Source organism: Seriola dumerili, unplaced genomic scaffold, assembly GCF_002260705.1.
Source record: "Seriola dumerili isolate Sdu_G_001 unplaced genomic scaffold, Sdu_1.0 BDQW01000105.1, whole genome shotgun sequence".
Classification (NCBI taxonomy): Eukaryota; Metazoa; Chordata; class Actinopteri; order Carangiformes; family Carangidae; genus Seriola; species Seriola dumerili.
Genome location: NW_019174360.1, coordinates 3,090,759 through 3,162,847, shown reverse-complemented (window position 1 = coordinate 3,162,847; position 72,089 = coordinate 3,090,759). Strand labels below are relative to the sequence as shown.

Genomic DNA, 72,089 nt, shown 5'->3' with positions numbered 1-72,089 from the left:
TGACATGACTGGATGACAAAGCCATGAAGAGAGAAGAGCTAATGACCATTACTGTTCAAATGGTGCGTGCCTCTTGGGTCAGTGGCCTCAGTGTACACAGAACGCTAAAACAGGCAATTATCTGTTTCCAAGGACAAACTGCACTGGAATCAATCAAGAGTTTTCTGAAAGTTGGCGTGCTGAGGTTGGTAGCTCAAACTAGTTGGATCTGATTAGCTCAGATCTCAGGTGACTTATTACACAGTCTGTACTTGGAAGTGAGAACTTCATAGCCGCAGCAACTGATGTTTCATGAACTTTAACTGACTCCTCCAGCTCTGCCGCAGTCGGGCAGGTTTTAAATAGTGTTGGGTAATTGCTTCTATAACACTCCTCTTTCATGGCGCTTATTGATTCTATATTAGCACTGCAGACATTTCTTTTATTTGTTTGAATGTTGCACAATATGTCTAGCAGTCCAATTTTCTTCCTTAACAAATGGACTTGATACAACTTAAAGGTGAGACACCTCACACACCACGACTCATTTCCACCAACAGAGGCCATAGGGTGGCATCAAGGACATATCAGCAATATATATATATATATATATACAGTATATATATTTTTATTCTAACTGTCTACATGTTCATGTTGCGTTCATTTAAGCTGCAAAGCATATCACAGGTTATCTTAACTAATCTTAATGCAAATGCTGAAGGTGTTACTGAGTCCAGAGCTGATCAACAGTCCATCTGATCCCTCACTTTCCAATATCCAGACAAGGCAGAAGCACCACAAGCAGGGACTTAACTCCACTCTCTGGGTGCTGGCAAAACATGATCTTTCCTGCTGACTGTTTTCACACTGGTCCATGCTGCTTCCAGGAAATAGCCTCAGCCTAGCTCTCTGAGAATTCACCAACCTCCTCTTTTATTTATCATTACCAAACAAGCTGCCAGCAACTGAAATGGAAGCAGCAACTTTAAAGAGTGTATAACAAACTTGTGTGACAAAGTTTAGTTCGCTTTTAGTGATTAGTGTTGTCCCCTCAGGGCTTACCATTGCATTTCAGTACTGCAAACTTGTGGACTCTGCTCAACTTAACCACAACTGAAGAGACTGCTTGTGGATACTATTCCTGGCTGCCTGCAGACTTTGGCAAGACGTTTGTCAGAGCACTTACAGTGTGTGTGAGTTTGGTTTTGCATATTGATCTTAAGACTTCAATCCTCTCCTATTCATTAGTTATTTCTGCTACTGATACATTTAGAGATCCAGAACTATGACCTCTATACCACGCCAACATCACACTCAAACTTCCTAGTACTACTGATGGGTCGCTGCTACTTCCCCTGCATTGCTGGGCACCCATCATTTTAATGCTTTTTGAAAGCAAACATAATAACAGAGAGTTCAATTTCCAATCCCATTAAAGTACTTAATGGTACTTCACAGGCTGTGGAGGATCAGTTGCATCAGGTTGGTGAGTCTGGAATAAAAACAAATAAAAAAGGCAGGTTACTCAGAGGTTCCAGGTTACTTAGAATGATGACCAACAAGCAGGAGTATCATTTCATATTAGTAGTCTCTTCAGACACTTTTCCCTCTCAAATGCCCCAGAATCTACCGAGAAATAACGAGAACCTGACCTCCGTGTCCTCAATGGAAGCTACAGCCCTGTGGCAGGCAAATTGTAATTTGTAGGCTGTCTTGAGATAACAAGTGTCTCCAGCATATGGGTAATGTAAACTCAAAAACCTAAAGACCCAAATGAAAAGTTGTTCATCAAAGGTCTGAGTACAAAAAGCCCCGAGCAGTGGGAACAGTATCTCCAGTAAATGAGTTTCTTGAATCAGCGCTAACTGGCTGTGTTTTGAGCTTGAGAATAAGTTTGTAAAAATATATATATATATAAATATATATATGGTTCTGCTTTCTTGTTCAGTTAAGTTTTTTTATGGAGGAATTAGACTGTGACATTAACTTCAAGTGCTTGGGAAGACAGAACAACTGGACCTTAAGTGGTGTTACAACTAGCATTTGACTGGGGAGAATAATGACTGACTTTCCTTTTTATAGAGGTGAACCAAGATAAATGCTTAGATCTGGGAGCCTTGTAATTAATTTAAACCCTAATACCACTGTTAACAGTGTTGTTCAGTGTTTCAGTGAATCCAAAAACATATTTACTGTGTGTGTCCATTTAGCCAGATCGACGCCGTAGTTACAAAACATCAAGTGGTCTCCAGGAGCATCCAATCTGGGCTTCAACTAATATTACACATCAGTGCCACAAGCTGCTACTTACCAAACATTTTAATTAGATCTTTCAAGGAAAATCTTCATCTGCCGCACATGTGGTCATCATTGAGGATAAGGACCATTTATTACATTTCATGAAGACATGTTAATCTACTGGAGAATCATTTTCACCTTTCCTGTAATGACTCATGAGATAGTCAAGATGGCTTGACTAATTTGCGCCGGATAATAGATTTTATCCATTTTATCCTCTCATTTTGGTCGTGTTCTCTGACAGAAAGAAGAAGGAAGGGAAGGTTACAGGAAACACTTAATTAAATAAATCATTTTGTGATTTGGTGAAATTCTTTTACACAAAGAAATCCTAGATTTTAGCTACAAGCCATTTGAAATTCAGCTCTGTAAATCTGTCTGTGGGAAAAGAAATGGTTTAGTTGCTCAAAGGAGGTACAATAAACGACAGTGCATGACAACTACTCATATGAGAAATATCAATTTTTTGTCACAATTTGCATATTTGATTTTAACATCCAGTAGAACAAACAGGACGCAACAAACATTAGCGCTAATGAAGGAAGGACAGATGACATCCATGATGGTTATCACGGTGTCTACCTGTCTCTGCCAACCTTTCCCCGTCTCTTATCATTCAGCCTGCATCTGCTTACCCTTTTTTCCCCCTCCAATCCCTTTTATCACTCAGTCTTTCAAATGTCCACATGATAAATAGCTACATTATATCCATTAACCAGTTGCGAGCACCAGTACCAACATAATCCATGAAGAGTGATTCCGGCCTCAAAAAATAAAAAGAAACTCCCCCTTTTCAGCAATCCCTTTTCTTGCTCGCTATGTTCTCATTAATTTTCCCAAAGAGACCTGTCAGCTGGGATAGTACATTATCCATTCATCAACGCGTCATACTCAGGCAGCGCCACATATTGGCTAAAAGAAAAGGTCAAACAACAAAATTTTGTGTTTGCAACCTAAAGTGTGCCATTCAGCATTTTAATTAACAAGTCCGGGCCAATGAAAAATGAATGAGCTGGGAGTAGTAAAATAGGCTTTGTACAGCCTTGAGGAGAACAGGGTAGAGACATAATGATAATGTACCAAGTCCCTGAGTACAATGAAGTCGCCAGCTAGGGATACCAAGCCAGGGTGGATGAATGGCATAGCAAACATACAGTGAATGTTATACCTTATTACTGCCTGTCACATGAGATGAATGATTTTCTGTTCTTTCATTCAACATTGTGACTTTTTTTTCCCCCTACAAACATTTAAAAACTCAATTAGGACTATAGTTTATTTCAGTGACACAGGGGTTCAGAAGCAAATAACACTGATGAGAATGTTAAACGCAGACACAAAGCAATGCATAGTGGTGCCGCATGACGTGATGAAACAGACTGAACAGTTTCAGCACCTTGGACAGCGCCACAGGATGCAATACAAACTGCATATAATGAAAAAAGAGACCAGTTTTTTTCTCTTCACATTCACCTTGTGAAATGAAATCTACCTTAAAATGAGTTCATTTCACTGTCACAATGCCTCCGACTGCAGGAAAATGTTTTTTAGTTTCCAACGTTTTCCGTGTCCACAATATACAATAAGTAGTTAGTCATGCACATTGCTGAAAACTGGTAAGTCACGAAAAATCGGTTTGCAGCGGTGTAACCTCGTTGGAAACTTCAACATTACAAACAAACAAGTTCCCTCCCTGAAACAGTTTTTTTCATACATATATGTAGTTATCCCATCAAGTGTGGCCATAATAGCTAAGGAATAAGCCATCCTATATAGAGGCATTGCACTGCTCCTTTTCATCTTCACTCCTCACTGAGGACAGCTCATTGTGGAGTGGGTTTGAAGTGTTGTTGACCATGGTGTATAGCATGAACTGCCTCTAGTGTCACATCACTCTAGTGACTCTTTGCACAGGTCAGACTCTGCTGTAGAATAACACAATGCACAGGTGTTATTGCCATGCAAGCTCTTATGGAGATGATGAATTTATCCCCCGCCCTCTTATTTGTTTTTGGGTCAGGCCTGGAGCCTATCCCAGCATGCATTTTTTGCTCCTGGCAGACAGTAGGGAAACACCATGAAGAGATGAGCAGTCCATCATAGGGTTTACACAGATAAACAGACAGTTATTCCCACATCTCCAACACACCTGACACCTTCACAATGTCAGAGGAAGCCTCACACCCACAGGGGGAAGCAGCAAACCCCATGAACTAGACCGGGAAATTGAACTCTAGCCATTTTTACTGTGAGGTTGCGGTGCAATACTGTATACAGGCTACATTCACCACCTCACCAAACCAGGTTTAACCATGTATTTAGAATAATGAAATCGCAAGGAATGAGGGAGATGCCTGCCAAAATACTGAACTGGAAACAATGAAGTGAGAAAGTCAGATAGCAGAATATTCTAAAATAAAAATTTGAAGCCTGGAATAAAGAAAATTCAACATCAAAAGGTCATAAATAAGTCACATAGCCATACAATAGATCAGAAGTCAGAGGATTTTGCTTCTGTTTAGAAAGAGGTTCAAACAAGTTAAAGGTCAATGTCCTTTACTCTTCTGACACTGTATCAGGGCACTTTATGGCACAGTTCCCAACAAAAACATCCCTAGGATGTGTGAGTAGGAGGGACAGTTTGCTGAAATATCCTTGAACAAAGTTTGGAAGACCTACTTCCTCCTGTGAATGAGACATTTATATGCTCAAGATATCTTTGTTCACAATCAGAGTCCAGAGAGAAATGTAAGTAATGGAGAAACAGGTTGGTGACTGATTACGATACCATATGCTGTCACAGCAGTGACACCCAGACAGAAGGGCACTCACGGTTGACAAATGATCTGATGAGTGTCTCACTTCAAATAAGAAGTGACAAGAATCAAGATCAGACAGGAGTTGAAACAACAGCTTTAGATTTACTGTCCGCTCAGGGGCAGTAAATCTGAAGAAACGCTACAGTATGTGATGGAAAGTAAAGCCCCACTGTTATAGACCTTCACAATGAGTGAGGCATGAGTGGCCAGCATGTATGAAATGATCAGTATATCGTGCATTTCCATGGAAAGTGCTTTATTAATTTAATTCACTCTATCATTCATTCAGAGTTCAACCTATCTGCACCTTCATGGCTGTTACACAATGCTGGAAAAAAACATTCATATCCAGTCAAATGACCTCATACAAGTCATGCATTCAAAAACGCACAAAAAGAGTCAAAGTACTTCTCCTGCAGGAACATGGCCACTGTGATTGATCAGTTACATTATTAGTGTTAATACTAATCCATTGCTTAATGGCGGTCAGGCTCCACGCAAAGCGTCACAAGATGAATCTGGGGGGTCATTCGATGACTCATGTCTCACAAAGGAAGAGAAAACAAAGTTATGCAATACTTTTCTTTATTCAAATTATGGACTCAGTATTTTATGTTCATATTTTTCACTAAGAATCAATATTGGGGTTAATCTGGGTATATTTTAATGGATCGCTATGATTAACCTGATAGATACCGTTCCATCCATTACTGCACTCGATCGTGTTTTGTCCACTGCAACCTGCTAGTGTTGCGAAGCCGCTCTCTTTTATGACAGCCAGGCTCTAGATTGCATGTATTCCACTGCATATATGAGTGACAATTAGTGTTACAGTGTACTCGAGTCTGAGGTTGGCAGAATAAACCCATTCACTAAACTCTGACACTAATGAACTTGTTATTGTATATTTTATCGTATCTCTCCTCTCTCTTTCTTACTAGCAAAGAGCAGTGTACAAAACATTCAGGTAGCGCCTCTCATTTTTGCCTGTTGCCGACTGTCACTTTGACTGGTTAAAATAACAAGCGGCGCCACTGACAGGTCGTATCAGCTGTCCTTAATTAAAGTTAATTCTGTCAGGAACTTGATAACAGGCCAAAATTAAATTTGTCTGTTTTCAGGCTGTCAGCCAAATCATTTTCTTCCACTGTGTGACACCGCTGTGACCCATGCAATCTTGTTTCAGTAGTAGTAGTAGTAGTCATAAAATTAATAGTTTTGAGGTTGAAAAATAGGGTGAAAAATGGGGTATGAAAAGTTTTGTAGTAAAAAAAATTTAGTATTTTAGTGAACAGAGAAGTTTACAGTAAAAATGTAAGTATTTTATAAGCCTGTAGTATATTTTTGTTAAATAAATGGAGTAAAAAGTACAATATTTCAGCAATGTAATGGAGTAGAAGTAGAAAGATGTAGAAAACTACTTTAAAACTGTACTAAAGTACAATAGTTGAGTAAATGTATTCAGCTACTTTACACCATTTTCTCCAGACCTCACACTAAGCCCGCACAATTAATTTGTGACCTCTCTGCAATCCAGCTGCTTCACCTCTATGACAGTGTGTGGCCTTATTTCCCCAGAAGAACACCTGCAGACAAATCCCAGGAACAAAAGCTAACAGTAGTGTGGGTAAGAGGTTGAAGGCAGCAGTTTATTCCCTTTGATCAATAAAAGGCCAAAAAATAAATAAAAAAAGAGCATTACCAAGGATTGGAAGGAATATAAATAAAATCTTACATTTTTCAGTTTTAGGCATCACCCACACACACAAATATGCCTAAAGTAGGGCATTATGAAGACCACATTCTTTACTTTCATTTAACAAGTGTTTATGCTAATCGAGGTGAGGAGCCTCCGCTTGATATAGATCACTGCTTGCGGGATCAGTGCAATAAAAACTGAGTCGAGGGTTAACTGGATACACTGTGGCCTTATCATGTAAGACAAGTGCCGTGGGATTGCATCAAAAAAAAATGATGGAGCCTATAGAGTTCTGCTTTTCTGTGAACTATATTTGACTGCGCTTGCTGTTAACCTTTAGTCAATGATATCATTTGGATAAGTGGTGTGTCTTTTAATTGCTAGCCTTAATTTTAGAATAGCACTCAGTAATTGAAGCCATAAAAATGTCCTCAGGTGTATCTGGCCAGCCATAAAGGCACAGCATGCATACAGTAACTGGAGGGCACCGGTTTTAGGATTAGAGCCAGTTAGCAGCCAGTTTAGTGAATTTCATCCAGAGCTACAAATGTTTAATGTGTAGAACTCAGTCACCAAGGAGGAAATATGTGACTATTGGGAATTGATGGTCCCATTTTGATCAATAATTTCTGAGCCAAAGACAAAACCCGACCTTCACTTGGCAACAGAGCATTTTTCTGTCTTCCCAGTCGATACTGAGTCAACAAACAAATGAAAAGATCACACTCAAAAAAGGGAAAATAAAAAATAACGACTCATATCCCCTCAAGGCAGAGCTACCAGCACAACAAGTGACACTTATTGACACTTATGGTAAACACGTAAACATACAGCAGAATAATGATGCATGTTATTTTTCATATTATTATGTTGTGTTCACATTTGACAGAGACATTTTTAATGGATTTTGAGTGTGCAAACATAACCCCAACTGCAGGTAAATATGACCCAGAGAGCCACAATTTTCTGTTCTCCAGGAACATTACAACATATACTAATAATTCATGTGTAAAAGTGATGTATGCATTATAATTCAATGTTTGTAAATGTAAATCATAGATTTCTGTTTCTATTTTCAAAGAGCTTGGCTTTACAATTTCATATACAACAGGTTTTGACCATCGTATCAGTTACTGATACATGCTGCAATGATAAACCTGCTGGATTTCCAAAATAAAAAGACAAACCATACACTACCTCTAGTGAAAGGGTAATTTTTGTTGTTATTTCTAACTAACACACTTGAAAGGACAATTAATCTTATTCAGGCTATTACTTCAAGCCGTGGGAATAGAAGCTTAAGAGGGGCACTTCTGGTCAGCATCACACTATCTCTGTTTTACTCCAGGCTCTCTAAGATGATGAGATGCCGCATAATTCATCTTAACTGTTGAATATTTAATCAAAAAAATTCTCACCCAATATGTTGCTTGCTAATAAGCTAAATGCACTTGAAGCATTTAGCATATTAGCAGTCTGTCTGTAAATGCTAAGGTCTTTCAAACTCCATACAGTAAGGCTTCCTGTTTAAATGCCCAGACTTAGATAACCCTCTTGAACTCATCAGGGTTCATTTTAGCCCTGTTAATTGGCAAATGTTAGCATGCTAACACACTAAACTAAGATGGTTAACATGGTAAACAAAATACCTGCTTCACATCAGCATGTTAGCACTGTCATTGCAAACATGTTAGCATGCTAATGCTAGTTCAAAGCACCACTGTGCCCAGGTACAGCCGCAGGTGAAGCTGCAGGCATGGCTTGAGTCTTGTTTCAGGCTTTAGAAAACTCCTTCAGAGCCACAGAAGACATTAGATAACTGCTTTCACAGCCTCAGTGGTACTCGTTATGACAGATGAACTAAGCTCACTGAGCAAAATCCACCCAGTGCCCATTTAGAGCTGAAATGAGCACACTAATGTTGATACCTACAGCTAATAAAGAGCCTGCCTTAGATTTTTAACCAGCAGAATGTGATTTTAACACACAATTTAATCAATCCCTTGCGCACAAATATTGTAATACAGTCTGTAAATAAGGTAAGTAAGCAAATTGTACAGCACATGTCGACAGATCACACACACTAAATTAATAACTGTCTGGTGAGAGGTTTAGTATGTTGTAATATATTTGGCAGGACCAGTAATTATAAAACTAGGCCATATTGCAATGGGAGATAATTAACGGTAGCCCGTCCCTGGGAGGGTTTTGTGGAGTGGGGGAGGCTTTGACACAGCCTATTCAATTATGTCCTTCCCTGTGGGTCCGGAAACCCAGAATATAGAATATCTAAATTAGGCACATGACAAATCTCTCATTGAGTCTGATGGAGCAGGTCACGGATGGCAAGGTGGCCAGTAAGTTTCGGGAGCAAAATCGTGCTTGCAGTTAGATGTAGGTACATGGCGAGTTGTTAACTTTTTGTAGAATTATACAATGATTAATACATCCACCCAGGTGCACATTAATAAGAGGCCTTTGTGCTCAAATAGAAAAGTGAAATCTCTTCTGTTTACAGTTAATAAACCCGTATTATCATTCAGACATCCCTGAAGAGTCACTAGGCTGGAAAGCATTTACATTATGTCCCTCATATTAACAGGTTTGTAATATTTAGGACAAAGAAATATATGAACATAGGAAGAAAAGGGCACTAACATAAACCAGATCAATTAATGAGATGCTGGAAACCCCTCAAAAATTGCCTATTGATTATTGAGCTGCATGCGTGGAGCTAATTGCATCGGAAATTCCTACAATGTCAAGATTATAAGTTTCCTTGATGTCATTTGGAATGGCCTCCCCAATGATGCTCACGATGCTGATGAGATTTAATAAGGCTGCAATTATAGACAAGATGCTAGCTGTGGCACTTCCACCTGAGATCTGGTGCTATAAAAATTATGGCTGAAATTGGTTTCTACACAGATGGAGCACAAGGCGTAGTCAAGTGCTGAGGGGAGAAAAAAAAAGGCTTACATAAAAAGTTTTTCAGGGCAGCGGGGGCATGGAAGGGAGCATATTGAAAACCGATTACATCCAGTAGCCATTATCCATTTATTAAAGTGAGTAAAAATGCATCATTGACATTAAGATTCTTGATGAAAACATCAATTTTCCCATATTTTACCCTTGATAGCACGTTTGTATTAAACAAAAAACCTGATTATTACAGTTGTTAATAGTCAGTTAAATAGTCTTTTTTTGTCTAACAAGCTGCAGGGAATCAGTGGTAAAATATATCCTCTGTACAGTATCTAGCACATCATAGACAACGAAATGGGTCACTTATATCAACATGGGAATTCAAGACAACACATTTGACCCTATATGTATAGCCTTTTCAACACCTGCACATTGGATATCTCGCTAAAAATAATATCCATGCCACGAGAGGACGAGCTGAGTGGGAGAGAGTATGTAAATTTGATGTTTACAGGAAGATACACTGACATTAAAAGCTAAATAGGTCATTGTATATGGGTTTGAAAAGACATTATATTTAGTTAACAGCAAAACTGATAAAGAATGGTAAATGTTAGCTCTGTATCTGCCATTAAAACTCTCCCTGTCACAGTCACGTTCACCAGTCATACTTGAAGGTTAATACGACAAAAATCATTGATTTGTTGGTGCTTTTCACACATCCATGATTGGTCTACTGAGGGCTGCTGTCAGTGCCAACTCCAATACCAAAACCAGATGGTCAAGAACAATTAAGGACACAAAGCAACAGCAAGGCAAAACTTGTTCAGGGTAAAAGAATGAAATAACCACTAACTGACGCACGTCTTTACAATGAGGATGCCGCTCAGAGATTGTCTTAAGGATCAACAGAGACGCATGTTACCATCATGCTAGTTTGGATATCAAAGCACACTATGTTAACAAAATAACTTTTTGGTGAAAACTCAAAATCGAAAATGCAGGTGAACAGGATACAACAAGGGAACACAACGGACCCAAAGCACTAAGTGACACAGGGGACTTCAACTAGAACCTGAAGCCCGAGGTAACAAGGAACATGAACAGGAACCATAAGCACAAGGAAACACAAGGAACTTCAACAGGTACAGAAGCAGGGGAAACGCAAACTGGTAACACAGGGGACATGAACAGACGAGCTGAAACAGACAAAGGGAAGCGCAGAGACTAAATAGACACAAGGGAGGCAAGGGTGATTGAACACAGGTGAAACACATTAGGGCGGGGCAGACAATCACCAAGGAGGGAAACAGGACAAAGACAGGAAGTCAAAACATCAAGAGACACACAAGGAAACTACAAAATAAAACAGGAAATGACTCAAACATAAATTGTCCGACATGGCAACCCATGACACACTACATAAAAGAGAATGATTTTCTTGAGAATGTAACTACAAGTGTTTCATATTTGACACAGGGAGTCTTGAGGAAGAGTTGGGGTAAAACAATGGAGATCAGTGACTGCTTCTTGATCCCACTGGGTTTCTAATTCACAGATGTACCAGACACACTGCTGCTTGGTTGAACCTTGTTTGCTCAACCAGTTTCATCACCACTAGGTCTGTCACTGGAATCCTTTTGGGGGTAAAAGATACTTATAGCTGTTTTTCACTGCAGGAAGTAAATGACCTGTAACATGGCTTCCCATAACCTGCACTTCAGAAGCTTGTCAAGCTTTGGCACTAGTTATAGTATCTTCCCTCCCCCTCTTTTTTTGTTGGTTTCCCACTAAACTAATTCTTTTGGGTTGGTGGGAAATAAAGACGTCTCTGCTTACCACAAGTCAATCAATCAAAGGATTCATTGGCTGAACTTAACAAATTTTGGTATTTTACCAGAATTAAAAAATGAATTGATCCAAGCTTCTGATTTTGTTCCAAAGCACTGTAATCTTAGCCTCCAGGGGCACTTAACTGATTTTTAAGCTTGGTGATTGGATATTTCATGCCAAAATGGACCTCGGAAGTTTTTTATTAGACTTTTCCATCAACTAACAAGATGTAAGATGTTTATCTTTTGGTTTCATCCAAAATACTCCCCAAATACTGATGAGAGCTTTGATATCATTGCTGTCTTGTCCCACAAGTATTATCTTTTTTTTCAAGTCATGGTTGTTGCTGGGTTATACAGAGACTAATAAATTGGTCATCGCTGTTGTTGTCATTGATTTGACCAATCACAATTCGCCTGAAAGTACCTGGAACTATTTCCAAAACATAGAGGAAATTTTCTCCAAAACAAAAGAAGAACAGGGATACACAGAACCCGTGTTATTGGCTGCATGTTAAATTCCTGCAGTGGAAAAGGGCTAAAAGGTCCTAAAAGTAACCAAATTCAAAAGACAATGTTACTAAGCTTGCAGCTATGCATCAAGGGCTTTTCACTTCATCCTTGAACAAACAACTAAATAAATAAAAGATTGGGTTTGGACTAATTAGGAAAAAGTCAGTTAGTATTGGCTGAGATTAAATAATTATGCATTCCAGAAAAATCCAAGATGTCACAGAGGGCCTTTACTTTGTGCCAGTTTGTCATTATGCTAGAAATAAAATGTTGCAATGTCTGCAAATGAATGCAGTTTTCTGGGCTTACAATATCTGTTTGTCACAATTTTATCCAACTAGTAGAAGTGTCAGTTCCAAACGAGGAATAATGTACCCTGCTCCCCAGAAATACCGCAGTGTCCTGGCTGATGTCGCAGCCACCTCTTCTATTGTTTCTGAATAATTTGGAGCACTTCTCTGATCTGACCATGCAAATGATGAGTTTGACTCTTGTCTCCATTGGCTAATGATGTGACAGTGGATGGGTGGATGTTCATTTTACAGCGAGCTGTTCAAAGACGCAGAAAACGGCACATCTCAAGAGATAAAGCTGAACGATATTCTCTATAATCTCATCTTGCTGCACTAAAATTGAACTCTTTCAAACAAGCATACAGTCTTAAAAGGTATGGTGAAGCCTGACCATTAAACATATGGCTGCATATCTTTGCTTTGTATTCAGAGGAAGCAAAGCGGGCCAGAAGTGCTACATGGGCACTGAAGTTACTGCTACTGCATATTTTTGTGGAGCATGACTGTTTTATTTAGGCTATTCATCTTGGTACTTAAAAACCTTTATTTATTCCATTCCCTTTTTTAAGTTAATCTCCTAAAGGGAGAGATTTATATCTATAGAAGGCAACCATTAAACATGTGAATTTAGCACAATGGCAAATGGTGTACTTCATGTGCTTGACATTAAGCGCTTAGTACATTTCTCAGGCCTCTAGCATGTAAAGCAGCTATGTGATGAGGAAATAGCAAATGTATTCTGTTTGGGTTTGTAAGCCTTATTCTTAACCTCCTCTCAACCCAGACAGTTGAGTGTCTATATGTCTATTCTTAAAGTGATGATCAAAACCTATTATACATGCCTAAAGTGCAAGGCCACCTCTAGATATAGCAATTTTATCCTCCACTGACAATAAAGGGAAGATGAACTGTGTCGACACCGTGGCAGCACCCAAGGTGATTTTCCACAGATAAAGGCACATTTTCTGGTTCAGATCTGGTTCAGAACGTGATGATATGAGACTTATTTCAGTGCAAAGCTCAGAGCAGCATTGTGTGACTCCACAGATCTGGTCGTCTATTCATCAGCAACAGGGCAGCTTGCAGTTTTTATCTCTTGACATCACCCAGATGGAGTGTCAGTCGTCTGCTGAGGACCTGGCTGAACTCCCCTATAATATTTCACTTCTTTATTTAGGGATAATTTACCGGGGTCAGAGGAACACTGGGGGGAAAAATGCCACTCATGCAATCAAGAAGTTACCCTCCTTCTTATGTCTGGTCTTCTTTGGATCACAACTCACAAATCCTTTGCTTGTCAGTGCTAGCAACAGCTTACCAACCCTTCATGCCACTTCAAAAGCCGCTATCTTTTGAAGTTGGCGTTCAGTGGCATTTCGTCGCTGAGGAGTTGGTTTATCCGGCAGTCGTACATCTACAGCACAAGGCTGTTTCATTAAGCTAATGCCATTGATTTTGACAACGGGCAGAGTGATTCAGAGGGGAAAAAGGGAAAAATATAGCGAGTGCTGCACATGCTGAATGTTTAAAAATCTCTGTCAGGGCATTGCTTTTGATTCCTGCTGCGCCCGGGCCTCGTGTGGCCCTTTTTTTTTTTTGTAGCCCCAATCATAACATCGGAAAAGAAATGATAGGAATTCGTGAGCTAATCAATAAATGAGGAAGCGCTAACTGACTAAAGATGACGGAAGAGAAATAGGACGAGAATAAGCTGCATTGTAAACATCAAGAATTGTCAAATTTTCGATCAAATTTGGCGACAGGCAGGTGGTGGGTGGTTAGACAACAGAGGGTGGGGGGGGGGCTGAAAAGTCTGTCAGAATATTAGAATGCTACCGTTTGAATCCTGTTGTGCCCTGGTCTTCTAAACCCCATGTGGTATAGATCAGACGGATGGAAAATGAACGAATGAGGTGAGAGAAAAAACGTGGGCAGGCCTGCAAGCACCGCCATCTCTGAGTTTGTGTGTGTGTGTGTGTTTTCTTTTTTCTTTTTTTTTGTAAGAGAAAGGAGGGTGAGCAGCCGTGGCTGCCTCCCCTCCTGTGACAGCTCTCTGCTCATTCTCCTGTGAGCCACATTGCGCTCTGCTTCCAGCACGGTGACACGCGCGCGTGCAGGCTCCACGCGCACGCATCTACTGGATCTCTTTTTTCGGTTGTAGAATCACACGGATACGCACACATGCTGCGGAGTGACGGGCGACTGACACAGCTCAGGGCCTCAGCAGGAGTCACAGGGCGATGTGCCAAGTCATAGCCTCTACTCCTTTTCCACCCCAGCAGTGTGCCTTGAGAGGGCCTCTGTGACACACTGCTCACTGTGGATAATATACGACTAGCTATGTGATACTAGCAAATGAGTATGTTATGTTTCTGTCAGCACCTCACAGCTGAGGATCACAGTAATACCTTCAATCAACATATGATTAAAATTTAGTACCTCTATATATGCACATCATACCGACATGAATTCGAGATTCACACAAATATATGCATGCATGCACAAACAAACCACCACCATGCATGCAAAAATGCATTTGCATATGTAGACTCCTTTAATGCATTCATGCATATTACATGTGTAATTTTTTTTTTCTTTTTTGGCAGTGTGTATAATGCTGAAACAAACACCTGCATGTTTAAAGAAACAGTCGGACATCTTGAGTAATAGGCTTCTCATTGCCATTAAACACACAGCCAGAAGAGAAGTTCAAGATCGATTTCATCTCTTTGTATCCTGGATGTGTTTATCCAAGCTTAGCTGTTAATGTGTGTTTCTACAAGAAGCTATAGGAGTTGCTGCTCAAAGAAAAACAAAGGAAAACGAAAAGAAGCTTGAAGATGAAAAGCAGAGGCAAACACAGAGCTCAACCCTGTTCTGCCAACTCCAAAACTGGCTTATTTATTGTTTAGCATGTATTAAAAGTAGAAATATGAAAATATGATTGATTTAGGAACAGTTTGAAGCTATTTTCTGTGATTATAGCATCTTTAAAATTATTCTGATGGCCTACATTTTTATATGTAGAAAATTTAGACAATCCTGGTCTGCCAGAGTGTCTTTTTTGATTTGACCGCTGGGCTGCCAGAGCCTTTTTACCAACAGCTAACAGCTGATGTTTCATCATTGCAGTATCACTCCAGCATCTCTATCCTATCATCTTAATGAGGTCGCCAACTTCAGACCAAACTTTCAGGTTAAATAAAAATGTGGTGCCAGACATCACAGAGAAACCTTGAAATGCTGTTTTTTTTGGTTGTTATTGTGCAGACTGAGAACGATTTGTATCTGTCCAGCTCACTCTGTACTTACCTGAGCAGATGGTTGGTTCAAGTCCAGTGAGGCTGAGGAGGTAAAATGCCAGTCATTGATCAGTAGTGAGGAGGAGAGTTGACGGCTGCTTGTTGTGAGGCTGCGGCTTTTATAAAGTTTCTAACCCAAGTTCAAGCAGGAAGAGACATATCATGATATTCTGTCATCACTCTGGGGCCTTGGTTTTCAGAGAGTATTATTCTTAAGAGCTCTGCATTGAACTGCTTTTCACCACTGATTTAAATGGTTAAATCCAGTCCACAAAATCACAACAAAACTCAACATCAAGTCAACAATAGGGTAATAGGAAGGCTGACCCTGCTGGATTGAAATGACCCGCGCACCAAATGCATCAGAGCAATCTCTAATACTCTATTTTCACCGTTAATGTTGTTCTGGTGCAAGAGCTCGCCCCCATTGTTGAAGCCAGGGGAGGCTTAAGGGAGGAGGCGATGCTGGACTTCTCCTGTGCTTTGTGGCCATCACAGTCATCTGAAAAACAGCAGCTCTGTCACAGAACCTGGATTGAAATGTTTCAAACCATTTAAAAAAAAAAAGCGTAATGAGAAAGTGTAGTCAATATATTTCTAAGGCCTTTAGGATATATGCAGCTTTTTTACTGATAAATGTTGAATGTAAATAAAACAATGTTTGCTCACAGAGAAACCTCCACAGGGTATCTTTAACTGTTCTATCTCACGTTGCCGATTCATTTTAATGTTTTAATCCTTCAGATGTTTTAATCAGACATAATTAATCTGTTAATGTGTTTACAAGCTTTACATCTACCGTCAGCCTTTAGACGCAGGCTGACGGTGCAATTCGTCAGGATTTCATTTTGATAAGCTTTCCATCACCAAAGGTTGGAGTTTGATTAAGCTCGTTTCCGTTTCCATCTCTTTTGTACACACACTGAAAACAAATAGATGGATGAGATAATAAAAGCTTTTTTTTATCTGTAACAGTAGTTCCACTTAAACAGCTACTGAGCATTCTTTTAATACAAACAAAATTTTATACAAAATAGAAAAATTTAAAGGTCCCATATTGAATAAAGTGAGATTTCTGTGTCTTCTTTTTAATATAAAGCAGGTCTAGTGTTCTACATTAATACTGTGAAAGTATCAAAATGCTCAGAAAATGTCCCTTAAAATGAGTTATCAGGACTGCATTTACTGGTGAGTATTAACAAGCTACAATAAAGCTAGGCTACAATCCGTTACCTACGATTGGCCTGCATGGTCGTTCGTTGAAAATTATTGTCAAATTAGTTAATTGAGTATTTGCTCCAGCTCTAAAATAAACTACTATAATTTACCTACTTCCTGTTGGAGGAAGTCTCACGGATTACAGAAGAGTGACTGCTGATTTTTTTTTTTTTTTTTTTTTTTTTTTTTTTTTCTGCCGCTTTGTGAGCAAAGTTTTCCATCATATAAACTTCTGCTCCGTTGGAAGCAGCAAGCTAAGTTGGGCTTCCATTTCCCAATGCACTGCTGCACACTGAGTGGTAGGGGAGGATAATGGGCAGGTGAACTGCTGGAAATGTAACTAAATGTAGCTAAACATAGAGACTCTGAATTGGAGTTACCATCAAGCAGTAAACAAGAACCAAACTCAAGACAACCCAGCTTCATTTAGTGCACAGCAACCACAGTACAGTACATTTACTCTGGCTGGCGTTTAATGTGGTCTCGAGTTGTTCTCTAGCAAAGGCTTCAAATCAAATACATGGCATATTAGATGAAGAAGGAAATAGTTCTGCTTATTATCACTATTTTAGCAGTTATTGAGTAGATATAACTGGTGCACTTAAAACAAAAATAGCAATGTGCACTGCAGTCATATTGATAGCTGCCTGGAGGAGGTTTTTCAAATAATGGATTGGCTTTTAAAGGATGCCTCAGATTAGGAGGACATTTGTACACCTCCTGAGGGATGCCCTCATTCATCAGCAAAGGATCTAAAGTTAAAATGTGCCAGTGTTTTATGTTTTGTTGCTTCATCCTTTCCTAACACTGCTGCCAGCATCTGGGACGATTGACAGGGGGACGTTTTGCCCTTTTAAAAACGCTCATCAGGGTCATTTGTGAGAATCCAGCTGTTCACTTCCATTCATCAGGGTAGTCCCTTTGTCAGAATTTATATTCCATCTCATCAGCTTGTCTTTCAAAGTCTAACTCTTTTGTGTATATTCATCTAATGTGACTAAACTAACTGATATAGCACGGCTCTTGTTCAAGGGTATTGGGTATAAAGACTGAGTTCATCAGTTACCATCCTCACGAGGCGGTCACTTGGGTATCGCCTAGCTAAACTGTAATAGCCCATCATAGAGGCCTACTTGAAACATAAGCGTGTCTATAATGTAATGTAATGTGAAAAACATGAAATCCATGTTGGTATGATTACACACAGTGTGATATTAGGCTAACAAAATTTTGGCGAAAAACAAGCAGTGGCACTACATATAGCAATGACCAAGTACTTCATGCGTAAGGTCTGAACCTCATCTAGTCGCTACATTGATGAGAAGATGAGATGCGTCAGGATCCGTCTGATTAAAATCAGCAGGCGATCAGTCGATCACATTGAATGTCAGCTACACAATCACTAATCAGAGCAGCATGATGCAACGACAGGGAACAAAGAAAACCTTTCTACCAGTTGTAAAAGTAGACACAAACAGCCCTGTGCTAACCAGTTTCCAAGGAGAAACCTTGAAATGTATTTGTAAGAACAATTTCAAGTGTAATGCCCGATCCAAACAGCCAGACTTTTAGCCGGAGTGAAAAGCCAGCCCTCACAGAGAGGAAAGATCTGCGATATTGTTGAAATAAGGGGATAATGGCACACATTTTCCGACAGGCTCTCCTGGAAGGCATTCATGGTGTAATGCTGCTTGTTAACATGAAAAGTGACGGAAACTCTCGTGCGAAGAATGAAAGAAAAGAACTCCAGAAAGAAGATCAAACCCTGCTTACTTTCTCACCTCCACACAGATGGACGATCACGGCTTTATTTTATAACACAGCAGGGACGGCATCTTCTATCTCAGTGAATGTACTGTATACATTATTCTATGTGATATAACCATAACCCTAGCCCTAAAGATTTGTTGATTTAATAACCAGACACTGTTCCACACATTGCATTGTCATTATCTGACAGATGAAGGTACTAAGACAGCACAGTCGAAACACATGGGATAAAAATAATGGTTAATTTATCTGTATTGCCTGTATATTGTCAACTTAATTATCATGTCCATGGTGCAAAAAAAAAAAAAAAGGAAAATTATCAGGAGCATTATGATCATAAAACAACAACAGTGATGTTGTATTTGTGATAAAGTCCATTGCACTGGCTGAACAAACATTGAGAAACAAAGGCATGGAGAAAGTTCAAACCCCAAGAAGTGAAGGCGTTATAAATAACCTTCTTCTTCAAAGGGAGAGTGATTACAATTTCACTCCTTAAACCCTCACCCCTAGGGGTCTTAATCAAGAGGATGAAATAGCCTTGCACCTATAGTGATTTATCGTTACACTCCTCCTTGCAATCAATAGAATGAGATTCTGCAGTTTTGTACTTCTGATTGTGAACAACAACAACAAAATGCCTTCCTTGACTCTACCCACCACAATATATAGGCAGACTGATTCTTTTTCTCCATTGTGATTGTGTTCCTTTTTTTTTTTTCAAGAACCAAAATCAAACATTCCCACAAGCTTTTAGTTTTACTCTCCAAACAAATACTATTATATTCTAATCTTTTTTGCTCTTTTTCATAGTGTCCTGCAAGTGCCATTAGAGTTAAGCTATGTTATTCTTCTCCATCATGTTGCATCAAAATCGCTAATTTTCTAAAATAAGATCCACTGTTTGAATCGACTGACATCCGCTCAGAGTTTCAGGTCCTCAACAGCCAATAGTTTTAACAAATAATCCGGTGCCTAAAATAATTCTACCATTTGAAAATTATTCATGAACACTAAATAAAGAAATGAGAACAAGGGAGAAAGTATGAAAGTATAATTTTTTAATATATATTTAGAGCAAGACAGGAGCACAGGGCAGACAGTGATTTTGTCTCATTAAAAACGAACACCCACCCTCAGTGATCAACTTGAAGAGCAGGGATTTTGACGGCTGTGTCGTCACGAGCGCCAACCAGAGCATCACTTTCGACACATTCAGTGACATGCAGAGAGTTCCTACAGTGTATCTGAGCGTGTTTTTCAGCATCAACCAGCCAGCGATTCCCAGCATCAGCACTTCTCACGCACGTTCGCCAGGTGGAGGTTGCCGAGTTAATTCTAAACCTGGTGTTTACAGTAGGATGGGCTTTTACAGGCTGATTTCAATGACAATGGTGTAAGTGTCGTAGTGCTGTGTGTAGGAGGACTGCAAGAGTGGTTAGGCAGAAAATGGGACACCAGCATAAACACCAGAGAGATCAGGCTATTGTTTCTCCCTCTAAATATACAGAATTCAGCTTCCTGTGGCTGAGCACAGACAGAGAGAGAGAGAGAGAGAGAGAGAGAGAGAGAGGGAGGGAGAATGACATTAACCAGCCCTCAGAGAGCCGTATCTCCTCCTGCTTGTCTCACAAGCTTTTAATGCCCTCTTGCTGTCAGTCAGTGAACTGCATTTTTAGATGGTAGGTTCCTCATAGACACCCACCCCTGACTGTACACGTGATCATAAGGCATTTTCAATATGTTAATATTTCAAGGCATGAATTTAGTGTTTATACTGTCACCTTAAGATGTCGTGTGTGTGGCCAAACACACACAGGTGATATATGTACCACACTTCTTAGAGAAGTGAGGATCTATTTTTATATTTTATTTAGTTTTATTTCATCCTTTTTTTAGTCTCTTGAGTTGTATTATGTCTTTCACAATCGACTATTTAACACATAGTCACATTTTCGAACGGCTGGTATAAAGGCGGCGTTTCCGAATGAAACTTGTCTTGCATATTAAAGAAAAGAAAAGAAAAGAAACACAATACAGTTCCTAACTACAGCTCTGTAGAGATGTGTGCTAATCTAATGAAGAATTATAAATCATTGGGATGTTCTTCAGTGATGTTGTAGCAAGGCTTAGCCTAGCCTCGCTTGGCTTAGACTGAACTCAAATAAAAATGCCACACACTACTTTTAAAGTAAAACACATCACTTCAGCGTTTTAAACATGCTAGCAGTTTTCCCAGGCTCCAGCAAAAGTCAGGAAACTCCCATCAGCATCTGTTGTACTTATTGTTTATTGCTAATAAGCAAAACACCCTCAACTAAGATGTTGAACATAGTATCTGCTAGGTGACATCAACAGGCTAGCATTGTCACTGTTAGCGTGCTATCATGCTGTCATTAAAGCAGCGCTTTGAGCTAAATGCGTTCATTCTAACTGAAGATTTCATGTTTCCATGGGATGTTATTTAATATGGTCTGGTGTTTACATGCGTTGACACATTTAATTTGAAACAGCCACATGGAGAAAAGCACATGCCAACGTATTTATGTCAAAACTGAAGACATGCACAGAAAGAATATGGAGCATTTGTATTCTGTTTATGCTTTTAAACCAATTAGAATCAGAATATTAGACTCCATGTACTCATATTCAGAAATGTATAACAGGATCAAAAGGATGAGTCAATGTCTAAGCACTAACCACATACATGACTCTTCTTCAGATCACATATAAAGTCCTTTAGACATTTTTTTATCTGGGAAAAAATTTAGTTAATAAAACAGGCTTTTTTGTCTCCTTAAGGCCCCACAATAACAAGTGACTCATAATGTCACATGGTCTGTTCTGTGATCTCACAGGAACTGAGAGATTGAGTCACATGTTCTCCCTGCTGACCATGTATTAAGACTGTGAGATGTCATTTGTAGCCTCTCCAGCATCTGTCACTACGGGGTTGTGTTCACCCTGTGATAAATTTCCACTTGGATCGCAGATTTAATTGTAGCCGGTTTGCTTTATGTAGTGGCGAGCTAACAGTACGCTTGATAATTACTGTGACCTAGATTATGTTCTTTTCAAAAACGTCAAAGATTTTTCCAAGAAACTAGCACTCTGACAGGCAAATTCTGTGTTAAACAAACCTTCAAATGGAGGGATAATGAGCTATAGAGGCTACTGCAGTAGTTATAGGAATATACGTGACATAAAAGGAAGGATTCAGTGATGGATGCTACTGTACTGTATGTGACCAAAGATTTAAAAATAACTTCTGCTGCCTAAACATATGTTCCTTCAGGCCGAGGGATGTAATGACTCACACAAGACGAGGAGCAACAGATAAGGGTTTTTTTTTTTTTCCTTTCACCAAAGCATAGGATCATTTACTCCATATTGCAGCGCAGTGCAGATGATTTTTCAATTTTCATGTTCCTCCTGGGTTTCCTGAAACATATTGAGACTTCTGCCCTGAGTAATGGCTTTTTCTGACTGTCGAGGTAGCTCCTAGATACAATTTACAACCTCTGCTATCTTCAGAAAGCACTACGGAATACACTAGTGTCAATAGCTGTATCAAAATGGCCACGGGGATGGCTACAACAAAAATGGCAGCCACATGTGTTACACAGTGGGGGTTTGATTCTGTTTTGTAAAAGCTGAGAAATTCTGCTTATACTTGGCATCAAAGGAAAAATGTTTTAGACTCTTATTTTAGAAAAAACAGGAAGTAATAGGCTACAATAGGCAGCTGTTGTGTTATAAACTATGCCCCCCTCCCAAAATGCTACACTCTGATCTTGTCCAGCTGTTGGCTTCAATAATATTTTACTATATAATTTCCTACATAAATGACCTGCGGGGCTCCAGGTGTCATTAGAAACATACTTTCGCAGTATGTGTTTTATTGCTAGTGTTAATTTTATGAGGGCCGTTAAGTGGAGGTGTATGCTGCCAGCTATCACGCTGCTTGAATCAGCAGTTTATTAACACCCCCCCACACACACACACACACACACACACACCCCCCTCCAAAAATTGAAGACAAAGTAGATGAAGTTCGGTTTGCTGCACACCCTGAGGCCTGAGGATGCCACTTCATGCCATGTGAGTCTTTGGAATGGAGTGGGATTGACATGCAGCGATCGTAGCGTGTATCGATGTTTCACACTAAACTTCCTTCACTGACTCCATTTAAAGGGGCAATGAGTGAGATTTATACTGCCCCATAAAACAAAATGGCCATAACATATCATCTGTGAAGTTATTGATCAATGCCACTGACCCAAAAAATACTTGAGCAGGTGTTTGGGATTTCTGGCTTTTCAAAACTCACTGTCCAGCACGCAACTGGCAATTTGAACCCGAGGACATTGACAGGAAAATGGTTAATCTGATCATTTGTCAAGCAAAAAAAAGAAAAGTTGTATTGATATAAAGAATTAGCTAGATCTGTCAGCTATTTATCATCACATCTGTTCAAAATTAGACTTTTTCAGTGGAGCGAGAGGGAAGGGGAAAACTGTGCCAGAGATCTGTGTAAAGGGACACAAGTTCTAACAGTGCTGCCTGTCGGTCACCTAGAGAGGATGATGAAGTTACAAAATACCTTTTATCCTTTGACTTTTTTGTGCAACGCCAGGAAAACAACAAATACGGAATTTTGTTATGACCAAGGACATGCAAAAACACTGTGTTCTGCCCCTGATGCAGGGTCAACATGCAGTCAAAACAGGAAAAATAAACTTTTTTAGTTTTTTTTACCAAATGGAGTTTATTATGTAGTGCAATTTTAGTGATTCAGTCAGCCTTAAATTGAAAGTGGAGGCTAGAGAAAGTGGACTTTGTATCCTCCCTTTCAGCCCATCCCATTATCTGCCAGACCTGGTACTTCAGTCCACTCACTATTCATGAAAATAACTGGAATAACAATACTTGCTAATTGCTCCCAATCACTGCCCTTTTGTCATTCAAATAATCAAACCGCATTTACAATAACATGCCAAGGTCTGAATCAAATCAAATCTCGATCCCAATAAATCAATTTAATCTACCAAATGCTCAAATCAACCAACCAAACTTTAGATGTGATTTTTTTAATTTTCTTCTATGACCTTCATTAAAGCCAGAAGCAATAAGCATCTTCTTAAGTAAATGCTTTTTAACTGTTTTAGTTAATATATGTTTAATAACAGTGATATGACTAACAATAGTAATTCTATAATGGTCTTTGTCTTTTGTACACTTCATTTACAAATTCTGCCGACTACATTTGCCTAATTTGCATTTCATTTGTGGTTTACTTCAGCAAACATTTACTATTCCTATTACTAAAGAATGATATACATACTCCTGAGTGTTCCTTCAGCTCAATTATTGTCGGTATAATTCAATTTCAAGATGAAACAATTTAATGTTGTCAGTCACAATACCAGCTTGGAATGCCTCTCCAGACTGACAGACAGCAGCAGTCCCTCTCCGAGCGCTCTTAGACTCCAAGAGTCACTTTGGATGAAGGTGACACACAACGTTTAACCCCTTCCTCTTGATTTAAGGATTAAACACGCAGATCCCTCGCCAACGGCACTTTTTCATGGAGTGACTTTGGCCGCCGTCTGCCCCTGAGCACTTGAAAATGCTGAGCATTAACCCACGCCCCCTGGCACATGATCAATAAAGCTTTGGACGTGCACATTACGCCCCCGGGTGCGCATGCACACACAAACAGGAGTCATGCCTTCCATCATTGAAACTATTAACACCATGCCAAGATCGATCAGTCACCCTTAGCTCTCCACATCCCCCTGCCCATCAAGGGTGTGTGTGCATGTGAGGGAGTGCAGGATGCATTCATGTGCATATGTGCGATCATATGTGCAGAATATTTGTTGTCTGCAGAAGCTCACTTTTTTACCTCACTCAACAGAAGACATCACTACCTATAAGTAGAAAACATTCCCAGCTGGGTGGCCGAGCCAAACAGTTGATAGAATGCATGATAAAAATGTGCTGCAACTGGAGGAAAAATGTCCCCATATCTGAGCAGCTGACCTTTAGCAGAGAGGAGGAGGTTCCTGCAGCACTCTGATGGCAAGAATTCAACTGCGGGTTCACAGTGTAGCGCTCAGCAACTATCTCTTCCCCAGCGGTGCCATTAATAATGGGAGGCAATCTGCCTCACTGAGATGTGGGAAATGTAGGCATCTGTAGCACAGTGGTGTGACCAGCTAAATGCTGCTAATTGATATGGACAGCAGGAGCTTCTCAGTGTGTGGGATTAGAAGGTGGCGGGGTGGAGAGAGCCTGACGTGTTTTCAGGCTGTGACGAGCCCCATAATTGTGGAGCAAAAAAAAAAGAAAAGAAAAGAAAAAAAAAACAAAATTAATTTCTCTTTCGACTTCTTTTTAACATTTACCCATCTTCCAAATGCATCCAGGGTTATGGGACACATCTGTATTCGACCGAGTCCATCTATTTTTACCCCCCCGTCCAATGATTGATGTATCCTTTCAGCATGTACACCCTTGCTATCCACGGGGATGAATAAACCACAGATGAGCAGCAATCTGCAGGGAGTGCGCGCACACACACACACACACACACACACACACACACACACAGCACAAGCACTCACAGTGGAAGTGCACATCCACATACACAAATGCATACAGAGGAATGTACACATGCAGTATAAAGACATAGCTGTGTGTTATGCAAAACACACATAATGCTCTCAAGCATTGACTGTACCTTTTAGTCCTTCCCATCATTCACTGTGTTGCATCTGTCATGGATGCTCACTTGTTTAGCTGTCGTGTGTGTGTGTGTGTGTGTGTGCGTGTGCGTGTCTGTTATTGCTGGGCTCACTCCGCTTTCATCTTCTCCTCGCCCCGTGACTCAGAGCAAGACAGCCCCACGTCTATTCATCCGACATGCTTTGCGAAACGCAACAGATGCGAGACAGACAACCATGACCGACGAGACGTGGGTCTCCTCTAGGAGCCGTCTATTCGCCGCTCTTGACAAACTAATAGGGCTGCTTCTTGAGTGATAGAGGGCTGTTCATTGCCATTATTACCAGAGGTGAGTTATTGAGTTGATGTGCCCTTTTCTTTTGCAGGGTAAAGACACAAACAGGAAAAATAAATGCACGGTGGCAAAAGATACAGGGCCATGTGCTGGGTATACTGAGTACAGCCTGACATGAGGTCTCAATCTTTCCTAGTCTCAATGACAGACCTAATTGTGAACCTTTTACCCACGGACAGGCAATTTATAGGATATTCACCTTGGGGGGCTATTTATATATGAACAAGCACCAGAGAATAGGCTACTCCTCAGGGCAATGCAGCATGATTGACTTGCCCGGATGCTTTGCAGGGAGTGTTTTGGAAAACCACCAGTGCCCTCTTCTGTCCAGAATCAATCCCACAGCTGGCAGCTTCAAAAAGAATATTTATTTGGGGTTTTACTCGCGAGAGATGAGCAAATTAAGTGACCCCCTTAAGAGTTAGCTTTTTGAGTGAATCCGTAAAGTCTTAAGTGATTTTAGATGGAAGCAGCGAAATCCGCCTCGAGTGGTCCGTTGACCCACGGGAGTCAGTCGTCTAATCTGTGGCGACCAAGCCAGACTCAGCAGAGCACCCTTCAGATGCACAGTGTGTGTGACATCATTGCACAGAGTGAGCTTTCACACAGGGGGGAGGTGGAGGTAGTTCAAGCTGGGTTAAAAGGCAAATTATGGAGTGGGGGCTGCTGGTGACTCAGCAAGGCGAAACACGGTGCCTGCTCATAAATTCATGGGCTCAAACCAGATACATCGACCTGTGCCCCATGTCGTCCTCTTCCTCTCCTCCCTACTTTCTCCTTCCCAAAAAGAAAGTTCATCAGGTCTTCTGTCACATTTAGCTTTTTGACAACTTCTGTCAGTGCAACGTGATAATGGACCCACAGTGTTTGCAACACAGCTTCACTCCTTCTCACAGTTTCCTGGAAACAAGTGTTTATCTTGAAGAAAAGCACATTCGTTTTGAAGCAGATCCCTGGAGTAATATCAAGCAAATACTGTTAGATAAATACCAAAGAAGTGCAATTATTTCAACCAAGTGAAACAACAAAGACTGTGCCTCACTCTCATGTAATTTCCTGTGCGCAGTATCTACAGTTACATCTACAGCGGCTGTAGGTGTGTCTAATCCAAAGGCTCTCAATTTTGGTTTCCACATCTTTATTTTTATCCCCCCAGCTGTTTATAATAAAGACATTTCAGTGCTACTGGATCCATTTTTAGTGACAGACAGGAATTTTAATGAAGAGTTTAGTCTACAATCACTGCCATGATACTTTAGTGTCCTAGAGCACAATATGTTCATTTGAACTCAATATGTCTAATGAGATGGTCGTGCTTGCATGTCTAGCTGCAGCCTGGAGTCACCGAGAGTTTACATCTTATCTCGTCTGTCACGTCCGCTCTGGACTGATGGTTTGATTTCACGCAAACAGGAACGCTAAATCCAGCTTCACACAAGTGAGCGCCTGCAAAAGAAAGCATGAGTTAAAGGTGCAGCGTCACCTCTGGGTTAAACCTGCCTGCTCTTACCCAAAAACTATTTGTAGCATTTGATAGTAGATCAATGCAACATAATTCAAGCAATTTACATGTATACATAACATATTTTGTATGTTTTCCTCTTTGAATTTAAAGATGCCCTGTGGAGGATTCTTGTTAAAAAAATCTGTTTACATCCACTGCTCACCAAAACACAGTGTGCTTCCTTGAGGTCTAACGACTGTGTTGAATGCATTTCCTTCCTCATAAAACATTTAAGCCGATGACTTTTTCCTTCTTTCTTTACATCCCTATTTCCAAGCTTGCAGTCCTACTTCTTTCCCGCCTTCATCGAGGGGAATTGAGTGAAATCATATTCAAAGTTGTGCATTGCGTTGCCCATGCACGCGTCCAAATGCGGTTTCATGCACGACATAAACAAAGCAGGGTCCTGCGCCTAAATAAACTGCTCCACGGTAAGGTCAAAAACTCCACTCGTTACCTGTAACCTTTTGAAAAATGAACCTATTTTAAATTCTAATGATCCAATTACTTTATTTTAAATTAATTAACCCACCCACCACCACCACCACCACCACCACGAACACAATCACTGTACTTTTCAATTTGCATTCATAAATGTCTTTTGAAAGTCTTTGTGAGTGAAATGTTGCAGAAAAGCAAGGCAGGGCTGGTTGTTCTGAGTTCACACAGCTACATTGTTATTGAAGTCGATGCAGTAATGATGCGCATCAACCAGCATCAATGAGATTCACAACTATGCTTTATACCTAATTATTTACTTGACCATATATCCATTATTTCCATTAATATTATGATAGAAAAGCTGTAAGACATGAAAGTGTTAAAAGAAGAAATCAAGCAAACAAGCAAATTCCTGCCAATTATAACATATTTGTCTCTCCCACTCTCTGTAACAGTAATACCCTGAGTAGAACCACATCTGGTGTTTCTGTTGACAGTCTAAGACTTCATTGCAGCATAATTAGCTTCGAGGTGTTGGCTGAAAGTAAACAGATAAACTAATACGCAGATACACAGCAGCTATAAAGAGCTCCTCTCTGACTGATCCTGACCGTGGCGGCGGGGGGAAAAGCTGGTGACTCCGACGCTCTCCTCGAACAGAGCTTGTACATTATGTTTTGCACGCCGGGTAATTAGGCCGCAGATTTCTTTTTGCGTTTGAAGTGCCTGTGTGTGTCTGCGATGAGAGCGCGAGCGTCTCCGTGCGGACAGCCTTGCCTTGTGTGTATGTTTCTGCATGTGTTAAGCTCCGTGCTCATCTGTCTGCTTGCATGTACCTATATGTGTGTGTGTGTGTGTGTGTGTGTGTACTTTTTTGGCAAATCACCTTCATTATAAATGTGTCTCATTACAGTAATGAGACGATTTCATTATCACTTAAACGACCTTGTCCCTGGTGCTAAACAAGGCCGGCTGTTACAAACCCAGTGGGCTTCTTCAGTTGAATCACAGCAGGCGGTCAGGCGGGCGGGCGGGTCGGCAGGTGTTGCCAGCTGTAATGTGAATGGAGACATCTGATTGAAGTGCACGTATGTTTGATTGTGAAAAAGAGTTAATGACATGAATGTTTATCAGACTGGATTTTATTATTGTAAAGTCTCTCCTTAGTTTAGAGTCTGAAAGAGTAGAAATCGGCTGATGCATGAGGAAACTAAGCACCTGCTTGGAGCGCTTGAAATGTCCCACAAGAGCAGTTGAAGCAGAGCGAGGCCGCCCTATACGCTAATTATGCAAGCGAGGTAGGGCCCTGCAAATTACACAAGTGCCCCACTTCCTCCTCTTGTAGCAGGTGTCGGTGTGTACAACTTCGATGAGAGGATGAAGCGGAACTATACTTCTGGCCACGAAAAGACTAAAACAAACACGATGACAGTGAATTGTGGGAAGAGCAATCAGGTAAACTTGTGTCCCCTCTTCTCCAAGTTTGATGTCAGCAGATAACAGTTATGTTAAGTTGATGCGCATCTCTCTAGTATGTCTCGCTGGGCAGTGAGTGTCTCTGTCTGTCGGTAGCAGCCACTTCCAGTGATGTTCTGTGACTCAGTCTCTGATAAATGACTGTGAGAGTGAAACACCAACGGGCATGCGTTTATCAACTGAAGCTTGGAAAAGATTAACGTTCACAAAATGTAACCCACGCTTCCCAGTAGCGACCCTTGTGGGGACCAGTGCAGACAATATACAGGTGTGATGGCTTCTCATGAGCACACATAATTTCAGTACAAGGAAATGATTATGGAGTCTCTCAGTCAAGGCCTAGTTTAGTTACAACCAATGTAAGATGGAAAGCAATGGAAAACCATTGAGTATCGCTTAAACACTGAATATAAAATGTCAATTACAGTTGATAAGTTCAAACCCTGTTGTGTCACCTCCACACACCTGGCCAATCACGGCATGAAATGGGTTTGTATGTTGGAATCACAGTGTCAGAATGTTACCGAAATTGATTTGCACAGCTGATGGGTGTCCACGGTTGCTTGATTGCACTTCTGTATTATTAAGTTTGAAGATTAATCTTTTAAAAATGGGACTTTCCCAGTTGAAATTATTAATAAATGGATGTTCACCTGAAATCTATTTACAGTATTTAACATTAACTAACCAAAGTTTTATCCTGAAGTGGATGTAATCTATGCAGCTAACTAGCCTTGCTACATTCCTGTTGAAACTGACAAAAATGTCCACATGCATGGACTGTAAAGGTTGTAAGCAGACTCAAAGAAAATAAAAAAAATTAATCAAGAATTAATTCTTAAATTGGCTCTTTGATTGTTGTGGAAAACATGAAGTTAACTGATAAAAGCAGCCACTAACATAGTTCCTGTTTCAACTGAAAATGAGGTTGGTGCGACGGATGCCTCATTACTGGGCTAAGCAAAACCTAACAACCACCAACCTCCCAAAAGAAATCGGAGAACACAATGTCAGACTACTGGGGTTTACTTATTTTGAGGATGGAATGACATGACAGAGTGTCACCATGATAACTTCCCAGTGTCGTAAAATCCCAGCAGCATGTCGCCACCACTGCAGCCCAACACTGTGCTATTTTCTGTTTGAACACCCACTTAGCAATATGTCAAGACACATCACTCAAGCTTATTTCATCAGCGTACTGCCTAATGTGTTCTCAGCGAAAACATTGACTTTTGAAATCACTCTGCAATCTCAGAAGGTTGATTTTATTTTGAAAACTGGGAGTCTTTATAGTAAGAGATTAGCTATAGATATATAGATATAGCAGTAACTATGTGTACAAACTGTATACATCCAGACAGGCAGACGGATGTGCACCCTCACACTTTCTCTTTGCTGAGCTCCACCTGGCTGCCACTAAGATCTCCTCTCATCCTTTCTAAGCACTCAATCTGTTTGGTGAATGACCTTTAGTTGTTGGAGAGCTTATCTCCTGCTTTTAAAGCGCCCTGCACCCCGTGAACTAATCCCTGGAGCCAAACACTGCTGCCCTAATCCCCACTCTCTGAGCACCTCATTCATTATTTGCTTTCACTCTAATTGTCTTCAAGGCATTTCAAGGATCATGCAGGTGAGTTTCCCTGTGTATGTCTGTGTGTGTGTGTGTGTGTGTGTGTGTGTGTGTGTGTGTGTGTGTGTGTGTGCGTGCATTATCACCTCATTCCTGTGTATCTGGGGCAATAAAAACTGGCTCCCGGTGTATGTGTGTGTGTGCGTGTGCGTGTGCATGTGTGTGTGTCCTCGTGTCTTCATGAGTTTGACCAGCATGGTTGGGCAGGGACCAGTGACCACGCAGCCATCGGGGTGCATTTAGGAGGATTGCCGCTGTGTAGGAAGGGATCAGGACCACAGTCAGAACCAAAGCTCCGCAGGCAGAAGCCCAGAATCAGCATTCGGCAGGTTAGTGGTGTGTGTGTGCTTGTCTGTGTGTGCGGTGCGTGGTGTAGTGTGTGTGTGTGTGTGTGTGTGTGTGTGTGTGTGTGTGTGTGTGTGTGTGTGAGCGCGCGCCAACCCTAAGGGTAACAGTTCCTGGTCACAGTCCGTGGATGAAAGTAATTGCCAGTGGAGGGCAACCTGCAGCTGAGGCCCAGAGATGGTGTGTGTGTCAGTGTATGTGTGTGTGTGTGTGTGTGTGTGTGTGTGTGTGTGTGTGTGTGTGTGTGCACATGGAATCCAGGGCTGCTGCCTTTGTCCAACGAGCCAATACTCTATACACATTGTGCATTTTCTACTTAGATACATGGACAAAGAAGCAGTATCTGAATTAGGCTATTAATAGATGCTTTAGTTTATTTTTTCTCCCCACCTGTGTACAGATTCTTCTTACTGTACTGTAATGAGTGCAGGTACAGGCGTTGAGATATTTTAAGCATTGAGCTGGATTGCTTTCCTTTTTAGAAATCCTCCAGCTGTCTGAGGTGTAATATGCAGCCGACATCAGACAGACAGCTCAACTTTTGCTCCTCTCCTCCAGAAAGTCTTACTGTTGGTTAAATGGTCCGCAATCACAGCAGATAGGGTCGGTCTGAGTGGGTCAGAGTGGGCGTGGACCGGCCAACTAACTGTAAAGAGGTTTTCATGGATGACTTCTTCTCATTCATGGATGAGGTAAGAAATAAACCCACCTGAAATCACTTTACTCACAGGACGATTTACAGTTGTCCTGTAAATCTTTGGGGCTTAAATGAGAGAGTCCTGGTTTTTATCAAAGTTTGATCATATTTTAGGAAAACAGGACAAACTGCTGTAAACTGACTTAATACAAAAAACAAGAACAAAGAAAAGTAATTAGAACAAATACAGTTTGTTGTTAGTCAAACCATATATCAGTGAATACCTAATCTTAGTCTGAAATGCCATTGTGGCGAATATGAGCAGGTGTGAGAAAATAGCTACTGGTTCAAAGGGCTGAGACATTGTTATGTGAATGTTTTTTGTTTTGTTGTTATGTCTTTTTGTTCCTGTCTTTCTTTTCCTGTGTGCACAAATGATCATCTCATATAAAAACATAAGAATAGTACGACAATGTGCTGTGCAAGAGTAGCACGTAGCAAGTATGCTTTCTTACATACAGAGGAGATGTGTTATAAAATGAACAGAGCCTGAATGTGTGTGACAACTTCAATCTCCCATCCACGGTTTCAGATTTACCCGTCTGGTTTCACACCCTCTGCTGAACCCATCACTGCACTAAATCTTAATCCTAAATGATTTATCATTTCATATTTGTATCTGTAACTTTTACCCTTCATACGGCTTCCTGTTGTTCTCTAACTTATACTTGGGAGTCATGAGATTTGTTTATGTATTTTGTGTTATATGTAGTTTAAGTAGTTTTAGTAATTGTCCTTTAGAGACCAATAAATAACCGATAGACTTTCAAGCTCATTTTTTCAGCCTCCATGGTCCAGACTGTTTAATAAAAATATACACACCAGATGCTTCATGTGTGTCATTTTGTATATGTGTGATGAACTGAATACAATTAAGATGATACTTTGTACTAAAAAAAAAAACACAAATGTGTGACAACATCCATTTCAGTGATGCTTCATGTGCTTCAGGTTGAGTTCCCGAGACAATTTTCACTGTCAAATGCTGTTGTGTCAAATCACCAGCAGAGGGCCACAAAAACTAACAATTAACAATGTGCAGTGCATTCCCCTCAAGACTGCAGCGGTTCATTGAAATTTAATATGGGCTTTGGGGACAAAAAGAGAAATTGACTTTTCCTCAGTCTACTCTTTTACAAAATCTAAAGACGGAAACATCTACTTGTTCATTTGTTCCAACACATCACGTTGTCCTTATTTCCCCCTGTGAACTTTGGATGCAGCCATGGATATCCTAAGTACAACTTCAATATTATTACTTGCATTAAAAAAGTTTATATTCTGTATGACCGTGTCAGCCCCACTTCTGTCCACTTCTGAGACCGCTGAACCAAAATGGCCACCGATTGCACAATGACCCAAACAGTCTGCATGTGGCTCGGAAAAAATATAGGCTTGCATGAAGGCCAGGGCAGACAGAGACAGAGACAGAGAGAGAGATACAGGGCAGACATGGAGAGTGACAGGCACCTCGAGCGAAATAAAGCAGAAATCAGAGAGCAATAGACCGAGGGACCATGTGGCAGAGGGCTCGCACCCTGGGGCCCCTCCGATCCCTTTATCAGCGAAACAAGCTGTCCTCTTTCACCAGAATTTACGTCAGCCACACACAGGTCGGGATGGCTTCACTATTCGCTGTGTCACCGGGTAGTGGCTCATAGATGAGAAGTTTATAGACAGGCGAAGAGTACCAAACACAAAAGCAGAGGTGGCTCCCGGCCTGATTACAATGGCATCGTTTGCTTTGTTGAAAACACAAAAGCAGCGTTAGGATTTAATTAAAAGTTCTCCCAGGTGAACAATAAGCAGGACATTGCACAGGGTAGTCATCTTTTGTAGCAGTTTCCGGAGAGCGGGGAGGGGGGAGGGTGTGGCGCGGGGTGTGGGCTGCGGGGTCTCACATGAGGATGACTGGTGCGGTGTCAAATGAACATGTCTCGAGATCATACAGGTGTTCAGAGGACGGAAAATTACTAGGTTGATGTTGTCTTGATTGTTCATACTGCATTTATGACTCAGCACAGGTAAAAGAGGCATGATGCTGAGGGGAAGGGCACTGTATGACAAATGGGATTGGATCGCTAATAAGATTTTGGCTCAATAATAGATCAATGGGGTTCAGGCAGAATGAGTAATGCATGTCCAAAGAGGGGTCGGCTTGACTTCCACTCAAGGACAGAGGCCCTCCCTGCACAGTGTACTTTATATTGATAGTTTTTTGTGTCATTTAAAAGAGTTGAAGGTTGCATGATGATTTTGAGTCTGTTTCCTTTGCTGCGTCTGAATGTTGAAAAATAATTTGTACCCTACTGCTTCGATTCAAAAGCTCTACTAATTCCCTCCACAAATAGTTTTTTGATTTGTTGTCATGGCAGCAGATCTTGGTAAAGCATTAAAAGATGTTGCCTATATAAGAAATACATTTTGATATGAACATCATGCCATAGATTTAATGTATTTAAGTTTTCCTCTTACCTCTATTCTGTTTATTCATGTAAATCATCTTGATGTCTTGATTGCATGACTGGGTTTTGTATCAGTGAATGTTCATGTCTTGTTTTTCTAAGGTTTCATGTGTGTTTGGAGGTAAATCTTGAGACCTGTGTTTGCTGAGCTGCAGGTGAGATGAGCACAATTACATGCCATTTTAAAGTGCTGGGATTCCTGAATACTTTAATTTTTTTTTTTTTCATTTAGTTTTTGAGTTTTTGTTCCAAGAGAATGGGGATTTTCACAGTGTGTTTGTTGTGTAAAACCAGCACGCTCCACAGTGACTATAGGAAATTACACAGTCCTTGTGTTTTTATGTCCTTTCCTGTCAGATCTTTGCACCTGGCCAGGTAGCCATTGGCACCTGTTTTCTTATACTCTGTCATACACTTGAAGTGTGTCGCCCTGAGGGGAATGGGATCAAATCCGACACCTGCCATGGTCTCTACCCTGCTGTGCCTTTGCATCTGGCTGCCACACGCATTCACCTTTGCCCTCCTTTCATAATAACGGTGCAAAAGTGGAACTGAAAACAAAGCACCACCGATACACCATCTGAAAATGAGTCCTACCGGAATGAATGATCAAATGGAAGTGGAAAAGTAGTTGCTTATCATGCCTGAGATCTGTGACGCATTTTGATGAAAGGTATGAATTTCAGCTGTGACTTTTAGAGTCCACTGTGCTATGCTTTTAAGCCAGCAGTGACATTTAGCATTAGAGGATATGATGCAGCAGGAAAGTGATAAAAGTATGAACAAAGAGGGTGAAATTAAAACGAGTTGCGCTCTCCTGTCGTGCTCAAAGCAGTTAAGGTTCAGCAGCCTGCAGCTCTGCCTTATTATGTCTTTAATTTTTTTTTTTTTCTTTTGGTGGTTACTCAAACAAACAACCACAGTACGCAGCAAAGTATCTCATTACAAACCATAAATCATCGCTAACCACAGGGAGAGCAGCGAGGTAGAAAACAAACCTCTGTCGATGAAGGTTAAAGAAGAGCATGCTGTAGCTGGGGGTATATTTCCAGTCAAAAATATAGACTGCAGAACATAATATTTCGCGCTGAATCATGTCTTTTATGAAACGGATTAACAGTAGACGCGAAATTGCATTTAATAACGCCAATTTTTCATGTAGCTTTAAATTAAGAATTCTGGCTATGAACCCTTGAACTGTCAAGATGCTACAATGCTTTAAAAGGCACACATCTCTGTACTTAGCTTTGGATATAAACATAGCATTCCTTTCTTATTGCACAACACTACAAGGACAGGTTGGACTGCCAGAACGTACCAATCAAATATCTTACAAGCCTGGACATGAATCAGTGAGGGGAAATTAGCATTCTCCTCTCATCACGCACCGCAGCCTCACACATGTTTGTCAAAAAGGCAGGATTTGAAACTGGGATAGAGGAAGTCTTCTTCGCCTTGACACTGCTAAGTCACTGTGCTAACAAAAGACAAAGGCAGCTGACCCTGCACTGCAAGACAGCTTGATGAAAGTGGCTGTCATCACAGTTTAAGAGTTAGCATGTGTAAATATCAACCACGTAGCACGTGTGTTTGCTTGGATGTTTTCAGCCTTTCATTTTTCACTGACTGCTACTACAGTACACACCAAGTGTAAATGTCATCCAGGGTGTTAACAGTCAAAAGGGGGGGGGGGGGGGGGTCTATCAACCACATGTATACTGTCCTCGATTTACCCTCCTTACCCCTCTGTCTCTGCCCTATTTTCCTCATCCAACAAGTCCGACCACATACTGTATGCACCTGTACTGGAAAAGTTCAGCACTTGCTATGGGTAGAGACAAAACCACAAAGGGATGTTTCTTAAGACTGAACACGATTTTAAAAGGACAGGTGATAAGAGCGGAGACACCGAAGCCATTCATGTGTCCCTGGGTGATTTGGAGCTCCGTGGTCTGGTGCCTCAAGCTAACAATAGCTGAGTGATAACACTAGCATTATCAAAAGTATCACCAGTGACCTTATTTAAATGAACCACCCAGTTCCTTCCCTACATAACTGCTACAACTCAGTTCTCCATCTGTGAAAAACACGCAATGATCTGATACCTAATATTCAACTGTTTCTATAAATTATAATGCTAAACATTTGTCTGTTGCACAGACCATAGTTAGAGTTTAGGTTCCTTTCACCACAGCCCTTTCCATGCTAGTTAAGAGTTAGGATCATTTGACCCTAAAATCATTTGAGCTAATCAAAATGGGTGCTTGGCCTGACCACGAGCCCTTGGGAAATTACAGGGCAATCAGACTAGCTAAAGTGGCAATCAGGCTGAATACAAGGGAAAGAAGAAAATCATTAAGTTCATGAACAGCTGTGGATTTGTAAATTTGAGGGTTTATCTTAACCTCTTTAAAGGGCAAGCACACCAAAGTCTGTTTCCAGGTGTGCGACTGCATATGGGAAAAGTTGTATAAGGCCTTTTGTGGCTTCAAGTTTCTGACGCCAGCAGCAGAAACTCTTCATTGTGAAGACAAAATTATGCAAGCTGCATAAAGATTCAGTTATCTTCTCTTGTTCTGTCACACAAATCAAGCACAGACCTCTCCATTGCAAATCACAATCACCATTGTCTCAATCACAATGAATGAACAAACAAAAACGCGGCAGTTGCACGTCATTCAGTAATTAGACAAGGTAAACCTCCTCGATGTTGGCAGATATACCCAAAGTGATTGAAAGGATGTAAACGCATTTACTTTAGGGAACAGGCTGGTGTACAATGCATCCATCTGGTCTTGCGGTGGTGACATCAACAGGTGAAGCTGAAATATATATCAAAACCAGACTAACTTGTCACTACTGACTTCTGCTGTGCAGCCAAACATTGTCCAAATCCACAGAACTTTTAAAAATGTGTTTGTAATCTTTAAGTTTCCAAAGATACCAAATATGTCAAGTTGAATTTTGGGGGACTTGCTTCAAAGATAGGATGCACTTGACTAATAAATCTAGTAAATTTCTGTTTGATTGAATGGGGCAGCCATAAAAACATGTTGAGCTTGAATATTTCACTGGGTGTAAACATCATAGAGATTCAATGAAGAGTTGGAGCAAGATGATACAGAATATACAGAATATGATACTGTCAGGGTGGAATAAGATGATTTTTCCCAACTTTATTAGGAGAAAAAAGGGGAAACTGTGTGTGAAGGGGTTTAATCGATGCCGAAGAAATGTACAAATAACTCCTGCACATTCATTCCCATTTGGTACACTTGACTAAATTTTTAATATGATGTTTTTAGCTCAAACAGCATGCAGTGTTTGTTGACCCTAATCCCACACAGTGCCAGCCTGTGGAATCTCACTCACCAGTTTTTCACGATTGAGAGCTCGAGGTGAACAGCATAAAGGACCCGATGGGTTTCTAAAGTTTGGTTTGGAAAGGCCTGTTTCTAATAGGTCTTCTTTTGACAGGAGAAATAGCGAGGAGCCTGACTAAATTTACCCAGTCTGGGTCCTGGCAAGACTTTTTTTTTCTTTTTTTTTCCTTTCATAAGAATCCCTGATGCAGAGCATGTGAGACATCTCAGACTGCAGCACTCAAATTGCGCAGCGTAGGACTGTGGGTGGGCCAGGTCCTTAGGCCAAGACAAAAACACACACAGATGCACAAAGATCTTCCATTATTTGAGAAGAGATTCTTATTGCAGATAAGCAAAAGTAGCCCCTGTCTTTTGGATCTCATCACGCGGCAGGCTTGTACTCCTTTGGCTTCCTGGGTGCTGTGCTACCTCAGTGACGATGACCGGCAGTGACATCAGAAGTACTAAACGTCGGAGCAGAGAGGATATGGCTCTGAATGGGTTGCAAAATCTGTATGCCTTCAGGTCCAAACCAAGCCGAGAACACATGTACAGTATGATTTTTTGTTTCCTAAAATGCAGCAGAGGATATGACCTTGCTAGAGAAAAACATAGGCAAACAGCTGTGGAGTACATTGATGATAATTGTGCTTATTGTTACAGAGCCATTATGCAAACTATTATGTAAAAACCCTCTGTTTTAGCAGAGGAAGGTTCTTCAGAAGGCACCCAACTTTCAGAATAGACGGGTCACCGCAGAAAACTGAATTGAGAGTTTTTAAATATCGCATTAAGACAGTTTTAAGTAAGAAACGAACAAAATTAGATATTCACTAAATAAATGAATCTGCGTAGCCTTGTTGCAGATTGAACATTCTCCAGATAAAACATTAGTTTTTAGAGTGAAACCACAGATTTTCAGCCCATATCCGACTGCAGAGTAGTAGGATGAATTCCTGCTATTGATGCTGTCCTTCCCTTGAATATCTCCAGGCTGTCTCTCAGCTCAGATACTCCTATCTGCTGCTTTGTCTGACAAGTGGGAGGCATGTAATTGCGCTGATACAATGGCTTTCAATGTATAGAGGTAAAGCGGGTAACATCTCACTCGCTGCTGATGGAGCGGCGGGAGAAGTGCAGACGTGGGATCACGCCGTGGATGCAGCAAAGCTTTTCTTTTTTTTCCACTGTTAAGTATATGATGATTATGGAGAAAATAGGACGGATGCAGCTGCCAACAGACGGTTCCTTTGTGAGTGTCACCCTACTTTTCAGTTCATTTTTAGTTTTAATGGTGTTCAGTGTACAAAATGTTAAAATCAGAATGCATGCATTGCGGCCTAGAGCACTTGGCTCAGTATCTTACAAGCTTATCAAACTACAGTGGGGAAATCTCGGGGATCCCATGGTAAAAAACAAACATTAAAAGAAAACCAATGTTAAAAAACAGCTCCCTACAAGTAAAAATTAATTCAGCGTCACTGTTGAAAGTTGTAACTGAGGGAAAACTGAAAAAAACCTGATGTATTTTCCCAAAAACTGGCACAATTGTCACAAGCAGAACTTCAACACTACCTGAGAGACACTGACAAGGTATTTGCCAGCAACAACTACAAACTCCAGCTTCAATAAATACCATCAGGTAGAATCAACATCTCAAACCGTCTCAGAAAAAGTCAAACATTGTAAGCTTGTTTTTTTTTTTTTTTACTGTCGGCCACTGCTGCATTCAAGGCAGCTGTCTGATGTGTCCACCCACTGCCTGTGACCTCAGTGTTCCCAGAATGTATCGAGTCTTTCTAGCTAATTAAACAACACACAATCTGAAATATGAAACACAGTGGGAGAGTACATTTGAAATGTAAACATCATTTTGAATAGATTTGAATAAAATCATTTATGTTTTTTTTTTTTTTTACATAATCAGTATCCACATTATCTTCTGTGTCTTTGTGCAACTTCCACTGAAATCTATCAAAGACCATTTAATTAAGCCAAAGTGTGTTGTGCATAAAGCTCAGTGTCTGTCGCTGTCGCATCTGCACATTGGTAGGGTTAATGTTTTTATTTGATTATGAACAAAGCCTACCTCATCCTGTGATCAAACAACAGGAAAATATAAAGGAAATAAATAATTAAACGTGCCGTGCCCTTGCTGAGATCACAGCTATGTCAACACCCTGTCTCAGTCTGCCAATGCAAATAAAGAACATTACAGATATGCGTCTTTATCTAAATGTTTTATTTGTTATTAGTTCACACCTGTGTGATTAGCACAGGGACTACTTTGTAAAAGCACATAAAGAACTGACTGAGAAAGGTGCTCAATGGCTTCATTAACACAAAAGCCTTGTTGAAAGTGGCTAAAGAATATTTTTCAACAAGGCGCCACTGAGAGAATACAGTATGTTTACTCTGAAAGAGAAAGAGGCATTAGGTCGGGGAGTTATTTGAAGAGTGACATTGCAAAATCTTTTTATATACACAATGCTTGCTCTTAAACATAATCATTGCCATTATAGCGACACACACTGCTTAAATATTGATCTTATTTTGTCCAAATGCTTGAATCTGCTTGCAAAACCATACTTCTAGATGATATCAGGTTGTGTAAATGGGATATTGAGTGACATGTCAAACTAACTTTCTCATTCTGCAGTAACTCTCCATTATAGTCCCTTGAGTATTTCCAAGGTTGTAATTTTTCACTTTGTATTCGCTTTTGCTTCCTCAATCCTCCGACCACCTCCTTTGAGAAGCTGTATCTGGGTTGGGTCACCAGTGAGGTCAAGCTCAGACTTCCACCACACTATGATATTCCAGATGGGAGCTAAATTGACACTAATCCTGTGACAAACCCACTTGGCTCTAAGCAGCAGACACACAAAACCACAGTGTGAGGGAGACATTCCCAGCCCATCTGAAAGTGATCAACTAGAAAGCTGCAAAGAGTTACAACAGAGGTATGAATCAGTTTCTAGTAGTTTTGATATATCCAACTGTTTGGCCTTTTAACTTATCACAGAAGCATGAGCTAGAATAATAATGATTACACTTGATCAGTCCCTGCACCTCAGGGCGTTCAGAGGTCAGAGTGAGCTACGACTCAGTTGGAACTGGTAGCACTCCAGTGTCATGTTCAAGGACATAGACCAGCTTGAACCCCAGTTCACTGCATGATGGCAGGCAATGTGCCAGTATACCAATCCCCCACAAGACTTAACTAAACTACTCGACTTTCTGCAAAAGAAACATCCTCATTGACTCTCTCATAGGACTAATTCTATTGCATTACATGCTATGTGAATGGCATAAGAATATTTTTGCCTCCTTTTCTCATTAATTTGTGTTTTGGATGCATTTGCAGTAGATGTCAATTAAACAGCATTATATTCATCCTTTGGGCTTGGTACTGCATCCAGGCTATTTAAAGACAATCAATGCATGTGTTTTTTTTCCTTGGTATTTTAAGAACCTCCAAGAGGAGGAGCTCTGTGTAACTGCTACAGAGCTCCCTCAGCTGTATAGAAAGTAACCACATGTTGGCAGGGAAATACCGGAAGCTAAGCGGTTTTCCTTTCTAAATAATGTTTTTTTCTGGTTGAAAAAGATGAAATAGTTAAGAGAATTCTGAGTGGACTTTTTTACACTTGTTAAATATATTGTTAAAATGTATATGTAGAAGAGTGCAAATAGTGTTTATATATGTTTCTATAATATCTTATATTAAGGGGAGTTGTGTGAAAGGAAGGGAGAGAAAAAGGTCAATAAATTCAGTTTGAAGCTCTTGCACATTTACCCCTTCCGGCTTTTATTCTGAAAGGAATCACCAGAACTCCCGCTGTGTACTCTTGCCGGCTTGTCGCTGCTTTCCTTCCCTGCCGTCCACCTCTACAGCATGCAAATTACGGTGCAACTCCAATATATCGCAGATTGGTTAACTACAGAGCGCGCGGCGCGGCGCGAGAGGAGGACACCGTGCGCGCTTCTTTGATTTAGAGTGGACTTTTAAAAGATGAGAGAATAGTCTCTTTTTAATCCAAACACTGGTCTATTGTGGCAGCTCGAACCTGCAACTTAATCATAATTAACTGTGAGTGGCTGTGGGAGGAGGGCGACTCTCATCAACATCCCGGGACCGGCAGCTCGCGAGCCCCTCGCGCAACGGAATAATTAGTAACCCTTGTGTGTGACAGCTGTGTAAGAATCAAGAAAGACAGTGGACCCTGAGAGGACAAGCGGGGACTGACGGACCCTGTGAAGTTTCCTCGTGTGTCGGTCTGTTTTTAAGCAGCCCGCTGGACCGGAGAGAAAGTGTTGTAGAGGTTGGCCCCTCTTCAATGCGTCGGTTCCCCGCATCCACTGATGGACTGAGAACGGAGAAATTTGGAATAGGCTCCCTATTTTTTCATCAGTTTTAGTCGGTAAGTCACGAAGCAGGGGCACTAATGACATTTGTTGTGTGTACGTCTGTAAAACGTTGCACTTTAGAATGAGCTTAATTACTTTCTTTATGGACCAGGTGCGTTGGAAGGTTTCACTGCTGTATTTGCAGAATGGGCTAGGTAGCAAGGAATCCAGGTGTCCATTATGGGCAGGTTCCAACTAGCGAAAGTATGTTATATAGCAGTTGACCCTCTCATATTATACCTTTTAAAAATAATAAAGAACGCTCCTGTAAAATGTACAGTATGTGGGCTGCATGGCTATTTATCACTTGCATGATGGTACAGAAAGTCCTATAATAAAAGTGCCTGGACTTGACAGAGAGGGACCAGTGAGTTTTCCTGAGGGGACTCCATTACCTCCAGCACACCTGGCTGTTTGCCACACGCAGTTACTGTATCCTACGGCAGTGTGCAGGCGTATGGTAATCCAGACCGATGATGTGCCTGTACAATGCTTTTTACTCCATACTGAAACCCCTAACATCTTGCTTTAAATTGCTTTGGTTTTTCTGTATAGCCGGAGAAGCAGACCTCTGCTTGGTGACAGATTCCACTGCCTAATGGATCCTCTTTTTCTGGCATTTGGCCATAGCTAAATATAGTTGTTCCGTCTGAATATTCATATTTACATGTTACTGGTCACAGGTGTGTTTTTAATAGGGACAGCATTACGACTTCTGATCAAACTCAGCCAATCAGAATGGAGGATATCTGATTTATCAGAAAGAAGATGTCCGTTTTATCAGAAGCATTAATTCTCTGCTACAGTTAATCTCATTTACGTCATTAACCACACATTTCTGGTTATACTGTGGATCAGGACTGATTAAATACATTTTTACTTCAATCAAGCTTCATTTAATCAGTTTTTACTTTATCTTACAGGACTGCCTTTTTCTCCATTTGAGGGTGAGGTCCTATTTAAGTACAAGTTAATGAAGGAAAGAAGTGTCTAATTAGCTTTAAATTGTGAATTGCATAATTGAGTTTGGATACCAATTTTGTGCTTGGATGAATCAATGGTTGATAATTTAATAGCATAGTTATAAGTGCTCCATACCATAAATGTATAGAGTGCATAAGCCTAATGTGCCTGAATAACTTGGGATTCATTATTGATTGATGGTTTTTAAAGAGGGGTGAACCTATGTGGGCACAATTTAACAAATTATGCAAAATGCAGGATGTGCTTTATGCTGCTTTGTTCATGTTCTGGCTTCCCCCCGACATTCTGTAGTTAACAAGAGGTCTCCACACAATTAATTGAATTTACATTGACAGATATCACCTCCTTCTCTTCAGCCTCAGGACCACTAGTTTAATACCAATAATCATCCAACCATAGCAAATTGTTGACAAAAATCACAGGTTGTGGATATTAGGTGATTGATAGATCTCTATTGAACAAATAGCTTGCATTGAGGGGAAACACAAATGTGTGTTTGAATAGGTTTTGTTTGTTGTAATGTGTGAAACAGCAAAAGGAAATTGGTGTGATCAGTGCGAGCAGTCTGCAGTTTTAGGACTATCGGCTCAGAGGTAGAGGCATCATGAAACTTTATTAAAGCGCACTACTTTCTTACAGAGGAAGCCTGCAGATATATTGAAGAGCCTTTGCTTCTCTAAGACATGGAGAAAGAAGGCAGTGCCAGCCCACAGAATATTGAATCAGTCAAAAAAAAAAGGAGCAAGGGGCAAGGGAGTTGAACTAGCTCTTGCCTCTTGAGTGGGCGGATGTCATAATTATCATTTCTCCAGGATTGTGGTGGAGGGCCGTGGGCACTGGCAGAATCTCTGCAGATATGTGGGTGTAGTGGTGGTGTCGACCCTGTAGGGCAAGCCACATCACTTCCTATACAGAGGAAAAAGGGACAAGTCCCACCATAATTGGTGCCTGGGAACACTGCAGGGCGCTCCGGGAAGTTGATGGACGGCCAGAGCCGAGTACGCGTACATAAACAAGGCCGAGGACGCGTGCACAAGGACAAAAGCACACATTTGTGCACATGCACGCTAAAGCAATAGAGTGCAGGGGGCTCTAATCTGCTATCCCATGTCAGGCTGAAATGGAACAACCTCTAGCTGGATGCAACAAGTCTCACTGTCTCGCATTCTCCATCTTAGTCTCCTTCTCATTCTCTGTCTCAGCCCCCGAGCAAAAGTAGCCTGACTTTTAAGTATTAGTGGATGCAACGTAACTGTTGGTTGGTGACCTTCAAGTAAATAGGGGGGGGGGGTGTCTCTCCCCTGCTGTTAGACCAGGTCTCTGGTATTTAGGTTTCATGTTTTGCTGTGAAGTAGTGAAAATTGGAGTAAATGAGCAGGTTGGACTCAGAACTCTCTGTAAAACACGTTCTATGTAATTGTCCGACAAGACACTCTTTATTATTAAAAGTAGCTCTTGTCTGTTTGTGCTTAGTCACTCCTTGTTGTATTGCTGTTGTGTGTTATCTCAAACAACTGGAAGAAAATAGCCTCTTTCAGTAAAAGCTCTTCTTGCTTTAAACCTCTCTGTCAAGAGACATATAGGAGGTGGGAGCTCCAGGCCAGTGGATCTCTTATTGGAGTCTGGCGAGTCGATAGAGTCCTCGCAGGGCTCCAGACCAAGTTTTTCCACTTACTTAAAAATTTTAGGAACCTCAGTCCAAATGTAAGAACAGCACTTTAAATCATTTTCAACACAACAGATTCATGATTTTTTTAAAAGTTGTTGCTGATCAATGTTTTAAACTGAGATTTTCCAAAAAAATACTGATGCACACAGCAACATGGTGTTGAAAACAGACTTTCATGACAGGTGCTGAGTCTGACATCTGTCTATCTATCCCTCTTGCTTCATGCTGTATGAATATTGAAAAAACCTGCTGTTTGGAAAGTAGCACATGAAATATGATGGGCTGTGGTGAGCACTCTGATGAAATGCTCAGTGAGCAGATTATTTAGGACAATAAACAGCCCTTTGTCTTTGTTTGAAATGCAACACTCCCTTCTGTTGCATCAACGTCACGTGCGATCCGTGCACGCTTCTTTCACCAGACCTGCGGTGCATGCTGTGTTGCCTGTAAATGCACATAATCCTCAGTTTCTATTATGGTTATACGCATTCTAAGGTGCCTGGCAGTAACCCATCCAAAAAACAAATAAGGAACTAAGTGTGTTTAGGCGTTCTTTTCATTTGACTTTGAAGCTTTTTTCACCCTCTGCAGGTTTAAACAGGAGCTTCAGAATGCTGTCCAGCTTCTTTAAGTGCCCGCTGTGGCACTCCTACTTAATTGGTCTTGAAAGGTCTTGTTCAGTAGGACAGTGCAGGTCAGCTCAAGTCTCTGTAGTTGTTAAGTCATCAGACACTCAATTAACTCGTCCATAGTACGTGATCCAAAAAAAGAAAATGAAGGGGCAGAAAACCATGATACCTTTAACTAAATCTGCATTAAAGTTGCCGTCCTCAGTGTCTGGACAAGACTATTATGTAAAAATATACCTGTTTTATCAGCCTAACTCCCAGAGTGGGACTGCAGTACTGTTGAAGCATCACCCCCACTAACCCAGACTCCCCAGGTTTGTCCTGAGGCTCAAAACTGTCTCCTCAACATCAGTTTGAGCTTTACACTGTGGATTTCACTCACTGATGGTCACATTTTGATGTTCATGAATATCATGCAGGTTTTATTTGTCCCTCACTCATTCTATTTTGAGTAAGTGTACAGTAATTTGCACACAAACTTGTACAGGCTTGATATTTATCAGTCTTTCCACCTTGTAACCAGCTCATCCAGTTGAGGGCCACAGAGTGAAGCTATGTTCTAGTTCTCTGGGAATGTTTTCTACCCATAATTCCAGATGCCCTGTCTCTGTGTATTGTTTAAGTCTGCTCTGTCTGATACTTGTTATTTCCAGTGGTCGTAGACTGGATTCCCTTCAGGCACTTAGCATCAGTCTGCTCAGTGTTGGATGGGTGGAGTTTAACTCTATGGGCTCTGCATTATAAAGCAACTTACACTGATCCCAGTGTGACACAGGAATGAATTATGGTCTGTCTAGTGAATAAACAGGGAGCGCTGAGAGAGAATCAGGATAGGGGGTATGAATGATCCAACCAGTGACTCTCTGTCAGAGGTAAAACTTGCTTGTGCACGCTTTCCAAACAAGAGTCTGTGACTTTGTGCTAATCTTCTATCCTGGTATTACTTTTTTCTTCGACACTTTTGATATGTTTTTGCTAGGTTAGCTGAAAGCTAATCCACAGGGCTTAAAGTTAGAGTACTATTGTTTTGTTTATTTATATATTTTTTTCCTTCCATTTTTCTCATGGACATGTATGGGCTCAACAAATATTTCAACTCTCTTCATATTTAAATGTACAGTTACTTAGCAGAGTAAGTGATGGCACTGTAACCACCAGTTAAATATAAAATATATAATACAATCACATATGTCATTCACAATTTCAAACACATATATTTTATAATAGACTTCAGCCTAATTGTCACTTTAACGGATAGCATTCAGCTGTTACTTATGACTGCATCCACTAGCAGTTGTGATCATAAAAATAGCTAATGACTTTGTATTTGTTTGTCTAATTAGTAACCTCAGCAGGGTTCTGCCGGGGAACTGTGAGCATACAGTACAGTGCAATCCAAATCAGTTGTGCATCTGCCAAAAGGATGTCACAAAACAAAAGAAATACATGCATGGGACTATAATCTGTCATGAGTTTTACAGTGTCATTACATGCAATTATGTTTGTTTAATTACATAAGAATGTGATCATACTATGTACACTTTATGTTAATTTCTGTCAGTAAAACCAAACATGCATATCTACTTTACTTTTAGATAATCAAAATGATTTAACGTGAGACTGTTTTCTAGTTCTTGGCTCACATTTTTATAGAGCATGCATGTCATTTTGCTTTGAGACTCAAATGAAGGAAGTTTGTTGTTCACAAAATGACATGCATATTTGTGGATATGGATATGAATCACGGTGCGATTTGCCTCGTAGTCCTGTTGTCCCAACACTACAGAATGTTGGAGGTGGTGCCCTTTACATTGTTTATGCTCAGTAAGCAGGTCTGTCTACCTATAATGTCTGGCTCCTTTGCGACTGAAGCGTGTATATCAGACAGCACATCTACACCTATTTATGGAGTGAATCATAAGACTGTCATTACCATTACCCTGTGGCCTTTTTACTGAGGGTGGGTACTCCTTTTAAATGGGCAATTCAAACAGCTGGGAACAGATACAGACTGAGAAGACTTGGGATGATTATGTATGACATCCTAACTTGCTGACTATTTCCAGGCAACTAATTAACAACTGTACAGGATGAATTATTACTAAAATGATATTACTCTGCAACAGTCATGAGCAAAACTGCATTAGAATATATTTTTTCTTGGTAAATTGGCTTTGCTTTTGATGTGCCAGACTTTCCAGATACAGCTGCCTCTGTATTGACTATTCTGAATGAATTTATCTACAATTCCCCAGTCCTGCTGGGTACTGGTGAGTCACTGCTGAATAGAGCGCGCCCCTTTTTAAAGGGACAATAATGCAGACAGTAGATATACATCTGTTTGGTCCAGATGTCTTTCCTTACCAAACGCACCTTGATGCCACTATACACTTGTGTAATCTGCCTGCTCATTTCTGGAGAACTAATTACTGCGCATTAGTTAAACAGACCATTTGAAATGCAAGCCTGCTAAATCACGCTTGCCAGGGGAGCCGAGCCACCCCCTCCCTCCACACACAGTCTTTGTGCTTCTATTATTAGTGCTATCATGCATATGTTCTCTATCAGAAATTAAGGCCCACCAGCAGAGAACAGTAAGTGAGGCGGCTATGCAGTACACAAGGTAGGGAGAGGGAGGCTGTGTTTTTGTACTCTGATAACACAGATACAATATATAATGTGTCCATCTGTAAAGCCGTTTGGGCCCTACTGCTTATACATTCCCTTATGATCATCCGCCAGCTGTTAGAACGGCTGCATGACATGAGAAAGGACACAGCTGATCTCGCTTTTTAACAGGCCACTGATGATGTTTCTAAAGATGCAACCCTTGTAGCAGCCAGCAGAGCATGGGACATGATCCTCGCTCCCCTGGTCACCAAGGCTGTGTGCTTACAACACTGCCAAAAGGATCTTTGTTTCTGCATGGTGGAGCAGGTGATGGAGGAAGTATGGGTTGCTGGAGCATAACTCCTATCCAGGTCGGGAATGTGGGGGTGATTTAATAGTTGAAGGTGCACAAGTTTGGTCCAGTTGGTCTACTTGATGTTATACTGTGTTTCCTTGAACTGCTCAATATGTATTGATTTTGTGGATATCTCAAAGGAAAGCAGATAAATAGAAAAATATAGGCCAGTTAAGGAACTTGGGAAAGTGTGCACTATCCTCTGACACTGAAGCTGTGTACCATGAGCTGGAAGCCTGCCACTGTGGTAATTGCACAGGCTCTTGGTACCTACACTGAGATATACTTTGGCGTAAACTCAGACTGAGACACACAAGTTGCACTAATGAAAGAAAGAAAAAGGCTAATTTCATACCTGTTCGGAGTTCAGCAGCATGTGTTTGTTGCTTGCTGTGGGGTAAAGATTACGTCTACATTTTAGCTTTAACACATGAACCACTATTTATATGATTCTGACTCAGGGGACCTCAGACTTCAGTGAATTAAAATTTACTCCTTCAACCTTGCTTTTGTCAAGATCCATGAATCACCATGACTGCAGGTAGCCTAGCAATGAGGAGGGCTAAGGTCATAAAATGCTGAGAACTAAGGTGACTGTGAAGCCTTATAAAACAAGTTGAAGACCAAAAAAATTCTGGATTATCCACAAGATATCCACATGATATGTTATAACACAAATGTGGAGTGACTTTTATCAGTCTTGACGGAGTTGGGAGAATGGCTCTATCTGTCTGGGGCCACTAGGGATAACAAGCCTTTCATACTTGTACATCAAGTTGCCTCACACTACAGAAAAAGGAATTAGGCTTCTGCCTTATGGGCTATTTGCGGTTCCAGCGTGCTTTACTTACTCTGACAGTGACAAGGACAGAACATGACTATAGCTGTTTTCATATTATCTAAAAATAATGTCCTAAACTGTCAGCTGCAAAGTGTGCACGCTCCTCGGTACAGTTCAAATCCAGGTTTATGGTCTGTTGTCACATACTGTGTCTGTATTGTGTGTGTCAATTCACTGCAAACTATGACAAATGGATAGAGGATAAAAATAAGTGGTACTGCGGCGCTCTGGCCCTTTTGGCGCATGGTGCATGAAGCGTTCACAATCAATGGAAAGCAAGGGAAGGTGTGCTTTGTGCTCGTCAGTAAAGATTACACACTGAGTGCGAACCGTAGCTTTCCAAATGTATAGGGGATACTTTTGTCTTCCAGATGTTTGTCAAAGTCACAATCAGTCCAAGGTTGACTGGATTGGAAAACTTGTAAGAACCGGGATGATATATTTGTCAGTTTCAACATGATTGTAATTTGCAGTGAGTATCGCAGTGATGACTTTATCAGCACAGGTTCGGCAACATGTTTAGCTCCGTTGCTTATTCACACTACATAGACCAGTTGTGACAGTAAATCTAATGTCTCCAGCCTAATTATGCCTGTTGGTGGTGTGCTGGATGACAGCCAAGAAGAAAATGAAATGAAGTGGAAAAGAATATTTAAATACTCAATGTGATGGAGTGATGGAGTATGGCGCAGCGTCGTGGAGCCAAAGTGGTGAACCCCACTTCCTGTCTTTATGTTGTCTACCCTACTGAAGTGTCCATGAGCAAGACCCTGTAGACCAGTGTAAAGAGTTGTGAGTGATGTGCAGGCTTGTCCCTGTTCAGTCATTTCCTATGACGTTCTGTTGCTGATTCTTCTGGCTGTTAATATCAGCACCATCTTCTTAGCGTCGAGTAGGAGGAGTATATTATGTGTATTGATCATTAGTGAATATAATTAAATCTGATCAATAAGGAAAGACAGCAGTTTCTCAGAGCCGTGTTCTGTATCTGTGCGGCATATGAACGTGTATATTCATGACTGATCTGTGAGAGAGCGCCTGCTAGAATCGTAGAGAAGAAACCTCGTCACTGTGACACTGGGGAGGGGGGCACTAGATTCATGATGGGTGTATTCCATGATATTATGGAGCACTTCACTGCACAGGAACAATACAATACATAGAGCTGGTCCAAATAAAGTGTGAACATGCTATTTATGGGTGTGCAAGTGGGCAAAGCCTGTTGTGTATGTGACAGTGCCTGTAGGAAGGGCTCAATGTGTGATAAATATTACATTAACAGATTTTCTTCTCCACTTTGCCTCTGCCCCCCCCCCTCCACATATTTCTGTTTCCTCCTAATTCATCTCTTTTGCTGTTGGACAATGAGTTGACTTCGGTCACATGCATGATAGGAGATCTCATAGGGCTTCAGTAGATCTCTAATTGAATTGTCTGAGCAGCTAGAGATGCTCATTTGAATCTGGAAAAGAGAGCGCAGTGAAAGACTGGCACTGGAAGAGCATTTCATCTCCTGCGCCCGTCACGCCGAGTCCCATGCAACATTGATTGCCTGAAAAATGGATCAGTTAGACGAGTCTGTTTGAAACGCAGAAGAAAGGGCGCGTGCGGCTAATGCCTTTCCATATTTGCCCTCAGCAGAGTGTTATCATGCCTTACGTGATAACATCTGTTAATAGTCTTTGTTTCATTTCGAGTTGTCTTACGAGCCATCGGGGTCACAGCCATGACCACAACCACGCTCCTGAACAAGCAAATGCTGAGAAATAATGGAAAGAAAATGGCCAGAGTAATTTTTGGCACCAGGTTTTAGAGCCAGACTCTGAATGTTATCACTCTCAAAACAATACATATTTAATAGGTTTGACAAATTATATTTTGGTGTTTCATTATATTTCCCTCACATTATCTTCCACTGATAAACATGGGTAATTGGAGCTCATAGACAACCTAAGCTCTCTATTTTCTGCCTATTATTGGTTGAAGATGGTCATTTCTTAGCTGCTGTGATGTGTGGGAGGCTTTGGCGAAGTGTAACTTAACATTTTATTGTCTTTCATGCATTTTAGGGTAGCATAATCTGCCGGCACGCCTTAAAAGAATTAAAGCAACATAAAATCAGCCTTTTCTTTCCAGGTCTATATCTTTTGTGAAATCCATATAAATATTAGATCAGAGGCCCCTGTGGTAAACTGCTACCATATCTCTGGCTCTGAAGCTGTAAAATGAAAACCTCTAGATATATTAAGATGACATGAAATGCTTCCTTGTTCTGCACTGCTTACCATTTAAGAAATACCTTTGACACTAGTGTTTTATCTGCACAATTACTGGTTTTGTTAATGAGATATAATGAGCTGCCATTTTGAAAGATTCTTCAATGATGGGTCTCCCTATTGTTGTTGCGCCGTGCAGGCTGACTCCGAGCACTGGCTGTCCCTGGAGCCAAGAACATGGCAACTAATTATTCTGCTGTATTCTGTCTGATGTTGTGAGTCCCTGTACAAAATTAGTGAAATTGATAATTAATGCATTTAGTTTGCGAACTATTATTTGACTCTGTCTATTGCAAGAGGAGAGCGTTGACATTTATTTTCTTAAATTCTTGTGATGAGGAGCATTTCATACTCTCCAGTATTTTTTGTGATAGTTCAGTTTTTCACTCATCCGTGGAGTGAGGAGTGTGAGCCCTGGATCTGTTGTGGCTGCAAATGCTTAGAGTGACCTTGAGGTGTATGCCCACATATATCAAATATGTTGGAGATGGTGTTGGCTTGGGGTTTTTTTTTTTTACTTTACTCAGCAGCACAAAAATGTATTGAGACACAGTGAAAAAGGGGAAAAAAAAGGTGAAGGAGAAAGAAGAGACAAGAGTGATGTTATAACTATCAAATTCAGTTTTTGTCTGTGGATGTGAAAGCTTCTCTCTGTCAGGTTTTTGGTCTTCTCCTCAGGAGTGTGTGGGGCTAGCAACGCTTCTCATCTGAGCTAACTACAGTAATCTGATATATATCTTTAACATTTCTGATTACAATTGGGAAAGGATTACATTCTGTATGCGTTCAGTTTGAACTAGGCTTGTCTTGTCTAGTGAGAATGAAGGTTTCCAGATGCTAATCAGATTCGTTAACAAGAACAGCTGTGTCTTCCTTCCATATCTTATTGCTTTGAAGAATTCAGTTCGTTAACAGTGGATATCTAGTTCTGCTTGATCACGGGAAGAGACATCTTCCCATGGCATCTCCACCAGTCCCTTGAGAGTGATGTAGCCTTTGATCCATTGTGATTTTAGTCAAATTAATGTAATGGATTTCGATGTGGTGCTGAAGGCTCTCAACATTAAATTCACATTTCAGCGTTTCCCTTGTCATTCAACATTAAATCCTGCTTACAATGAAGTTTAAATTCTCCTCATAGGAGCTTTGCTTCACTGCTTGAAGAACAGTTGGGAACAATGTATTAACACAACCAGATTAACAGTATAAGAAATCTGATTGATGAATATAGGCTTGGTCTATATTGTGATCGGTTCCCTTTCAGTCCAGTCGAGTGTGAGTTAATTGGCTGAACAATAAAGACACATCCATTCATTTTCAGTCCTTTGTGTAGGATGCCTGTTTTAAATTTAGATGTGACATGGACTCAAAATGGACTGAAGTGACTTGTGCATTTGTATGAGTCACACTGAGTAAGTCTTTGTTCAGATGAGTCTGCATATAAAGGGCACAAAATCAGTCAAACGAGAAAGTCATTTTTTAAAAATGTACCATTATCCCACTGTGAGTCACTGGAAGAGATGCTGTCTTACTGTCATGGCTCAGTCTGTGAAATGTATTTAACCATTGGTAAAATTCAGCGTCCAGGTTGATGCTGTGGATTCTGATGACTGTTTTCTGTGCATTATTACAACTCCGATTAGCAGCTACACTTGGTTTGACGGCCATTTCTCAAGTCCACACAGGCCACAGCATTGCTAAGTAGTGTAAAGGCCACAGAGGAGTAAAGCATTCACCAATAAAAGCAGACATGATACTGATAACTTCAAGTATGAGTATTATTTAAAATTAAGAAGGGTAGAGTAATAGACGTGAACATGGTTTGCCTTTTCCTATTATATATTTTTCATGCATTTTCACTATATAAAGACAGTTCGACACAAATGCTTTCATCCAAGATGAGTGTGACTTCCCTTCATGCATACAATGCACCCATAAATGTCATTTTACTCTATTACACTTTTACACATACAACAACAGAAGTTCAAGTGATGTAACACATGACAGTTGAATGACATTTGACATGAATGACATTGAACATCACTCATTCATTCTCAGACATCTAAACAGAGGGATTATTCAGACCCATACGTTTAATTTGTGTCAGCCTTTGCATGACGTGTATAACAATGTGCACTTAATGTTCTTTTCTCTCCTCCCCACCCCCTCTGCCCATGCCTCTACCCTTTCTTCACAGATATCTCAGACCGAAATGGTGCCCTGTATCATTTTCATCGCCTTGTTTGTCACTGCGGTGCGATCCCAAGATATCCATCCCTCACAGGCATCATCCTCTATTAGTGAGTCTTGTGACTCCTTGTGCTCCTGCGAGGGGAAAGATGGCATCCTTCATCTGAACTGTGAGCAGAGAAACATCAGCAAAATCTCCCAAATCATAGTCCCGTCAGGTGTGCCCTTCCACCTGAACCTTTACAAAAATGACTTGGTTGAGCTGCGCGCTGAGGAAATGGAAGGGCTTAAGAATGCCCTGTCACTGCACATAGGGGGTAATAGCATACAAGAGCTGGAACCAGGGGTCTTTAGCGCTCTCGGTTCACTTAAAAAACTCCACATAAATAGCAATTTCCTCGTCACTCTGAAAGAGGACACTTTTCAAGGCCTGGTGAATTTGGAGTTTCTCCAAGCTGACACAAATTTTATTCGGGTCATCGAGCCAGGGGCCTTCAACAAACTGATCCGCCTCAAGGTCCTCATCCTGAATGATAATTCCATCGAGTTTTTACCCAGCAACATTTTCCGGTTTGTGCCCCTCACGCACCTGGACCTGCGTGGAAACAAGCTGCAGACACTGCCTTACGTGGGGTTTTTGGAGCACATCGGCCGGATAATGGAGCTTCTCCTGGAGGACAATGACTGGGTCTGCGACTGTGACATTTTACATTTAAAAATCTGGATGGAAAACATGAGGGCCCAGTCTGCAATTGGGGATGTGGTATGCAGCACACCACATCACCTTAAGGGAACCATTCTGGCTAAAGTGAAGCGGGATGTTCTGTGCCCGTCTCATGCAGATATTAACCTGGAGGAGCCATCAAAGTCGCTGGATATGGTCGTTACACCCTCGTCCAAAGTGTCTCAGGTTCCCAAGTTGGTCAACGCCAAAGATGACGCCAAGGTACCGACCCCCTCTCACTTTCCTGGCAGCCCTTGTGTGGAACACTGTTCCTGTCACAATCACCCTGTGGCTGGGTTTTTGATGCATTGTCAGGACAGAGGGATTCAAAAGGTGTCGGATATCGGAATACTTCAGCAAAGTCCCACTAAACTGGTCATGACGGGAAATATGATTCAGAAACTCTTGAAATATGATTTCGTCACCTATGATAGTTTAGAATTGCTCAACCTGGCAAACAACAGAATTGATTACATTGATAATGAAACTTTCCTCAGCCTGAGCAGTTTGAAAAAACTGTATTTGAATGGTAACAGAATTGAGAAACTGTTTTCCACAATGTTTGTGGGGCTCCACAACCTTGAATACCTGTATCTGGAATACAACCTTATCAAAGAGATTGCCCCAGGCACATTTAATCCCCTGCCAAACCTGAAGCTGCTGTCATTAAATAACAACCTGCTCAGCTCTCTTCCCGCGCAGATATTTCGCAACGTGCCCCTCACCAAATTAAACCTGAGGAAAAATCTACTTATGCACCTGCCAGTGAGCAACGTGCTTGATCAACTCGACTCACTGGAGCAAATTTATTTAGAGGACAACCCCTGGGACTGCAGCTGCGACTTGCTCAGCCTCAAACAATGGGTGGAGAAACTCAGAAAGGACACAGTGGTGGGCTCCATTTTGTGTCACACCCCAAAGAACGTGATGCAGGCTGAGCTTAGAAGTGTTCGTCATGAGACTCTGTGTCCCGGTTTAGGGACCTACTACCCTATGTCTCCAGGTGGCGAGGAGAGTGTGACAGCTACACTGGGGCCTGACAGCAGCGGCAAGAGTTTGTTCAGCCCACTCACAGACACTGTCCCACTCTCTGTGCTCATCTTAAGCCTTCTTGTTTTTGTCCTCATGATTATATTCTGCTCGGCAGGGCTGGTGGTGTTTGTAGTACACCGCCGGCGGAGAAGGGCGAAGAAAAAAGCAGCGGAGGAACAGCCCAGAGAAAACACCAACAGTAGTCCCATCCACTTACATTACAGCATGTATGGGCAGAAAACTACACACCACACTCTGACCCAGAGAACAGGGTCTGCCAGTCTGTATGAAGAGAGATCACATAGTCCTATTGTTCAGATCTGCCGCAACCCCACCTACTGCTCCCAGCACAAGGAGCACGACGCAGATTTGGATTATAGCCTGGACGAGCCGGGCGCTAAGCACCACCTCTGCCGGAGTATCATGGAGAAGGAGAACACGTCTCCTCTCACGGGAAATCCCAGCTCAAAGTTCAGACCCATGACTGGAGAGTGCCCTGCAGAGTTCGTCACTCTTGGGAATCCCAACTCCTTGTACAGGAACATACTGGAGCGGGAGAAGGAGCTGCAGCAGCTTGGAATAACGGAGTACCTTAGGAAAAACATGCCCCAGCTTCAGTCTGCTGTGGACATGCAGGTCCCGGGGCACCAGGAGGAGTTAAAGCTAATGGAGACAATTATGTACACAAGACCACGTAAGGTCATGCTTGAGCAAACTAAGAATGAGTACTTTGAACTCAAAGCTAACCTGCATACTGAGCCAGACTACTTGGAGGTTCTGGAGCATCAAACTGCATTTAACTGAGCTTAAGCAGCAGAAAAAAGAAACGACGTATATTATGTTTTGAACCAAGTGCCTTGTACTGTTTGCCCTCTTGTTCCACAGTGTGAAATATGTATCATGGGAACATCACTTTAAGTTTTACTGTAGCACAGAATGTAACTGGTTTATTTTTGTGACCTTGTATTTGTTGACAGCCATGTTATGTAGCTGGTGAACAGTGTCATATATTTGGCCAAATGTAACTTAAAGAAGCTGTCGCCGTCTGTTGAGCAGACCTGGGTTGAAACCCTCTTTGAAATTCACTCAATCAGCGTTTTACGATTGATTCAATTTCCATGGTGTTACTGCAGCCAAATGAATTGATCCACAGCAGCACACACACACACCCCCACGTCTGACAGGATAAAGCAGATGTTTGGAAAGACGGGAGTGAATTTCAATCACCACTTGACCCAGAATTGCTGTTTAATCAGTCTATCCTGACTCTGGGTATGACCTGATTACACCCTCTGTCAACATAAGCCAGCTGGATCGCTGTAACCAGAATGCTCATTGTGCCGTAGAGTCAGCAAAATGCCAACATTGGAAAACAGCGATAGGAGTGGTGGTTCCACGGCTATTCTCCTGTCACTTCTTCGGATCGACCCATCCCACTGCTCAGCTGCAGTCTATGGGGTCTTTATTTATTTTTATACAAGCTGATGATACTCACAGAAAGGATGTTATTTTTCTCTCAATCAGTAAATAGAGCACTTAAAGTACAGTATATAATACACAACTGTAATCTTGTAAAAATGCATTGCACTAATCCAATGCCATAAGATGGTGCATGACAATCAACAAAGTCCTGCTGAATTTTTTTTTTTGAATTTCTGCCAGAAAAAATGAGCCACAAATGTGTATGATCCTTCAGTGTGTGTGTATGTGTGTGTGTGTGTGTGTGTGTGTGTGAGAGATCGTGTTTCACGTCACTATTTTATGTCTGGCGATACTGAAACAGCATTCAGGAACGTTGCTCCCTCCTCATGCTGTCATTGGCTGATCTGGAACTGTTGGAACTGATCAGAGGCGGGGCATATTAACCTGTTAGCACATGAATGGTTACTGTTGAAGCAACATTACCCAAGACCACGCAGACCAACCTTTCTCTGTTTCTCAGCTCGTATTAAAAGCAGTGGACCGCTGGCGACTGACATTTTTTCCAACGTGGACATTGTCACTCTTCAGGATTTATACCACACCCTCCATTCATACTCTTGGAAACTCATTCAACTTTGAAACAGTTCATGTAAGCACACACTCTGTAGCTTTTCTACTTAACTAGATTTATTATTTATTCTGTATATTTTGTATATACTTATGTTCCATTATATCTATGGTTTTTGTGTGCCTTCAGTGCTGTACAGAATATAAACAGAAGTTGTAACTGAGAAACAGGAAATAAAGAATTGCAATATTACATGAAGGTGGAAATGAATTTATGGTTCAACTTTAACTCCAGATTGTTACAGCTGCTGCTTCTCTGCAGTGCAGTGTGTCTGCTAACTGACCCACCGCTCGCCCCGACCGAAACAGAATGGCGTTATCAGCCGTCCACAGTGCAGATGTATACTGTACGTGCATACATGTACTTGTGTAAACACCATTTGGTTGTTTTCCTGCTGTGTGAATAATTCCCCCCCCCCACACACACACACACACACACACACACACACACAAACAGCTCAAACCTAGTCCTTAATCACACAACAATGGCTGCAGGGTTTTTTCACCAGCCGTGCTTTTCTGCATGACTTTCATTTCCTCCTTCTCTCTGGGGAAACACTGGACCCTCTCTAATTCCTCCATTTTCTATCATAATTGATGTATCTGAAGCTCCTTTACAAGAACACACACGTAACCTCTCAGTTGGAAGCGCCCAGGCGCACAGACACACATGCAGCACTCATACAAATACAGATGCCAACCACGAACATGAATAAATAAATGTTTATAGATTTGTGTGCAGACACACATCATTTAAACTCATAGAGACAAACAGATCTGTACGCGCACACACACACATACACACACACACACTCACACAAACTCACTCACAGCAGGGAAGACGAATTATCCTCTGCAGCTTGATCCTGTGAGACTCATAAGTAATATTCTCCTCTAAAGGTGAGACATTAGTAAAGTGCAGAACTGTGTTCAGAGTGATTCTTTACTTTAGGGGCTGACTTCAAATAAATGGAGTCACTTATGAACTAAAGCTCACCAAGGTGCCCGTCTTCCTGCAAACAAACTGCGCCGTTAAATTTGTTTAATTAGATAATATAAACTCAGAACAACTCAAAAGGTAATGAAGTATATAAAATTTTTCCTGTTTAGTCATATTCAATTTAGAGTCAGGGTGACCCAGCGTCTTAATTACGTGTCCAAAACATTTTGTACGTCTTTTTGATTTGATTTGATTTTCCCCTTAGATTATCTGAATTGTTCTAAATGAAAGAAAAACATGGCTGAAGGGAAAATATATTATAAAACATTTTCCAATTATCAGGCTTATTTTCATTGTAAATGTTTAGTATTTGTCACCAACACTGTACATCATGTAGCGTCTTCATCTGACACTTGCTAACATGCTGACATCCTCTCGCTTTAACATCACAGGTTCGCCCACGTAGCAGGTAATGTGATGAGGTTTTGCTGCATGAATTTACACAACAATGATGAAAAATGGTGGGACATTACAGCTAAGTACCTCTTGCTCAGTATAAGCTATGGAAACCTGGCTGTAATGACTATGGATTTTCATGTTTTGAGGCACCTGCTGCAATGTAACACTGTTGTCCACACGCTGATGTACCTACTATAATCACATGTAAATCAATTACATGGACGCACGAATAATGGTGCTAATTGTAGCATTCACAATAAGCACAAAAGTGTAATGGTAACCACTGATGAAAGGTATACAGTATGTTGTTTAGACACACAAAGCACACAGTCTGGATTCACCGAGTCAAACAAACTCACAGACTTGAACTCAAACAATACGCCAGTAACCAACTGTGACTATTTACAATTCATTTTGAACACTGCCTTTGTTTGTTTTGCACCACAGCTAGAAGAGAATCATTTCTTGTGACCTGAAATGTAATTGCCAGACTGAAAAATAAGGTGGTTTTTTTTTTTTTTTTTTTTTTTTTTTTACACATGAGCACTCAAAAACAACAGCAAACATAAATAATTCTTTTGATACACCAAATAACACATTACATTATTGTAATGTTAGTATTTGTATTCCCTCCATTAAGGCAGGCAACAGAGAGGACTTATTGGAGCGTCCAGTGTCTCATTTGCACTGCAGATGATATATTAGCTTTATTAGCAAAATGCTTTCAAAGAGCGGTCTGAAAAATCTATATCATCTCACCCAGTTATTATATTATAAAATGGTCTATCTGTTACATTGTCCTCCAACCACAGGCCATTAATATTCATATCTGCGAGCACAACAACAGAACATCTCTTCTGGGCGTCGTTATCGATCCCTCTTTTGCATCCAAGAGCATCACCAGGTTCTTTATAGTAAGCTGCAGTCAATTAATGCCTCGCACATTACATTATTCAGACTGCACCTCTTCCTTGCCTTTTAATTCCTCCTGGCATTTAATGAGCAGTGAGTGGCAGAAATACAGAACAATCGCGCTGTTGGATATATAATTGCTGGAGGACAAGAAGGGGCTCAGTGCATGCATGAGGTGGAGAGATGCAGGTCTAAATTTGAATTTAGTTACTCTTCCTCAGGCGTGGATGAAGTCATCAGGATTAGTAACCTATGACAGTGGTGACCTACCTAGAATTAGTAACCTATTCTATTTGCTCTAAGTGAGTCAGATAAACACTAACATGATACAGGTTCTATGGGAATCAGTTTATTAAGCCAAAGCAGCTGAAGTAAGTCTTACATTCATGGAGGTCCATTTTTGGTTAAATGTATTAGAGAGGTACTGATTCAACTTTATGGTCATTTGAAGAATTTAATTAAAACAATAAAACAATTTAATTATTCAAAATGTAGCCTTATGTCATCTCTGGAGGTGCTTTCAGACAGCGAGCAGTCTGGTGTCTGAGCTCCCTGAATCGCACACCTCTTCACCAGCAGATAAAAATATCCAGTATCATTGAAGAGAAATAATCTAGGAGCAACATCATCTTCAAAGTTTGAGAGTCTTGGTGCGGGTCAATAAATAACATTTTGTGATGCATCGCATCACAACATGCACGTATGCAGAGGGCTGTTCGTAGGAGTGGAGGTCACCGAGAGCATCGCTCCCCTGAGAAAAATTACAATACATCGACAGCAACTGCTCGCTGTCTGAAATCACTTTGAGAGTGTAGAATGTAGCACAGGACTGAAGAACTATGACAGCGTTTTTTTGAAGCTGTAACAGACCTGTCTGCATCATGTGATTTTCAACGAGTAGTTCTCAACCTAGCAAGGTATTAAGAATTCATCAGCCTTTGCAGTGACACTACAAGCTGCTTTAAAATTCTCTCCACGTCATGTCTGACGCTGGATTCCACCGGTGGTCACTTTCATTGACGGAGCATTATTTAGAATGAAGCGCACATCCACCAATACCTCCAAACAACCATCCAGTTTCTGCTTTTTACTACTCAGGGTCACGGTGCGGGGAGGAATCCCAGCATGCACCGGGGCAGTGGAAGGCAGACACGCATAAATTGCAAGTTTATGTAAAGTGATACAGAGCATTGAGCAGGTTAGAGCATAAAAAATTTGCATTAAATCTATTAAAATGTCAGCTGATGCTGTAATTGTTGCCAAAGGTGTTTCTAATGTATTCCACAGACGTATACATGACTCCTCATATATTCCACTGAACTCAATTAGATTTTATCTGCACTTGGTTCCTTCTTATTTTTGTCAGTGTGTGTATTCAAGGCACTGAAGTGACATTAATCCATATCATAAGTGTCCACATGCTGTGGAGTGTGTTCAGGAGCCTCAACCATGAGGGGGGACTTTGTCTGTCAGTACACCCCCGCTTCCTGACTGAACTGTAGTCTGTTACACAGCTCTACCCTGGGGGCGATCTTATGATGCCGGCTGCCAAGCAGAGCAGCTTGCTATGAAGCCGTGGACATTGAGCCCCTATCCTGTTGTTCACTTGGCACACTGTTTAAACACAAAGCCGGTGACCCAATTTTTGCATCTGAACATCAGAAGTATTTAGTCATGGGATGTACTGTATTGAATCGTTTGTTCAGAGAGCGGCCTCACAGGTATAGCGGATAAAAACCTGTTATATGAAAGGGAGAAATCCCTCAAACCGCACGTTAAAACCGTCCTCTGACAATAGATTTTTGAAATTTCTGGCTGTGTTTTGTTGTTTGTTTGTTGTAGACATTACACTGAGGCGTTTTCAGTGCCACTGCTGTGTCACTCTCTCTCTGAAGCCACCGCTCTGCACCAGTTTCCCCGCCCCACGTAGCCTCAATAGACCAGAATGCAATGCAGCTCTTGAGCACTGAGCTTTAAGTGTCTGATTTCTTCTACTCATGGAAAAAAATAGTCTTACAAACTTCAGTAATGTCTCTATATGCACAGATCACAGCTGAAAGTTCAGGTATTTTCTCTGGCATTCTGGGAGATGCAGGAAATAACTACCTGGACTTGACACAAGAGGGTACAGTGAGAGAAAGTGGGCGCCAGACAAAAGTAAATTACAGCACTTCATCACCGAAAAAAGCTCCTGGAACGTGTCGAAAATCCCAGTTTAATGATATATAACAGTGTAAAAGTATCTAAGGGAGGATTTCTCCTTTTAATGGAGTGTGTGCAGTATTTTATCAGGTGTTACATACAGTACAGCGCAGCTCCGTGAAAATGGATGGGGAGTAATAGAGGAAAATGTAGAGTGTGAGTGAGACCATAACCAATAGATGGATTAAATGGTGGGCAACACTGGGACGTACAGATATAGATTGTGTTTTATGAATAGTATTGATTTGTTCTGTTCTCTTCAAAAGAGCTTTTTTTTTATCTTAAATCCATTGGGAAACAATTACTGTTTCAAGGAGTCTAGTGTATTGATTATCCTTGTTGATCATACAGGAAGTGATACAGATAAGGGGATTGCATTAGACACATTTGTAAGCTTTGAGCCGAAAAACCTTTATCTCAGTAGAGGATATACACTGATATGATTCAACCCCCATCAATTATCCGCTACCCGCTGTGGATCTATAGGATGTCTTTGGATTTAAATGAGGCCACATGAGTAAAATGTAGCTCAGCATCAGGATGTCATTTTTAATCTGAGAGCACACCAGATGCCACTTCAAAAAGGAAACAAAAAGTTGAAATCCAAAGTATTTCTCTCTAATATTAAACATTTAACACAAAATAAAACACATTCAATACTTAAAAACTGATCTGCTGTCAAAAAAATATCTAAAATAACTGTTATAATCCTTTGTAGAGGCGTTTCCTGTAGCTGCTTCACAATAAAAGCCACAGAGTTGAATGCTTCTAATGGTAACTAGCAGAACTAGGACATCTTTGTTTGTTTGTTTGCATTAGCAGTAACTGAAATCCTGCATGAGACTGGCAGACACCACCACTAACAATGAAAGCTAGCTCCTATATAGAGAGATGATTAAATTGCCATATATAGTATCAAAACTGAGTTTGACTTCATTGACATTTTATAGTATGACATTAAAAAAAAAAGAAAAGTCCAGTCTCCTTCAAAACAGAGGACAGACACCTCTGATGTTAAAATACCCAGAACTGTGTGTGTGTGTGTGTGTGTTCATCTAGGACCACGCTGCTCTGAGCGAGACGCGGATTGAGAAAATAGGTTTTAACTTTAGAAAGTATCACTTTCACCCTTATGGCCCTGAAACTTCTGCCTGAACACTCTGTGAGTGTGGATTGCACAGCAGCCCTTCACCGTTTCAGCATGTGCCACTCACTCCCATGTGAGAGCATCAGTGGCAGACGCTGAATGTTTTGCGATAGCCACTCGGGGGTGCATGACCACTGCCACTTCTGTGTAAAGTCATTTTCAAGTGTACCATTTAAATTAAGAATGCCCGGTATTCAGCTGAAAGGTTACATCAACTTTGTTCACCGTTACATCGCTACTGGATCTTCAACTGTTCACTCTGCCCTGTGGACAGTTTGCCCCAAGCAGATAAAAAGGCAGCAACTGACACAGATGTAACATGTGACGCTACAAATGACCCTGCTTTTGTTCAAATATAAAAGAATTACCTATACACTATAAATAAATAAACCATAGCTCAGTGAGCCTCAGCCCAGAAGTGCATTATTCCCTCTCTATGGATTCAATGACTTGAATTTTACAGGCGAGAAAAAGCCTACTCATGCACACTTAACATGCATGCGGCATGTATGCGAGTCCCATAAGAGAATACTCTTTGTTACATCTTGGAAAACGCAGCACGAGCTCGTCGAGCGTGAGGCGAGGTCGGGTGTGACATGACCGTCTGCGTTTAAGAAGCAAGAGGGAGCAACGCCCTACAAGACGGAGTGAGTCACAAGTCACACTTGTGCTCGCTGCTTTAGAACAAATCTCCTCATGTGATCACACTGCAGAAATATGAGATGGTAGCCCAAAGTGTTTCTAATAATATTGCAGGCTAATGACCCATTTCGGAAAAGTGCCCAGCCCGGCCCACTTGGAACGCTGAACAGGATCACTGATGGGCTTTCATGGCTTGAGAAGACGTGCAGGCAGAGCAGCACGAGCCATCCGTTCCTTCCTCCACTGAATGATGGTGCAATTAAATGTTTCATAGAGTGCCAGCATCAGTACTACCACTGCAGTGGCTCCCAGCTATCTTGTTCTTCTTCCTCAAAGAGCTGTCATGCAAAGCACAAAGGAGATGAGATGCAAGTCTCTCTTTTTTTTTGTTTTCTTCTGTTTGCCTCATTTTTTTTTTACTTTGTCTAACTTTCTCTTCCTCTCCTCCTTTGTCTCGGCATCCCAGAAGTGCGTCTAAGTCATTTCAATTAGAGAGGTAAACTTTAAACCTTTGCCCTCCAAATGATCTCCCTGCACTGCACAATGCACATGAACTCCTTCTCTGTTGTGCATTCTATAAGGTGTGGATGTCTAGACCAACAGGGAAGAAAAGAAGAACAGACTCAATCATGGGACTTTTATATTTAATGTGCTGCAAAATATCAATACTCCAGAAATGATATGTTTTTGCTGCCAGGCTTTGTACTACATGCTGCCCTGTGTCCTTTTAAAACCCAGACATCATAATAAATTCATGTTAGACAAAAGTCATGAACTCTTCTAGGCACTTCTACATTTCCATCTTGGACCCTAAATGAACCACTTCACTCCTTTTGAGCTCCAAAGCAAGTGCATGTTGACATGGATGTTAATGTTATTCATATTCTGTTTGATAAGAAGCCTGAAGAGCAGTGAGTGACGTCCTATCTGCCATACATGTCATGTCATGTCAAGTCATTAGTAAAAGATTAGTGCCGTTTTGATATTCAAAAAGTGGTGTATTGTTTCGCCTGCAGCAATGTATAATAAAACGGGAACGGGGGCGATGAGGCCTGACAAGCTCAAATGTGCTCTGCTTTTAATTTCTACCACAAAAGGACGTTGCACACAACACCAGAACCATGAATCCAAATGTGGTATGTGATCGGAGGAGATGAGATCCATAGTGTCAGTGCGAGGGACATCTGATTCTCAGGCTTTTTCCAGAAAGAGTCACGATTTGCAAGCCCTATAAAAAAGGAAGTGATGTACATCTGGCCAGCTGATTCTTCTGTTTGAAGTGCGGCCTGATGGGAAAGCAAACTAAGCGGCTGCTTTGGGTTCCAGGGCCACTGGAACATTCCCAAATGAACAAATTAAAAATGTCTGTCACTTCATCTGTTCATGTTTTGTCATGGTTTTGTTGTCACTGAGTACTTAATCATGGCTATAAAGGGAATTATAGATGTTTTGTGTGACCGTATGATCCATGAGGCCTTTTTGTGGCACCAGGCAAGGTTTTGGCCTGCCCTGCTCTGGACTGTGGACCGCAGGTAGCTTTGGTGTTGCATCTCCCACCTTTTCACAGGGTTATTCATATTGTTTCTTTTAATAAAAATGATTATGTAAACACAGCTAGAGGCTAGCTTGAGGCCAATGTCAAACAACATGCACCAGACTGAAGAGAAAAAAATTCAAATTCATAGTAAATGATCCAGATCTGCCCCGACCTGGTTCATGAACCATCCCTCCACCAAGTTCGGTGCAAATCAGTTCACCACTTTTTGTGTAATCAAGCTGACGAATCAACGGGGGGGGGGGAGAGAGGGGGGGGGGGGGGGGGGGGGCAGAACCTCCATTGCAGAGGAAATTAATTCAAAATGAAGAAGTAGGTTAATGTGTTAAATCATCTCTACAATGATCAATAAAGTACCAGATTACTATGAAAACAGTGCTGGGGTGGAACAAAGCTGCTGCCATGTTGTCATCATTCTTTAACATCTGTCAGTAAGTTTCTGTCTATTTTTTCATCTCCCCAAAAATGCTTCCTTGTAAAAAAAACAACAAAAAAAACACTGTAACACTTGTTTATGTTTTTCTAGAAAATCGAAGAGACAGATGTAAAGTTTTGAGATGCAAATCAACAGACCTGTCCCGGAAGTCAGTCCCCCCTGCTCATGAATCAGACGTGACTCATAGGTCACATCCCCCAGTTGTCTGGAGTCTCTCCACTCTCTCAGTCCCAGACACACACTTCCACTGTGTGTTTGAGGCTTAGTGATTTCACCAGAGGATGGTCCTAAGTCCCTGAAGTCTCTTCTGTGGATTTTTGAAGCCTCTTATTTGGAATTATAGCCAGTCCTTAATCTTGTGGATTTAAGAGAAGCGGATTGCTCTCAAAGAAAAGGAAAATATACTTAAGAGTGGAAAAAAAAACCCATTAATTTCTGTAAAATTGACAATTAAAAAGTGACTGTTTTTCTGAGCCATTCCTTTAGATTAAAACACCTTGAAACTGCAAACAGGTTCCTAATGTTTCAGTCATTTTGAATGCACTGTTCTTTATCTCTGTAGTGATAAACTCCATGATATCTGCAGGAACAGCTGATGTTTCAGAACAAGGCGAAGCGCGCCCCAGCTTTCACCTGCCATCTTTGAACTTGAACTACTTTCATCCCTCAACTTAAGAGAGTGCGGCTCTAGCATGCATTTACAGTGAATTGCAGAATTTGCCTTTTTTTTTTTTTTTAAACTTCAGCAAACTTTAAATTCATACAAAAAAAATATGTGCGCATCCTCGGCTCTGGGCTTCATGTGTTCCTCCTGTTGTATCCTTGACGTTAGAAGTCAAAACAATTAAGTCATCCCTCACCCATAGGCCTGTGTTGTATAGAGGCTGCAAGAGCTGAGGGAGGAGGCAAGTTAAACACACACACACACACACACATTCCTCCACACAGAAAAGGCACATTTGTTGTTCCGTTTTTTTTCTTTGTCAGAGATGTGGAACATATTAAATATTTATTCCTACCGCACTTGTAGTGTTGAACCCACGTGAGAAATGATAATAATTAAAAAAAAAAACTAATTAGCACTAGTTTTATGCAGAACTACAAATACAGCACAAGTTGTTCCATATTTAACACACACACACACACACACACACACACACACACACACACACACACACACACACAGATTATTCTCAATCCTCCCAGGAGTTCAGAATGTAATCAAGGACAGTTTTATATGGTGCGGTGGTTGTTGTACCTACACCTGTAATAAATGTCAGCTGTAGGCACAGTAAATACTGATGGCTCAGGACCGGGGAACACACATACACACACATACACACACACACACACACACACACACGAAGACGAACGGAATGATTGGTTTGGTTTATGTCATTCATGCTCAGCTGAAACTGAGACCTACATACATACTGTAGATTTGCATACCACACAATATACATATGAAACCACACACACACACACACACACACACACACACACAGTCCCAGCTTGTTTAGGAATGATTGCTGGGTCTTGACTCTGCATGACCCAGTACACATGGCTGCATATAGTGGGAGCAGGGATGCAAGCTTGTGTGTGTGTGTGTGTGTGTGTGTGTGTGTGTGTGTGTGTGTGTCTTTTTAGCCCTCCTGCTCCCCCAGAGCTTACTGTTTCCATGCTTATTGAAGCCAGCATGTGCTTTTCGATACCACCCACTGCAAAGCTCACAGCCTGGGCTAATTTGTTCCTGATGACAACATCACACACTCCTACATACCCATATTTACACACACACACACACACACACACACACTCTATGCAAAGCCTGTTGGCGTTCCCGTGAATAAGCGTGTCTTCATCATCGTGTGCGTATGAAGTACATTTTCAGTCAAACTCAACAAACTCCGCTTGTGCAGATCAATATTTGGTGTAAGTTCAGAACTCCTGCCTCCACAAACGATCTGTGAGACACATGTGAACTTCGCACACGTTGCACGCAGACCCTCACCCTCCTCGACAATGCACACACGCAAAAGTGAGTCTCTCCGACATGGTGAATCATGGCCAAATCCCTTGGAGCATTTTTTTTTTCTTTTCTTGGTTGTTGTTGTTTTTCGGTGGGATATATGATGTGCTCCTGTGGTGAAGAGGACACCACTCAGGCTTTTGACACTGCATTGTCATCCACCCTGTTGCTAGTGAGCTCCAGCTCCAGTCATCCACTGTGAGCTAGGTCACAGGCTTCAGCAGGAGTCCCCCCCCCCTCAACACACACACACACACACACCCAAAGGTGCACAAGCATATGGGGATTTGTGTAACGGGATACACACACACTTCTCCTCGGCAGGAGCTCGAGCCTGCTGTCAGTTTGGTGAAAAGAGGCTGTGAGCCCCCTGGAGTTTGGCCTCTTCTTTTCCTCTCATCTGCCGGATTCTCCCCAATTCTCCTCACCGCTCTCTCTCTCTATATCTCTCTCTCTCTTTCACACACAGACTCTCAATCCTGCTCTCTCTGCCACCGTTCCCCATCTCCTTTTCCACTCAAACACAAACCTCTCTCTCGTTCATTCACCACCAACCCCCTCCCTTCTGCAAAATGCAGTGACATGCCACTATCTGCCCCGTGCTTCTTCAAGTTACGAGCTATCTCACATGCAGCTTCTGTTTTTGTGCCATCACCCTGCGGGCTATTTTTAGCCGCCTTGCTGCACCTACACAAACGAGCCAGAGCCTCCTCCAACTTTACCAGAATCTGATTATGAGGTGTGCATCGCCCTCGGAAAGTTAGACAAGAGGAGGAAATCTCCAAAGATCGAATCTCTTTTATACTCTGGGCTTATGTAGCAGACCTGAATCCTGAAGGAGATAATAGGGATGTGACTGCAGTGCGTCTGTGTTCTCCAGGTCTCCTCTTCTTTGGTTTGAGCTCGTTTTCCTTTGTACTTTAAGACACAGAAATCACTCAGGCATTTAAACTATGTCCTCTTAGCTCTTTGCTGTCAATCACTAATAGAGAGTGTACTTGTACACCCAGGGGGATTTTTTTTTCTTCTTCTAACCACTCTCTCTTAGTCTTGCTTTTTTTATTATGTACCTAGACATCTGGCTGTTTTTGACAAGCATCGCAGGGGTGCCAGCACCTCAGGACATAAATGGGAGGATGACCTTTTGTCGCAGTCTCACTTTTACTTAATGTTACTCCAGCTTTTCAGCATTATGTATTTTTGGATACGCTCAGCTTGTTCGCCCTCAGAAAAATATCTAGAAAAGAAAGTGGCGCACATGCCCTCATTTGCATTTGGCTGACTTCACTTGTGGAATTAAAATGAATGAATCCACTGACCTAGAATCACAAACACCATAAGAGTGCACAAACAAACATGAAAAAAAAAAAAAAACACACAATGGCATGACAGTAACATTCTGGTCATTCCGCACCTGGAAGCTGAATATATTTTTGAAGTGTTTTGGTTGGGAGGAGGCAGGCCTGACAACATACCAGGGTTCTTCTCTTAGGTAGGGTGATGTAAAAGGTGTCAGCTGTATTGGTTGAGTTAATTTTCCACAGGTGTGACTCAAATGACAATAGCAGCTGCCATTTTGGAGCAAATCAAAGAGAGTTGCCCTGAAGGGAACCCCCTTTACAGTACATAGTCGCCCAGTGGTGGTGGGTACATTATCTCAGTGTACAAAAAGCTTTATTTTTGTGAGGGTTTTTTCTCAAAAATAAAAAAACTCACAAAAAACTACCGCAGCAAATTGTAATGCTAACATAAAAATAGCAACAGACTTAAACAACAGTGCCACTTTAGCCTACATTTAACTTTTGTGAGATTTTTTTTCACAATAATAAAACTGACAAAAGTTACTTACTAATAGCTATTAGCATACATATTAACTTGCTTACAACCAAAAAGTCCAAGCTAAATCTAATGTTAAGAAACAATTAGAGATTATAAATCTACCTCATCAAGAAACCAATGAACTTGAATCCTAAGCTCACGAGCAAAGTGCTTCTTTAAGCAGTTTGATTGTGGACAAAAGTGATGGATGATCTCATAAAAAGGGCCAGCTTTACATCCCAATGATCAAGATACTGCCTAGAAAAAAAAGCTGTCTCTGGGTAATGGCTCTGGGGAAGGGGAGATTCACCCTTAATGGCTGTTTTCAAGTGCAGTTGAGAACATGCAAAAACAAGCTTAATTTCTACTCTCTTTTTTTTTTTCCTTTATCATGTTCTCAGTGACTTTGCAGTTCAGCACAAAGGCACACAGAGGATTACATAAATTTAAAGTTTATTATACATAACACGGGCTACAGGTAAGGAGCAGTCACTGTGACTTCAGGGCAGCTTTGTGCTAAATCATGGATAAAATATGGAATATAGTGACAAGCCCCATTCCCTTTTGTGTCAAGATAATGAGGCACCGCAAGGTTATGCATAGGATTACTTTAATAACATCAAAGAAGTTTTCATATTATTTGGGCTCTGCATAAAGCCAGGATCTCCATATAGGGCTTTTTAAGGTGATGCTCTGGTTTGTCTTTCAAGGGCTACAAAACTTTGTCCCAGTGCATGAAAATGTCAGCTGTCAATTACAGACAAATGAATGAAATATTGGCGTTACCGAGTTTCCTCACTGTGCACTCAGTTAGGAACTGAGATGAGGAGACAGAGGATGCCAGATGCAATGTAATATACAATTAAGAGCTTCACTGTTCAGTGCCAAAATATGAAATTAAAGATTTAATGTGATTGCAAAGTGTGTGAGGCATGGTGTCCTGAGCAGGGACTGTAATGTTCAGCCTCTGAGTCGGTGGTTATTTCACGACTCAGCTACTCTTTTTAGCTGTCACCTGTTCGAACAGAAGCACTGTTATTTTAATCAACAAATGTGTCTGAACTGGCTTCATACAGGCTTACATAACTCCTCAGTCACAGGTGTTACCGTCTATTTTTAATCTCTCATTATGTTTTCTAATAACAAGTAATGTGCCCACTGAAGAATTTAATCCACATGGTGTAATTTGTCACATACTTATATCCATCCACGGAGAAGAAGCGATGGAAATATTGAAAGAAATTATTTTAACTTTTAGTTTTGTGGTTTTTAACCAGTGCAATGATTCATTTTTATGCCTGACATCTTTTTTTTTTTTTAAATTTGTTTAGTTTTTCTTTTCTTTTGTGAATATCTGGTTCAAGTGGATTTATGGGACCAATCACTGGAGGGGAGGGACCTCTAGACACATCCCACACACAGCTCCAAGCTAGCGGGCTAAAGTAAACAATTTAATACAAATCAATACTAAACATCTTAGAGTGCAAGTGCATCAACAGAAGATGTCCATATTTTTTTGTGTATTTCAGATTTTACTTGTCAAAAGAAAAAAAAAAGAAAAAAGTGTTTGTAAAATACGTCCTTCAATATCTGGTGCCTGTCCTGTTTGACTTCGGTGCAGAAATTGAGTTTCATGCATTCAATGTGAATGCTACAACACTCAACAGCTGCTGCTGGAAATGCCACCTCAGTGGTACCTCAGCCGTTCCAAAATGTCAACTGTCATACCTGCCAGATTTTGTCACAGTCTGAGCCCATTTTCTACTGTTTGTCCCAAATTATTGTGCAACAGACGTCGCGCCTAGTTAACATTTATATTACATATATTTAAGCCCGGCTTCAGAGAAGAGACCCTCGATGGGGAAACATGAATGTGACAAAATTTGTAAGGTGACATGTTTGGTGGGATTATTTCCTCACAGAGACTTGTGGTGTCAGCTGATTGTCAGTAAGCAAAGAAACCTAATGCTGCACTGATATGAAGACACTCAGCTCTGACACAATGAAGCAACATTAAACAAATCTGACAAAAACCCAAATTAAGGCTCCGTGTTTACTATGATGGATTACCTTGCAGGGAGCTGGTGGCAGTTTCAAGTTGTTTCAAGTACAGAATTGATGGCAGCAAATAGCTTCTTCTGAAGGATGTGGAAAAAGAAAGCTTTGAATTGTGGGAAAAAAAAAAATCCTTTAAGCCTGCAGAGTCAAGGATGATTTTTTTTTTTTCTTAATTCCATGCTTTGTGCCTCAGAGGGGCTCCATCCTACAGTCACAGGCTAACAGTTTTGATTCGGCAGAACTAAAAAGTCATTAAAAGTTAAAAGAAAAATGAGGCCATATGATATTGATTGGAAGCCATTATTCCCTGATGAAGTTCTTCAAAGAGTCAGCTAAATAGAGGAGTATAAAACTGAAGGAGTGATTACCATTTGAATCAAGACCTCATGCAGACGCTGAAGCACCACTCCTGAATGCAGACTCGCTCGCTGTCCGAGACATTCAACCCCTGCATGCCACAAGAG

The 72,089-nt window shown here is 41.1% G+C and overlaps 1 protein-coding gene across 1 annotated transcript; it reads left to right on the top strand.

Annotated features, from left to right (window-relative positions):
* Window positions 1-42,018: 42,018 nt before the first annotated feature.
* slitrk6 (SLIT and NTRK like family member 6) lies at window positions 42,019-57,593 on the top strand. Its single transcript, XM_022746529.1, has 2 exons — window positions 42,019-42,082; window positions 53,630-57,593. The coding sequence occupies exon 2, from the start codon at window positions 53,645-53,647 to the stop codon at window positions 56,180-56,182; it is 2,538 nt and encodes an 845-aa protein (XP_022602250.1). The 5' UTR covers window positions 42,019-42,082; window positions 53,630-53,644; the 3' UTR covers window positions 56,183-57,593.
* The last annotated feature ends 14,496 nt before the right edge of the window (window positions 57,594-72,089 follow it).

Bases quoted from the DNA above. Each gene is read 5' to 3' on its own strand.
- slitrk6 (XM_022746529.1), top strand. From the start codon at position 53,645: ATGGTGCCCTGTATCATTTTCATCGCCTTGTTTGTCACTGCGGTGCGA.